The following is a 72,089-nucleotide window of genomic DNA, read 5'->3' on the forward strand; positions in this document are numbered from 1 at the left end:
TCCTCCATCATCTTAAAGAAGGATCTTGGTAGTATCTTTCTAGTATGTTTTGTTGCCTTATTCGTTTTGTAATCCAAATTTTCATCCACAATTCCATTGAAGTCCCCCATCATACATATATTATCGTATTCCATTTCAATTATTTTATTATGTAATCTTCTATAAAAGTCATTTTGATTTTCATTTGGAGCATATATTGCTATTAAAAGAATTTTCATATTGTTATCAATTATTTCAACCATCAAAATTCTACCTTCTAAGTCTGAATATTTTTGTTCTGCCACTATTGCATTTTTAATATATAATACGACTCCTCTTTTTTTGCTTTGCGATAGGGATAAAAAGGTTTTCCCAAGTTTTGGTTGTGTCAATAAGTATTCATGTTGTTTTTAAATATGTACTTCTTGTAAGCAAATTATATCAGCTTTTAGTTTCTCTAATTTGTGGAATAATTTCTTTCTTTTAATAGCCAAATTAAGTCCATTTATATTTATTGAAATTAATTTCTTTTCTTCCATATTCATACTTTATATGTAGGTTTTATTGCTCTAGTAGATTTTACTTCACGTTGTTCCTTTTGTTGAATAGCTCCCCCAACTGCTCCCTCTGTCGACTCGAGTATTGCCAATTCTTCCTCTATAAATTTTATTGGGACTACAGGTTGGATTTCAAATTGCATTTCCTTTTCTTTTTCTCTAAGAAATTGGTCATAGAAAGCTGTTGCTTTATCAATTGTGTTCAGCCGGTATCTTTGAAGTTGCCATACAAAAGTTAATCTTTTTGGGGTCAACCATCTGTAGTTAATTCCTTTTTTGCATCAATATTTTCGTCAAAAACTGGTACTCTCTTCTCAACTCTCTTACTTTCCTTGGTATTTGTGTCAAGACCACCACTTCTTTATCTTTGTATTTCAAGGTTTTTTCTCTTGCTGCTTGAAGAATTTGTGATTTAATCGATTTCTTAGTAAATCTTATATGTACCTCTCTTGGGAGTTTATTACGTATTGCATATCTAGTGTAAACTCGGTAAATCTCGTCAACTCCTTCCATCACCTTCTCTTTAGTAGTTTCTAAGGCTTCAGACAGCAACCCAATAATCACATCTGGAAGATTTTCTTCTTTTTTTTCTTCCACATTTTGAAATCTTAAATAAAATTCTGCTTTTTCTATTTCCGATCTGATTAATCTTCTTGCTTCTAGCTCCACATCTCCCAGTCTATTCTCAATTTCTTTTATTTTCTCTTCCTTTTGGTCTTCCTTCTTCTCTAGTTTTGACAGTCTCTCTTCATAATTCACCATTGTTTGCTGGATATTATCCACTTTTTCATCTGTCTTGGATAGTTGTTCCACTTTAGTCAGTTGTGGTTCCATTCTTTGTACTGTTTGTAAAATTGTTTGTATTGGCGATTCTTTATCTTTATCTTTTTCTTGTTGCAACATTGTCTGGATAGATCTCTACCCACCAGATGGTGATGATGCAGGTGTAGTTGCAGCAGATCCCACTTGAACACTGTTGTTCACTGTTCAAGTGAAGAAAAAAGAGAAAAAGAGAGAAAAGAATAAAATCCAAAGAAGAGGGAGAAAAGAGGGGAGAAAAAATAAAGGAGTAAAAATCAAGAACAACAACAACAAAAAAAAATTGATCAAATCAAGCTCTTCTGGTTCTTCCAAACCGTAATCCTTTAGATATTAAAAAGGAAAAGAGAAAAATAGAAAAAGCAAAAGAAGGGATCCAGCAAAAAGAGGTAAAAAAGAAAAATAAACCATAAAAAGCCAAAAAAATAAAATAAAAACAAAAATAAAAATAAGGGTACCTATTACAAAAACCAAAAAACAAAAACCAGAAGTTCTTCAGGCACTTGATTACCTTAATCCAATATAGTTATATCCAAATTGTGAGACGGGGCGGATAAAAAAAAAGAAAAAAGAAAAAAAAAGAGAGAAAGCTCAAAAATATGAGAATGAAAGGGGAAAAAAAAGAGAAAGCATTCAGAGAGTGGTACTTTAGTCAAGCCACAATATTAAGAGCAATAATTCAGGGGGGAAAAAATAGCAAGTAGCAGCTCTACAGAGCACAGTGACCTTGTATCTTATTTCAAGGTTTCTGTTTCCATAAGAACCAGCCAAAGCACCTGTTTAAACAGTGCAAATAAACCACATTCTCCAAGTGTTCACAGTTCTTACCAACTTCACATACAGCCTCTTTGTTTTGTCTACACTGTAGCTCTTAGCTGTCAACTTGAATGAACATAAAAACAAGTTTCTCCAGCAGATGGCAGTACACTCTCCTGTCTTTCTACTAACAAAGATTACCTAAAAGAAAAAAAGTTTTAAAGTTTTAAAAGGAATAGAAAAAAAAAAAAAAACTTCGAATCCAATCAAATACTCCAGCCAATATCCACCAGTTCTTCTCTTAAAAAAAAAAAAAAAAAAAAAAAAAAACCGGACAAAGATTACCAATCCTGCTAAGCTTCTCTCTTTCAATTCAGTCCCGGTCTCAGTCAATAGTGAAAGTGAAGCAATTAAACAATTAAGTCCTTTAGCTAAGTAGCCGAATAGGGTAAAAAGAATTGTTTTTCCCTTTGTTTAACTTTGCCGCTTATCTCATCTTAGATGCAATCTTCAAAACCATTTGCCCTCAGTGTGTTCTTGTATTATTTAGTAATAGAAAGCTCTCACCGATCCGATACGCTGTCACTTTCTCTCGCTCTTTTGTCAAGCTGCCTTAGCCTCGGCAGCCATGAATGAAAGAGCTTTCCCTGGATCAATCAGGGGGTTAGCAGTACCCCTGAGATCGCAGGGATGTGCTCTACACTACCACAGTCAAAACTAGACTGCAGGGTCCCGAAGGAACCGTCTGGGATCGGGGCTATCGGAAGGGGTTTCTGGAGCTCAGAAATCCCCGAACGTGTTGCCGTGGTGTCAGCTGAGTCCATGACTTTTTGATTACTTGGTTCATCTTTGTATTTTACTCAGGTTGTAACTGGTGATAACCCTGGAATTTATTAAGCACTCTATCTTTTGTAACATGTAACTTACAGTAATATTAGGAATATTGTCTTTTACAAACAGAAGAGCCAAGGAACCCTGTGATTATTCTCAAAAACTATTTATTACATGACAAATAATTCTGATTGTGATCCCACAGAAGGACACAGCATGACGGATGGAGAACATCTGTGTAGAAATGGGAAGGGAGAAGAAGATGTCTCCCTTTGTTTATGGGAGATTCTTCTGAATAGATTTGTCTTTAGAATTTACTAAATGGGGGACCACTATTGCAAAGAGAAGAGTTGCAGCACCGTGTGGATTCTTTATAGGAGGTACCATGTATTTCCCAAACCTTTTCTTCACCACATGTAATATTCTTGCCTGTGGTACAACCAGCATCCCAGTGGAGCAATTTGCCATCTCCTATTGGGAAGTTGAAAGGAAGGATGATTTTAAAAGGGTGGTGGTGGGAAAATACAAAAGGAAGGGGAACCCCTTGAAGTTCCAGCCCACTTCAAACTGCCTTGGAGCTCCAGGATCTTACCTCTATAGAAACCTGTCTTGAAACATTGATCTGTGTCACAAGAATAACAAGCAGGCATCCATCCAGGAGTCTTCTGGGACTCGTCATGGCACCACAGACAATAACCTGTAAGAGAGAAGAAGGTTACTATGGCTGAGACCTGTAACCACAACAGGGATTTTGCATGCTTTGTATCATATCCTTGTGGATTGTTGCAGCAATATGATGATAATGATGATGGTTGGTCACACAGTCAACCAGATATCTAGATTGGATTTAGCATTTTTTATCCACATATTGAGTCTTTCCCAAGGACCTGAGATAGGCAGATGTTTTTGTTTTATAGTGTTAGAGCTATCACCAAAAATATTTATTTGTTTGTTTGTTTATTTATTTACCTCCCATCTGACTGCAAGGCAGCACTAGGCAGCTTACAACATTAAAAACAATAAAACCATATTATTATTATTTATTGTTGTTAGTTGCAAAGTTGTGTCCGACCCATTCTGATCCCATGGACAACATTCCTCCATGTCACTGCATTCTTGTATTTGTCAGCTGGGCTTCCATTCTAAGACTTACGGTAGACAGAGTCTTATCTCTGATTCTACTGAGCATGTCCACATTCTTTCACTTTCTTCTAACTTTCTTTGTTTGCCTGCCAAGAAGTAAGGCAGGAACGCTGCCAAGATGTAATTAATAGCTAGTAAGATGTTTTTTACTTTCTTTATAATAAAATGAGTTTTATTAGAATATATCGTGGGCTTATTTTATTAAAGCATGCTTCAAGGAAAAGCCACGGTCACATCTCTAATTAAGATGCAATTACCCCAAAGCGGAATGGGATTAATTGCCACCCTGACACTCCAGGCTTTCCTGTCCTCTACCATCCTCTGGAGTCCATTTAAGCTCACGCCGACAGCTTCAGTGACTCCATCCAGCCATTTCATTCTCTGTCATCCCCTTCTTTTGCCCTCTATTGTTCCCAGCATTAGGCTCTTCTCCAGTGAGTCCTTCCTTTTCATTAGGGAGCCAATTATTATACATAGGCAATAGCAATAACACTTAGACTTATATATACCACTTCACAGTGCACTCTCTCAGTGGTTCTACAGAGTCAGCATATTGCTCCCAACAATCTGGGTCCTCATTTTACTGACCTTGGAAAGATGGAAGACTGAATCAACCTTGAGCCTGGTGAGATTCAAACTGCCAAATTGCAGTCAGCCGGCAGTCAGCAGATGTACCCTGCAATATTGCAGCTGTAACCACTGCACCACAGAGCTCATCATAAGGTACCTATTACTATTGGTACTATCTTTGCTATCTTTTGCCACAGCCATTCTACTTCCATTTGCAGGTGTTTGTATTTTGTAATTTTCTCCACTTCTTTCACTTTAATTCAGCTGTCTTCAGGGATTGCAATGTCCACTATCCAAATATCTTTATTGCCTTCACTATTGTTAAGTATGGAGTGTTTCAGGTGCTGTTATTATTTTATCCCATACCTTTATAAGGGGTAGATTTTTATACCTTGAGTTTGGCTGTTCACCAATGCAGAGTCCGTCGACTGCTCCATGAGGGCAGGAATGGGGAACATTTAGTCCAATTCTCACTCCCATCCCATTGCAATTGTATCCCATTCCCATGTTTTCCATCTGTGAATTCCCAACTCGACCCATCTTAATCATTCAAGAGTGAATAGATTCCAGAATTTCCTTCCACCTTAGCACCATCATCCAAGATCATGGTCTGTCTGTGGATCCAGTTGGATCCACAGCAAATTTCACTGAACTTTCAGATATTCTAGCTCCAGCTCTGCCCAAATATATCAGATAATCATGCTCCCTTTGAGAGCAGACCTTGATCCATAAAACCCTGCTGGTCTTCAAGTCAAGCTCTGGATCAGACAAAATCCTTTGTATTTCTCTATGCAAATGAACTTCTACATTTAAGGGGTGGAATTAAATCTCAACTAAACATTTTCCAAGTCAAGCCATGACAAATCTTTCCTAAATACTAAAAGCTGTTAACTTACTTACTTACTCATTTATTTACTTACTTACTTACTTACTTACCTATAGTGCTGAAGAGCATGGCAAAAATCCCAAAGATAAGAATCTTATTCATTTTGGATTTCAAATGAATGGCTTCTTACTTGGATAGAGGGAGATTTGTCTGGGGCAGATGTACGATTCAGTGGATTCATTTTATCCACTAAAATGAATACGTGTTGAGTGATGGTATGGGTGGAGTTTCAAGGTCTTCTAAGATGACGTGTCCATGTGTCCAGGGAGGTATTTCCTCAAGCAATGTTCTTCAAGGAAGAGTACAGTACAATCTGTGATGATGGCCTTTGCTAGGATTATGAGGAACAGAAGCTGCTTTGTGAAAAACATATTAAAATATACCTTGATATTTTTTTTCCTCCTACACCAAGTGCACAATGCATCCAAAGCCAACATAATGTAAATGAGCCCAGAAATTGCAGGATTGTTCCTACTAAGGTACATGCCTGAAAGGCAAGAGAGAAAGGGAGGGAGAGAAGAGAGAATTCTTTAGCTGTTGTAAATCAGAGGTCCAGGATTTTGCTCTTTTTCAAGAGGTCTCCCAAGATGTCTCTCTCGGTCTCCCCGAGAGCTTTATTTTTATACAGTTTTACACAAGCAGATAAAAGGTAGCACAGCAACAGGGTTCTGATTGGATAACTTATTCACCCCCTCTCAAGATGCCATCCTCTCTAGGTGAGATGATCTCATCCAAATCCGAGCCAAAGATGAAGTAAGCAGGCAAGACCCACAGCGCATGAGCTATGGCAGTGTGCTGCTCGCAGCCTGGCACCGTGACCCTTGACCTACTGACCCACATTCCACTCTGTTTTGTTTTGTTTGCCAGGCCATCCTCTTACGAGGGGCCAGAAAAGGGGTTATTATCAGGAGAGGAATATCCCTGCAGTTGTTTATACAAGTCATAAACCTGACCCTAAGGCAGTGTGAGAGGGGGTTTAAAGCAAAATGCAGTTATACATATATTACAAAAGGAAATAATTCACTGAACAAAACAGCATCCTCCAATTAAATTAGCACAAATGATGACTGAATAACGTAGGATGTTTCCCAATAAGCCTATTGGTAACCAAGACCAAAGGCTTTCCCACCAAGATTCTAAAGTATCAATTTTTAAATCAGAGGCCAAATTATGTAAGATGTTAAGTTGATGCTGAATGTTCCGTGATTCATCTAAAATGTTAAAGTAACAAAGTTACATTTTCAGGAACTGATACAAATCAATTGTGTTAGAGGGTAGATAATATACAGCTTCTCCCCAATGAGCTATATTCTTCTAATCAAAGTTCCCTTTGAACAAATACTCACTCAAATTAGTAAAGTTTTGAATTACTACAGCAGGTGTACACACAGGGATTAAACATGTAGAAAGCAAATTTTCCATATCAAAAGCTTCAGACAAACAAAAGGCATCAGTTTGTGTGATGTTTGCAAGCTGAACCCATAAGTTTTGTTTCATCCGTTGTTCGAGAGAATGTTTAGGTGGGATGACAGCTGCTGATGCCAGTTATTAACAATCAAGCACAAACAAATTATGACTAAAGAATTGGCAGTTAAAACACAAAAATGGCAGCGCACAAATTCTCTGGTGTTTGTTCCACTTGTTGCTGCTGCAGTACTGTCTGCACTTTGATGGTCAAATTCTTCACATCTCCCCATGTCACTGGATGACTGGCATGACGGGATCGGGTTGGTCGCCGTGCTGTCTGTAGAGTCACCTTTGCCATCTCTGGGATAGGGCTCAGGGGTGGTGCCATGACATACTTGGCTGGACAAACACAACGCGCTGGGATCCACAAAGTCCTGTAGGTGTAAACACAGCAGCCTAGCCCCACCCCCAAGTAATTAAAGGAATCGGTCCTAACCATGTTTTGTCTGGTAATGCTCTATAATATACCAGAGGAGGAGGCAAACTTGTTTTTGTTGAAAATGCCTCTGAATTAGAAATTGAAAAATTCAATTGATTCAAAGTAAATAAAACTTTTGTAACCTGTTGTGTTACCCATGACAAATTTGGGACCCGAGAGCCCTCTCCTTTTTTATTTGTTTGTGAAGGCAGTCCTTAAAGGACCAATTAGCACGTTCCACAATAGCTTGACCTGTGGAATTATAGGGAAGACCATGAGTAACAATAATATTCCAGGTTGTACAAAATTGCAAAAAAGTTCCAAGGAGCCAAAGAAGGAACATGGGTAATATCCATTTGCCATAATTGATTAGAGGTGAGACCACGGGGATTAACTCCTGTGTCCCCTGAGGGGGATGCCCCAAAACATTGGGGACAAGATGAAACAATTTACTTAGCTTGCTCTAGTGGAATGTGGCAAGCTTGTGCCAGCCCCCTGGCATTTTGATGGAAAAAAGAATGGCTAAAAAATTGATCTGTACACAAAGTAGGTAAAACATGAACAGCAGCATCAGCATGACTGTTGCCTTCAGAAAGAGGCCCAGGAAGGGATAAATGACTGCATATGTGAGAGACAAAATATAAATGCTTCCGGTCTTGTAGAAGTTGCTGTAAAGTGAGAAATAAGGCCATAAGATTGGAGTCAATCCTGGGCGTAATATAAGCACCTGGAAGATTAAAAATCAGTTGACACACATACTGAGAGTCAGAGATCAGATTAAAAGGCTGTTGAGAAAAAGTGTGGAAAGCTAAGATAACAGCGAACAATTCTGAATGTTGAGAGGAAACTTTCCAGATGTCATCATGAGGATCTTTGTAAGCAATCGTTCCTCTCGTTCATCCTCCATCAGAAAAAAAAAAAGAGTTTACGATAGTGAAAAAGCAATGGACAGACAGGAAAAGAGGAAGTCATTAAGCAAGTAAACCTAGGATCTTTAGGCAGATGATATGAAATACAGCCTACATAGTCAGTTAGAGCACACTGAAGAGATAAATTATTCTGAAAATAAAAGTGAAAGTCAGATTTTGAGATAGGAAGAACAATATTTATTAAATCAGTTCCATTTCTTCGACAGGCTCGAGTACGCCCCAAGATTATAATTTCATCAATAGCTTGGATAAAGGGTAAAACATTTTTAGATGGTAATGAGACAAATAAAGCCATTCAATACAATATACTTTTTGCTGTTCTAAAACTCCCAATATTCCTGTGGGTAGTTTACTAGTAGGAAATATTAACAGAGATAACTGACAATCTCTATGAGGGATTCGATCCACAAACTGAGTACTCAAGATGTTATTAATTTTCTCAACTGTAGCAAATACTACAGATGGAACTATAATTAAATCTCCTGGCTTTTTTCCTTTAGTCAATAACTCAAATAATGGACTAAGTAAATGCGTAGGTAAAGAAAAATATGGGTGGACCCAATTAATAGTACCCAGCAATTGTTGCAAATTTACTAAGGAAATAATTTTGGGTAACTTTAAATGAGGAAAAGCCAGAGCAGAAAAAGACTGCAATATTTTATGTCCTAAATACAGATAAGGAGCATGCAGCTGTATTTTTTCCGGGGCAATTTACAATCCATAGACACATAAATCATTTTGTATTTCAGAAAGCCAATTAGGTTGTATTTTTTGCGCTCCAATTAAAATGTCATCCATACGATGATATACCAGGGTTTTGATCCCTGATGAAAGAGAGGGCGAGATGTTACAGACATGCCCTCCCCATTTGGATTTTTACACTCTCTTTTAAAATAACCAGATTTTCCACAATCGTAACACTTTCCTTGAGGTTTGCTGCCTGGTGATAAAGCAGCTGCTAACAAATTAGCTTTATAAGAAGATGTTCCTATATCTTGACATGCTTTAATCATATCTGCCAAATCAAGATCTTTTCCCAGCCCAACAATTGCTCTTTGACACTCAGAAGTGGCGTTGTCTTTTGCCATTTGCCTGATGTTAGAGAAGGCTTGTTGACGCTTGCCAGAAACAGGCACTTTTCTGAAGGCTTGATAAGCACATTCAGAAGAAACTTGCAAAATTGCAGCCGGTAGACAAACAGAAAGCATATCAGCAATTTCTTCTATATTCCCCCCCCTTTTTTTGTCTAACTGTTTCTTTAAATTCTGCCTAATGGAGGTATAACTAGCTCCTTCAGAAGGAACTGATGGTTCAATTAAAGATGGTTTTGGGGTGAAAATTTTAACTTTATAATCAGGTGGAGGTCTTGTAGTTAATTGTTGCCCTTCCAAAGCATCAGAGCCATATTTTTCTATTGCTTGATGACATTAATACCATTGATGTAATATTTGCACTGAAGCCTTAGGTTCAAGATATAAAGCTTGCCCTATCTTTATTATATCTCTCAAACAAGGCGTCCTCTGTTCCGGATAAAAGGAACAATGTTTCCCTGTCTCAACTATCAGTTCCTTTTGTCAGTCTGTACATCGTCATGCCAGACTTGTGCAATCCCCGCACATGAGCTTTCTGTGATAACTTAAAGCATCAGCCCTGTAGAAAGAATAGATGGGAGGGTTTTTGAGTGTGTACATAAAACCTCAATTGGTAGCAGTTTTAGAGCAGAACAAAATAACAGAGTTGGAAGGGATCTTGGAGGTCTTCCAGTCCAACCCCCTGCTTAGGATGGAAACCTTATACTGTTTTAGACAAATGGTTATCCAATCTCTTCTTAAAAACTTCCAGTGTTGGAGCATTTACAACTTTTGGAGGCAACTTGTTCCACTGATTAATTGTTCTGTCAGGAAATTTCTCCTTAGTTCTAGGTTGCTTCTCTCCTTGATTACTTTCCACCCATTGCTTCTTGTCCTCAGGTGCTTTGGAGCAGGGGTATCCAACTTTTTGGACCTCAGGGACCACCAAGTTCATAATTTTAAATCCCGCGGACCACCAAATTCATAAGTTTAAATCCTGCGGACCACAAATATGAATTGTTTAAATGCACCTATTTAATATAACAAAATTATAAATGCTTATTTAATTATAACAAAATCGTAAATGCTTACTTAATCATAAAATCTTTAAAAGTTGTTAAATTGTAATAACATTATTAAAATTAGTGTAATTATTACAAAATAATTGAAGCTTATTTAAGTATTACTCATTTTTAGTGTGATATTTGTTCCTGCTTGTTTGAAATAAGTTTATGGATTTTTGGCTCCAATGATGTTACCGCAAGATGGTGAGTCGTTTTTATTTCAAGCCGAGTTTTAATTGCTGTGACAGATGAAAATGTCTTTTAGCACAAATCTGTTTTTTCACAAATCTGTAAAGTGCTGGAAATGTCATCAGACACCAGGCTCATATTACCATATGTGGTGGACATGTGTAGAAGCTAAAAGATACTGGACTATAATCCACACATGGTTGGAAAAAACAATAAAAAAACACATAGACTTTAAACCAGATATTTTTTTATTAGGGATAGTGCCAGAAATATACAATAGAGAATTGAGATATTTGATTGTGAATGTTTTAACAGTGGCCAGAATTGTGTTTGCTAAAAACTGGAAAAATGAGAAAATACCAACGCAAGATGAAGTTATTAAGAAAATCATGGAATGTTCTGAAATGAGTAAATTGACATTTGAAATTAGAGAACAAGAAGATAAACAATATTATAAGATATGGGATTTATTTTATCAATGGCTAGATAAGAAAGCATGGAAATGAAATATGAAACATGAAATGAATGTTATAAATTTAATATTTGAAAATATTTTTTTTGAAGCGATAAAGCCATAGTTAAATAAATGATAAATGAGGATGTTTATTTGTTTGACAATATGAGAAATTAGATAATTAGTAAATTCTGAATATAGAGATGAAGCACAAAAGATTTGTAACTGACCGACTGTTTGCAATTGTAATGGATGATGGATTTATGTTTATGTTTTGTTTAAAAATATTTTTTTTCAAAAAAAAAATTTGTTGCTTTTTCACTCAGCAATGGGTATTCACTTTTTATGGAGGCCCAGAAATGAGATCTTGATATGGATAACTGGAATTTAGCTTTGAGTCTGTCGTTGGATAAGAGATCGATGAGGCTTTCTTTTTCATCTATACTTAAATTGCTATCTTCAATGTTTGCTCCAAATGGTTCTATTATCCACATATTGCCATATCTGGGATCTTCTTTCTTTGGGTAATAATGACCAAAAGATTCTGGAGTGATTGTAAGTGCTGTGGACAAAAGCAAGGTGAAACCAATTTCATATACTTCCTTCCAAATAAAATTATTGATGAGGCAATGAAAATTCTAGGCAGCAGCACTTGACAAAGCCTTTATTTTGGTCACATTTTGTATGTGATTAGTTTGGTAAACCATTGAGGGATTATTAAAGGGAAAAATTAGAATATATATTCAATCAGAACAGAACCCCCCCCCCAGCCCCCGAAATTGGCGATTGGTACCAATAAAGGAGAATATTTGTATCTCAGGGTTGAAATGAGGGATTCTCAGCTTGGTTGTTTTCTTGTAGACATTTAATTACCCAAATGAGGTAACATCATCGTCAAGAAAACAAGCAAGCTCAGAGAACACCAAGACCCCATCATTGGTGATTAACGTAAATTAAGTGATTGTCAAACCAGGGGCAGTGATCGAGAAGTAATCGTTAAATAAGGGGCATGACAAATGGGATCTTTCAAATGGTTCATTACACAATGCAAAGACCTCCTAGATAATATAATACACATTGTGTTCTTTTGTACTATACAAGGTGAGCCTTCACATTAGACAGAAACTCCAATGTCAGAAGAACAGGCCCCGCCCAAGCCAAACTAGAGCCACGTGTCCCTTTTTAATTGGCCTTCCCAGGAGCTTCACCCAAAATAAATGGGATGGACAGGTCTGTGCAAAAGAGTCTGATCTGGATCCCACAGATTTTCTCTCCTGTTCAGCCTCATCCCTTTTGCCAAATCAAGCATCTGAGCAAGAATGAAGAAGGTGCTTCTCTGTGGGTTATTCATTCTGCTTTCTTCCACCCTGGGTAAGTTGGAAAAAAAAACCCAGCTCTTTACTAGCCTTTAAAAAGGGAGCGGAAAAAAAGAGACAGGTGGATGTGAAGCAGTATCCTGAAAAAATAAAATATACCGCTATGGATGTTTGAACGTATCCAGTTTGTTGACTTGAATACTGAAGCATAACAGCTAACCTAATCATTATTCAAAATTTGAACGTTCATACATTTTAAAATGCACTTCATCAGAAACTATTCTACAACATGTATCATCACAAAAGATAATATTAGCTCCATCAGGAAATTCAAAAATAGAAATGTGTGAATGTTGGAGTGATGGTTCCGAAACATACAAAGTTTAATATGAACTGTTTAAAAAAGGGAGCCCAAGTTCTATTGTACTTCCAAAAAAGCAAATCAGAGAAGGCTAAATTGATGAACGTGTAATTCTGGACAGAAAGAGTAAGACAGGAACATTACAAATTTGATCCCTGTATTATTTTGGGCTGGCCGTACCTTCATAGCAGCCATTTTGTAAACCAGCAATTTCTCTTCATGGGAGAGATTCAGCCTAGAAATAAGGAGGAATTTTCTGACAGGGAGAGCAATCAACTGTGGGAGCTTCATCACTGGAGGCTTTCAAGAAGAGACTGGACTGTCATCTGTCAGAAATGGTGTAGGGTCTTCTGCTTGGTTGGGGGTGGGGGGTTCGTCTAGATGACCCACAAGGTCCCTTCCAACTCTGTTAATTGTGCGAGAACACCTTGGCCTTCCTCAAAAGGGCAATTTGCTCAACCAGCTCAGAAAGATCCCAGGTGATGGGAGTACAAACACAAACACAAACAATTTACACAGTCGGTTTCATACAAGGCATTTAAATGATGCAATCGCATTGGCTGATCTGTATTTAGTCACTTACATTTCAAAGCAAGTGGAAACTGATCCCTACGTTTACCTTTGTACGTGTTATAATAGTGGCTTTTCCATGTTTCTCCTGCTTGAGCAAGAGGTGGACTAGAAAACCTTCAAGGTCCCTTCCAACTCTATCATTACGTTATTCCTGTTATCTTCAACAGCAGATTTGCAGCTTCCACCACACCCAAACTGCACTGTTGCAACTGTAGCTTATAGTATATTCTGCTGTTTCAGGTAAATTTGCATCCTAATAAATAACTTTGCATCCTAATCATAATATATGAAATGTTTCTGAAGTCCACCTCCAAGCCACATCAGCCTGATTTGGCTAAGGCTTGACCACTGTAATAATCTAAATGCCTCAAGAGTCCCCCAAATTCTTTTGGGCTGACCCATTGTTTGTACAGATCCATAGTGCTTTGAGAAGGAAGGAAGGGAGGGAGGGAGGGAGGGAGGAAGTGATTGTAAACTCTTAAGTAATTCTTCTTGCCAGCTGTTGCTTTCCAAAACTTTAAACAATGAAGTAAAGTTGGAAATAGGCACTAAATCTTTTAACAGTTTAAAACTTTTTTTAAAAATATCACACTCTGAATTTTGTATGAGAAGGAAGCAAAGATTTTCTGAAACTGCTTTTGCTCTCTTTCGTTCTTGCAGCCCATGGAATCACCTGCTATAGCTGCAGGGCACAGTTTAAAGACAGATGCCAAGAGAAAGCAGTAAAGTGCAAGGAAGACATTGATTATTGTGTGACGGAATCACTGTACTCAGAAGGTAAGATTCCAGCACACCCAAACATGATTCTTGTTTAAGAGCTTCAGCCATAACCAGTGGAGGGATTCAAATTTTTTTACTACTGGTTCTGTGGGCGTGGCTTGGTGGGCGTGGCAGGGGAAGGTTACTGCAAAATCCCCATTCCCTCCCGATCAGCTGGGACTCAGGAGGCAGAGAATAGATGGGGGCGGGGCCAGTCAGTTCATTAAATGGCATCATGTAACTAACAGGAAGCCAAATCAGGACCCACAAAGTGGGCAGAACATGGCAAGGCCCAGGAATCCCCAGACCAGCATTATTTAGATCTGGTGAAGTTTCCAGAGATCTTTCATGGGATCTCTGAACTTCAGGGCAAGACTTTGATGACAAGTTCATTGACGTTTCTCCAATAATATCCCTTGAGGAACATGTCATCTGATCATAATCTCAGGTAATAACGTGTGTTATTAGATGTGGGTCTGTCTATATGACAACTTCAGGCCGTTAGCTCTCTGGGGGAGGCCTTCTCGCCACCACCATTTCTTTGCAGGACATGTCAACACTGGAAATTTGCTGCCAGGATAACTCGCTGCGGGCACTGGATGGAGAACCAGGTGAGTGAGCGGACTGTAGGAGCGGGGTGCTGGTAGGTTGACTCTGGCCCAAATGCCAAATAGGCAGTTTGGCCACAGTGGGGGATGGGACAGCACCGGGAGGGGTACTTCCCATTAAGACCCCCTCACTGCCACCATTGCCTTGGCTCCACCCCAAATGGTGGAGTTTGTTTTTTAAAGTGCCACTGCCACATTGCAAGGTTTCTGTTCCTTGTCGAATGGCAGTGGCCTCTGCCAGGTTTTTTTTTTTTTTTGTGCCATGGTTCTGCCAGTTTTCTTTAAGTGCCACCGCTGCTCTGCAATGAAAAAAAACCTTGTAATGTGTGGTGACAGTGCTTAAGAAAAAAACCTAGCAGACCCATGTCACTTTTAAAAAAAACTGGCAGAGCAGCAGAAGCCCTGCCCACCACCCACACACCACCACAGCCAAGCTGCCCACACAGGGAATGGTGGCAGTGAGGGGGTCAAAATGGGAAGTGCCAGTCTAGTGCCACTCCATCCTCTGCTGCAGCCCAACTGCCGGTTCAGCATTTAGGATGGAGTCAACATACCTCTGCCACCCTCTGACAGCCCGTTTGCTCACCTGCCTTCCTGCCTGGCTCTCCATCCAGTGCCCCACCCATCCCTGCCCCCGGCTGCTCACTCACTCGCTTGCTTGCACAGCTCTCTATCAGGTGCCCATAGCGAATTTCCAGTATTGCTGTGTCCTGAGAAGAAATTGTGGTGCTGAGTTGGCAGAGGGGACTTGGCAGTGGTGAGAAGGCCATCCTCAGCTGGCCGTGCCAAGCTACCAGTGCCAAGTTGTCCCATTCTGATTAAATGTTATGGACGCTTTCTCTTGGTTCAGCATTCTGGAATTTCACAGCATTTGCCATTATTCTCCATCTAGTGCAGGGATGGGCTGCTGGGGGTTTGCTGGGGTTTGGGAGAACCTCTAGATGAGATTCTGTGCAGTTCAGAGAACCCCCAAATCCCACTCCTGGCTGGCCCTGCCCATCCCGCCCTCCCAAAGTCCCCAATTGGCCCATTTTGGATGCAGGTAAGTGCAGGACATGCAGGGAGGCTCGGAGAGGGCGAAAAATATGCCTACTAGAAGTTCAGGAAGTTCAGAGGGCCTGTGGAGGCCATTTTCGCCCTCTTGGAGGTTCAAGCAAAGCCCCCGGAGCCCCCCCCCATGATGCATGAGGCCAACCAGGCCACACCCACCATGGCCACACCCACCCCTAATCTAGTGGAAGAGCTCCAACAAGTGATGAAGGCCAACCCATTCTCTATTGACAAGCTGTCCTGGTGGTACACAAAATGAGGAAGCAAATATTTTCTTGGGTCTAGGACGTTTGAATTCAATCAAGTGAATGCAGGGTAACTTAACCTTGAGAACTGTAATCGTCTTATTTGGGTGCCAGACTCCTTGGCTGGGAGCCACTGTCTGCGTTTGCTCAGCAGGCCTTCAGCTCCCTTCTCTCGATCTTCTTGTCTCTCCCTGACCCACAGGTGTTTTTTTTTTCCCCTTTAAAGGTGGTCAATTTCGGGGAGTCTACGCTCGTTGTCCTATAGGACATGACTATTTGAGATGTGGCACTACTCTCAGATTTGTAACTGAAATTCAAGTTCTAAAGTGTTGCAACAGTGACAGGTGCAATGGGAAGCGTTCACCTTTTCCTCCACCTGAGTGTGCCAAGCCTGCTTTGGGGTGATGAGGAAAATCAGCCTGCCATTCCTTCATCTCTGCAGCCTTCTCCTTCCTTGATCTTGAAGAAATCACTACTATCTTACTACCCATTTGGGACATATTATGATTTACCTTGATTGTCTCATTTTGTTCCTTATCCTCGTGTTATCCACATCATTTGGAGGTAAACCCATGAAGTGACTGTGCATGACGATCTATAATTCAAAACAACTGGAAAATACAGGCCGGGGAACACTATTATTATCCCAAAGAGCAGTGGTGGGATTCATTTTTTTTAACAACCGGTCCTGTGGGTGTGGCTTAGTTGAGGTGTGGCTTGGTGGTCATGTGACTGGGTGGGCGTGGCTAGCTGATCATGTGACTGGGTGGGCGTGGCTAGCTGGTCATGTGACCGGGTGGGTGTGGCTATGTGCATAGGAACTACACAGGGCTGAAAAATGTCATTTCTGAGTGGTCCTCGCACTTTTGACCGCTCCTCACACTTATGACCATCCTCACACTTATGCCCATTGCATAAGTGTGAGGATGCGGCATTCTTAACAACCGTGTCAGTCATTTCACCACTACTTCTCTTCACCACGGTGACAAGATAGGGCACAAAACGTAAAATGTGAGGACAGTCGTAAGTGCAAGGACTGGTCAAAAATGCGAGGACCGGTCAAAAATAACTTTTTCAGCCTTCTGATTAGTTCATCTGCACATAGGGACTACTCAGAGGGCTGAAAAAAGTCATTTCTGACTGGTCCTCACATTTTTGACCGGTCCTCACACTTATGACCATCCTCACACTTATGCCCGTTGCGGCATTCTTAACAACCATGTCAGTCATTTCACCACTACTTCTCTTCATCACGGTGACAAGACAGGGCACAAAACGTAAAATGTGAGGACAGTCGTAAGTGCAAGGACTGGTCAAAAGTGCGAGGACCGGTCAAAAATAACTTTTTCAGCCTTCTGATTAGTTCATCTGCACATAGGGACTACTCAGAGGGCTGAAAAAAGTTATTTCTGACAGGTCCTCGCACTTTTGACCGGTCATCATTTATGTCCATTGCAGCATTCATAATTAAATTAATTAAATAAAAATGACCTGCTGGAGCAGTCGGAGGCAGTCTGAGGCGGGCATTCGGGCCGGCTGCAGGGCAAGGTGATACAACCAGGGTAGGTAGGCCGCTGCTGCCCAGGTGGGTGACGGGCGCAGGCCTACAGGGCTGGCTGCAGTGAAGCGATTGGATGTCTGCAACCTTAAATACTCAACCTTAAACACATGTAAACACTTAAACACAACCTTAAACCTGGTTGGGCATTGCCAACTCCATATCACTTACTCCCATCCAGGTTTTGTGGCTCCCAGTATTTTCTTTTAAACAGGTATCTCTGGGTGTCTCATCTCTCTCATCTTTCTTTCTCCCCTTCATCTCTCTTTCTCCCCCCTTTCTCTCCTTCATCTCTCTTTCTCTCCATCTCTTTCTCCTTCCCCCTTTCTCCCCTTCATCTCTTTCCCCCTTCTCTCCTTCATTTCTTTCTCCCCCCATTTTTCTCCTTCATTTCTCTTTCTCTCCGTCTCTTTCTCCCTTCCCCTTTCTGCCTTTCATATCTTTCCCCCTTCTCTCCTTCATTTCTCTTTCTCCCTCCGTTTCTGTTAGATCCGGCGCAGGGAAAAGAAGACTGGACCAGCTCGATACATTAAGCAACTTTTATTCATTACAAGTAACGAGTCAAGACTGCTGGCGCGCTGCCGGAGCTCTCCTTATATTCGCTCCCGGCAGACGCACCGCCCCTTGACAGGGATTCAAATCTCCCGCCCGATGGCTGGCAGCCAATCAGGGCGGATGTCCTTATAAGGACATAACACTCCTCCCCCCTTAGTCCGAAATGTCAATCTCATTCACAAACGTTACGTAGTCGCGCAGGTACGCCGGACGCCTCGGCACCCTAGCTGACCTGCGCAGTCTCACTTCTCCTCCGTCTCCGGCCTGGAAGGACGGGGCTCTTTCGTCTCCTGGTTCCCTCTCCGGAACCGGGCTCGGTTCGGCTGTCGAGTGAGCGGGGCCACCCCCAGCGCCTCCGGCCGGACCGCAGACCTTGGATCGCTGGTCCTGGTGGTCTTCCTCCTGTCCTGTGGATCTCTCGCCTCGCCTCGGCTGCTCGGTTCCGACCCGGGAAGAGCGTCTGAGTCTCGGTAAGTCCATTCCTTGCTCTTCCCTGGTCTCCCGGGCGCTGTAGTTCGGTCTCGGTCCGGCTTGCTGCCGCTCGGGTGGCGGTTCCGCTCGGTTCGGGTGGTGCTGGCTCTCGCTGTTGTTGTTGTGCCGTCCGACCTCGCAGGGGTGGCGTTGGTCCCCTCGGTTGGGCTGGCGTCGGTCTACCTTGTCTGGCTGGCGGTGGTCGACCTGGTCGGGGTGTTGTTGCGGTGCTACCCCCGCGGGGCGGCGGAGGTCTCCCCTGCCGGGGTGGTGCAGGTCTCCCTGGCCGGGTTGTTGTCGACTTCCCCTTCCCCCTAGTCCCTGGTCTACCGTTGGTTGGTGCCTGGGGCCATCCTGGTCGGGGTGTCGTTTCTTGGCTGTCTCTTGTGATGGGCGGGGGTCCCCCACGTCGGTGAGTAGTGTGCCACCCTCGCCCGTGGGTCGTGGGTTGCCCGTCTTGGCTGGGTCCCGGTCTACTCGCCTTGAACTGCAGTCTCCCTGGCTGGGCTGGCATGGGCTGCTGTCACTGGTGGGGTGCGTTGCTCCTCCTCTGGGCAGGTCCCGGTCTACCTGCGGGCTGGGTTGGTGGTCCCTGGCCTTGCTGTGCCCGGTGCCCACCTGGCTGGGTTGTTGTTGCCATCCTCCGTGCGGTTGGCCCCGGTCTACCTCGCTGGGCTGCCGGCGTGACAGCATCTGGTAGTGGGATGGGCCGACCTTGACGGGGTGGTGCTGCTCTGCCTCGCAGGGGTGTGGTAGGCCTACCTCGTCGGGGTGTCGTAGGCCTACCTCGCCGGGTTGTTGTAGGCCTACCGGGTCTGGGTGTGGTAGGCCTACCTCGCTGGGGTGTTGGAGGCCTACCTCATCGGGGTGTTGTAGGCCTCCCTCGTCAGGCTGGTTTTCATGCGCTCCCCCCCACCTTTTTCGGAGTTGGTCGATGTGACGTCTCGCGAACTGTCCATCTTCCAACTCGACGATGTATGATTTGGGGCCGGTTGTGCTGGCAATCTTCCCCTTCAGCCACTTAGGAGAGCCGCTGAAATTCAGCGCGAAAATTGAATCTCCGTTGCTGAAGGCGCGAAGCGGGCGGCTGGCGGTTGCGGTCACTTCCGGGCTGTATTGGGGGTGTAGCCGGTCCAAGGGTGACCTCAACCTTCTGCCCATCAACAGTTCGGCCGGGCTCTTGTGGGTGGTGGCGTGTGGCGTGATGTGCTGGGTGAGGAGGAAATTGTCTATGCGCTCTTGCCAGTCCCCCGGGCCCATCTTGGTGAGGGCCTCTTTGGTCAGTCGGACCATGCGTTCCGCTTGTCCGTTTCCGGCCGGCCTGTAAGGGGCGGACAGGGCGTGGCGGATGCCCAGTCCCGCCAGGAAGGATTCCATGGCCAAGGATGTGAGCTGGGGGCCGTTGTCTGAGACCAGCACATCCGGTAGACCATGAGTGGCGAAGAGACGGCGCAGGGCTCGGATCGTCGCGTCCGTTGTGGTAGATGCCCTGGGCACCACCTCGAGCCATTTGGAGAAGGCATCTACCACGATGAGGAGGTGTCGCCCCTGCATCGGACCCGCGAAGTCAATGTGGACCCTCGACCAGGGGTTGCCGGGGGTCTCCCACTTCGCGACCTCGGATTGCGGCGGTGCTGGGCGAACTTCTTGGCACGGGTCACATCTGGAGACCCATTGTTCAATGTCTTTGTCCATGGAGGGCCACCAGACATAACTCCGTGCCAGTGCCTTCATGCGGACGATGCCCGGGTGCCCCTTGTGCAAGGTCTCCAACGTTCGCCGTTGCAGAGTGCTTGGAATCAGCACCCTGTCTCCCCATAGCAGACAGCCCTTCATGGTGGACAGCTCCTCCTGTTTCCTGGCGAACGGGCTGAATCTTTCCTCTGGCTTTCCCGACGGCCACCCTCTGAGGATCCAGGATTTCACTTTGCGGAGTGTGGGGTCCTTTTGGGTGTGGACGGCCACATCTGCGGATGACACCGGGCAGCTGGCGTCGTCATCAATGTGCAGTAGGTGGAGTGTGGGGGCTGGGTCTTCGACCGGCTTCTTCGACGGGCATCTGCTGAGGGCGTCGGCGTTTCCTATGGCTGTGCCTGGCTGGTGCACGAGCCTATAGGAGTAGCCCGCTAGGAAGATTGCCCATCTCGTCATTCTTGGGGACATGAAGGTCGGGGTTGGTTGGTCGCCTGCGAGGAGTCCCAGGAGAGGCTTGTGGTCTGTGACTATGGTGAAGCTTCTTCCGTAGAGGTATTCGTGGAAGCGCTTCACTCCAGCCACGATGGCCAGGGCTTCTTTGTCCAGCTGGCTATAGTTCCGTTCTGCGCCGGACATAGTCTTTGAGAAGTACGCGATTGGGGCTTCCGAGCCATTGGGCAGTTCGTGGCTGAGGACTGCCCCCACCCCGTAAGGCGACGCGTCGCAGGTCAGTCTGATGGGGAGCGTCTCGCTGTACTGAATGAGGACGCTTTTGGACGTCAATAGTCCTTTGATGGCCCGGAATGCCGCTTCCTCTTCCTGGCCCCACTTCCAGGAAGCCGATTTTCCCAGCAGGCGGTGGAGTGGCTCAGCAACTGTGGCTTTCTGTTTTAAGAAAATGGCGTAAAAGTTGAGCAACCCAAGGAAAGCCTGAAGCTCCGTTTTGTTTTTTGGGCTTGGAGCTTCATGGATTGCTTCCACTTTTGATTTGGTGGGGTGGATGCCTGTGCTATCAATGAGGAAGCCCAGGAACTCGACTTCCTGTACCCCTATGATGCACTTGTCCCGCCTGACCCTCAAACCCTTGGCCTTGAACCGCTGCAGGACAAGCCTGAGCCTTTCAAGGAGTTGGGTTCTTGAGTCACCGGAGATGAGCACATCATCGAAGTAAGGCACCACCCCTGGAACGCCTTGGAGAAGGCGTTCCATCATGGATTGGAAGATGCCAGGGGCAGCGCTGACTCCAAATTGGAGGCGGTTGCATTTAAATGCCCCTCTGTGCGTGACAATTGTTTGAGCCTCCGCCGTTTTGTCATCCACTGGCAGTTGCTGGTAAGCCTGGGCCAGGTCCAGTTTCGCGAAAATTGATCCAGATCCCAGGGAATGCAGCAGATGTTGCACCACTGGGACTGGGTATGCGCTCTGTGCCAACGCCTTGTTGATGGTACAACGGTAGTCAGCACAGATGCGCACAGACCCATCATGCTTCAGTGGGGTCACAATGGGGGTCTCCCATGAGGCATGATCGATCGGTTCCAGGACGCCCTGGGCGATCAGCTTATCCAGCTGCTCATCTACTTTAGGCCGCAGGGCAAATGGAACTCGGCGGGGCTTGAGCCTGATTGGGGTGATTCCCTTGTCCAGATTAAAGGAGATTGGCCTCCCCACAAATTTCCCCAGCTTACCATCGAAGACTTCTTTGAACTCTTCGATGATGGAGTCGAGTTCGTCCCTGCGGATCTCGTGGATGCCCTGAAGTGAAAGTCCCAGCGGCTTGAACCACTCCACGCCCAACAGGTTCGGTCGGCTGTGCTGCACAATGGTGATGGGTAGCTTTCCGTTGAAGTCGTTGTACTTCACTCGGATTGTGGCTCTGCCTAGGATTTCAATGGGGTTCCCGTTGAAGTCCACAAGTCTCGCCTTCGGGGTTTTCAGCTGGGTCCTTTTGTATGCCGGGTTCAGCTGCTGTAGGTGCTGCCAGTCCATGATGGAGTAGGCGGATCCGGAGTCTACCTCCATCTTGCACGGAGACCCCTCTGCTAGCAGCGTCACGTGGAACTTGGTGGTTCCCTCGTCGCTTGTGTGAGCAATGGTGGTGGTCTGGTGCACCGTTCTGTTGCGGGGATATTCCTCCTCCCCGCGCCGGGACTGGTTTGAGGACCGTTTGGATGTCCTCTGGTTATCTTTGCGATTTTCCCTGAATCGCGGTCTGGGTGGTTCCGGGGCTGGATCTGTGGCTCTGCAGGCCTCTGCGATGTGGCCCCTCTTCAGGCATCGGCGGCAGGTCGCGTCCCTCCATCTGCAGTTTGCCCTGGGGTGGTCGCCTCTGCAGCTGCCGCATCGCTCTCCCCGGTCGCCATGCTGTGGGTTTTCCCGCCTGGGGGGGCGGGACACCTTGTGGACGGCCATTTCCTCATCAGACTCGGATTGAGTGGTTGCCTCGTCTGATGAGGTCGGGCCCGACTTGTGGATCTTATGGATCCCCCTTGCTTTTACCATCGCGGCGGCTGCTTGCTCAGACGTTTCAGCCGCCGTTGCCTCGTCGAGGACATCTTTGAGCGGAATCTTCTTCCGGCTGAGGAACTTCTTCTGCAGCCCCACATCTCGCATTCCAAACACAATGCGGTCCCGGATGGCATTGTCCACATTGTCGAACTCGCAGTTGGCAGCGATTTGGCGAAGCGCTGCCACGAATTCCTTGATGGATTCACCTTCCCGCTGGTTTCTTTGCTGGAAGGTGAACCTGTTTGCGATGGGGGTGCCTGTAGGTGCATAGTGCTCCTGTAGGACTTCCTGCAGGTCGTTCCAGGACATCTCCTCGATGTCCCTGGGTGCCACGAGGTCAATCGCCATCTCCAGAACGTCCGATCCGCAATGAGCCAGGAAAAGGGCTCTTTTTCTCTCCTCATCGAGGTTCTGGTATCCATTGCCTCGCAGGAACTGCCGGAATCGGACCATGTATGACCTCCACTTCTCCCGGGATGGGTCGAATGGGTTCAGCGCGGTCATCGGGGCTTGCGGGGTAGCCATTCTGGAAGGTCGCTGTGGTGTGGTGATTTTGTTCGGTGGGCGATCGTGCCAAGAGTCTTGTGAAGGTTCTTCTCTCTAGTCCTTCGTCGCCAGTGTTAGATCCGGCGCAGGGAAAAGAAGACTGGACCAGCTCGATACATTAAGCAACTTTTATTCATTACAAGTAACGAGTCAAGACTGCTGGCGCGCTGCCGGAGCTCTCCTTATATTCGCTCCCGGCAGACGCACCGCCCCTTGACAGGGATTCAAATCTCCCGCCCGATGGCTGGCAGCCAATCAGGGCGGATGTCCTTATAAGGACATAACAGTTTCTCTCCTTCATTTCTCTTTCTCCCCCCTTTCTCTCCTTCATTTCTCTTTCTCCCCCCATTTCTCTCCTTCATTTCTCTTTCTCTCCATCTCTTTCTCCTCTCCCGTCTGGGCATCGGCGGCAGTGAACCTACCGCACCATCGGGTCGCCCCTCGGCTTGGAGGCGACACCTTAAGTCTGCTCCCCACTGCGTTTGCACCCACCCAGCTGCGCCTGCAGCCAGCTCTTGTTACTCTTACTGAGCTTCGCAATGGGGCAGATGGCGCCCCTCCTCCTCCTGGAGCCCATTATGATGCGGAGCTTCGGCTGCAGCCTGGGCAGCCAGTCAGGGGTGGGTTCTAAAATTTTTTACTACTGGTTCTGTGGGTAATGTGACTGGGTGGGCATGGCCAACTTTTTTTTTTACTTTTACTTTTAACCCTTAAGAGGTTGCAGAAAACAATGCTTTTAGAAGCTTCTGACGATCAGGCAATTCTGCTGGGATCGCCAGAGGCTTTTAAGGGGATTTTTTTTCCTACAACCTCTTCAAAAAATCCCTTTAAAAACCTCTGACGATCCAAGCTGAGTTGCCTGATCCTCAGAAGCTTCTAAGAGCATTTTTTTCTGCAACCTCTTCAAGTTTCTGCCTTTTCAAGGTAAAAAAGGGTGAGTGCGGGGGACACACACGTGTGGCAGTGAGATATTCCACAGCTCAAACCTCCCCCCACCCCAGAAACCTGGGAAGGTTTCCTGTCTCTAAACAAACAACTCCTGGAAATTGAGTGGCAGGGGCAGGAAAGTCTTGCCCAGCGAGGAAACAGACTGGATTTTGGAGGAAACGCAGCACAGTTTAAGGTTAAGGCAGGACAGAGGGGCTGAGATGGCAGTGGGGGGTGGGGGGGCAGCCTTTCCAACACGCAAAGTCAATGTGGGGGGGGGGGGAAAGCCGGATTCACTTAAGTTAACAACCATGTGAATCACACCTCCCTGCCTAGCCTAACACAACACACACATACATATCCAAGAGACCCTCTCCCCAGGCGAGAGAGACCCAACCCTGACAGAGCCAAGACAGGCAGGGAAGCCAGCAGCACAAATGTTTGGGCAACCAGTCCTTTTTTTGGGAGGGGGGGATCTTTGCAAAGAAAAGGAACACAGATAAGGCAAAGCCAGGGGCATCCCCTGGAAGTCCCAGTCATCGGAGATCCTGGCTCCCCACCCCAAACAAGCCAATCCACAGGCTTGGATTCCCGCCCAACCCCCTCTCCCTGCAAGCCACACAAAACACGTGTCAAGTGTCGGAATTCCCATCTCATGCCTGGTTTTGCAAAAGCCCAGTTGGATAGGACCACCACCCCTACGCCCACCCTCCCCACTCCTTCTGCCAGTTCCCTGGCGGCGTAGGCACAACAGCCCCGGCTGGGGAAAGGAGGCACCGGCCGTGAGGCCGCTTTGCAAAGGTGCACCTGTGCTGCACGGTGCCTCCTGCGCTCTCACCTGTTGGATCTGCCTGGACGCCATCGCCGCCGTCACCGCTGCAGCCACTGGAGCCCGTCCGGCGCCGGCAGGGAACTTTTTCAAACTTGGCCCGGCCTGCGGAGGAAATGCAGCGTGCATCTCACGCCCTCTGCTGGCTTTCTGACCCGGCCAGAGCTCAGGAAGCCCCCGTGGAAAACTCACTGTCTTTGCCCTGCGGGTTCCACACAATGGCCCTCGCAGGTAGACCCAGGGCCCTAGGAAGGTCGTGGGGATGCTGGGCCCGGCGCGCCCAGGCGACTCCTGTTGGGCGTGGGCGCATCGTGGGGGTGGAGGCCTCTGGGGCAAGTTTCACCTTCTGCTCTGCTCCCATGTGTCTGGGGCGGATGGCTTATCCCTCGGTCGAGCTGGCTAAGAGGCAAAGTTCCTCCTCCTGCCAGCCTCGAGCTCAGCTCCGGGCAGCGTCCAGCTAGCCATACCTGACTTCTCCCTGTGGCAGCCCACGTGGATCCCAAGCAGTGGAACTTCTGGCCTTTCCTCATGGTGGCGGAGACGAGGCAGGCAGGCAGCCGGGTGCACGGGAGCGACTGACGGCAGCGCTCCTGGCTGGCAAAGGACGGAGTCCCGGGGCTGCATGTGGGCAATGATGGTGGGCCGAGTAAGCGACTGGCGACCGGGCCAGGAACCGGTTTGGGGGCATGGCCAGCCAATCTTATTACCAGTTCTCCAAACTATTAAAATTTTTTACTACCGGTTCTCCCTCAGTGACTGGATGGGCCAGGGAAGGGGTAGGCAATTGTGGCTCTTTTACAACCTGTGGACTTCAACTCCCAGAATTCCTGAGACAGTCAAGTGTTGCCCACCCCTGGCTATGGTAGGCTGGCGTAGGCTGGTGCTGCGTGGGTGGGAGGCGGGGTGGGCCGAGGGGCGGGCGAGCCAGCAATTTAACAAACAGTTCAGTGTGCTGTGAGGCAGGGGTGGGTTCTAATTTTTTTTACTACCGGTTCTGTGGGCGTGGCTTATTTTGTGGGCGTGGCTTGATGATCATGTGACAATTCTTTAGGATTTAGCAGAGGTACTGGTCTATCAGGCTTTTAACTGGTAGACCAGTAGCCCCAGACCCCCTTGGGATCAACCTGCAGCCCTCCCCTGCCTCCTAAGGCGGTGGAGCTTGTGGGGGGGGGATGCTTTTCAAGAAGTCACAAGGAGGGCTGAGAGCTGGTTTCTGTCCCACAAGTAAGATTTGGTCCAGAACCAACCCCAACATGAAGGTCTTTTATTTGCTCCTTGTACTCCTTGTCTTTGCATTTTTAACAGGTAATAAATTCAATTTCTGATGATGTAAAAATAGCTCATAACTCACCTCTCTAGACAGCTATTATCATGTCTAAAAGCAAGATACTCTTCTCCATTTTTAATCTGGAGTACCATTTAATCCAGAGCCTTTTAATTCCAGAAGTCCAAGTTTAAAGAATGGACTTCTGGAATTAAAGCTCCATTTTTTAGCTAAAACTTAATTCACACCTGTTAGTTTTGCTTGAGCAGTGTGAACAATTGACAGTGTGATTCTCCAAAGGTCTGAAAAATATATCATTGATTTTTCTTTGGCATTTAAACTAGATAACCAATGTGAAAAAGTGCATCAAGGAAGGACTGGAAAGCCAATTCATACTGAACTGTATTGGGTTTTCTGTTGTTATTTGAATAAAATTATCTAGAAATTATTATGGTTAAGTGAGTTTTGCCCCGTTTTACGATTTTTCTTGCCATAGTTCAAATCAAAGTTCAAATCAAAGATTTCTGAGACCAATGTTGAATACTTAAATTTCAGTAGTCACCAATCCCAGTCTTAAAATGAGTTTAGAATCAGTGGGAGTTACTGATAACAATGAACTAACTAGCTATTGATAATGAGTCCAGTCCTGCCTTTTTTTTCCTTCTATCCAAGTTTTGCAAGTACTTTTTCTAGGTATATGTTTTATTCCAAAGTATACAAACCATTATTGTTAGGGAAAAAAATGGGTTTTCCAAGTAATTTTAAAAGACACTGTCAGAATGACTCTGCTCTCAGCCCCCCTTGAAAAGCATCCCCCCCCACATATGTAAATGAAAAGAATAAGCTTAAAAATCCTAGCCTTTTAAAATTGAAAATATGGAGAATTGGGAGGATGAATATGAGACACTAAGGGAGATGTTTCAAAAAGTAAGGGAGGCATTTAAGGGAAATAAAGAAGCAGAGAATTGGTTAGCTTGCAAAAAAAGAGAAAAGATGAATGAGAAGCAAGAGAAAGAAGGAGATAATATTGAAAAGGAAATAATTGAAAAAAGATAAAGATGATTATTATTCAATAGAAAAAATGGAATAAATATACTGCTAATAATTAAAAAGATGAGGGGAAATTTTGAGAAATATACTTGATAAATGAAAGAAAGACTGGGGACTCCATAGTGGAAAATATAAAATTGAAAATGAATACAGCAATAGAGAGGGATGAAGGAAGGAGAAAGAGGGAAGGAAGAGAAGGGATGAAGGAAGGGAAGGGAAATTAGAGTAGGAGTGAGGGTAAGAGAGGGAGGAAGAGAGGAGGAGAAGGAGAAAGGAAGAGGAAGTAGGGAGGAGAAGAAGAGGGGTGGGGAAGAGAAAGTAAGAAGGAAAGAAAAGAGAGAGGTGGTAGGTTTGAGGAGAAAGATTGCTGTACAATAAAAAAGATGAAATGGAAGAAAGGCAACCCCAAACAAATATAAAGATATTAAGATAAAGAATGAATTGTTAAACTTTAAAGAATAAAAGGGAACAAATATGAATAAATAGCAATAATTAGAAACACACATACAAACATACAATGTATTTTCTTTGAACAGAGTATTTGGCCGGTTCACAAATTTAAACAGTGTTTAGTCATTTCAATTAAATTTACAATTTCTATATTTCCTTTTTGCCATATTTATTCCTCATCTATTTTTTTTAAAAAACCAATATTACCCTTCATCCTCATCTCTAATCTTAATCAAATTCAATTTTTCCCTTCTATTCTATATTATACCCCTTCCCATTGTCATCTATTTTTATATCGATCCTCACATTGGTTAATTATGTAATGTTACAGTTGTTTAATACAAATTCAACATTTTAATATAAATCAATTAGTTATATAACTATCTTTTTTGTATATTACTCAATATGAACATGAATATTCCAATTATTTCTATGCAATCCAATTTCTTACAAATCAATTAATTATATTTACCAATAATAATAAACCAAATAATTTCCGCCATATATTCCTCCAAATCACAACTTAACCATTTCTGCTTTCAACACAATATACAATTAATAGTATCTCAATTATTACAATTCCCTAGTTAAATAGAGCTTTTTTTTTCTTTTGTGTTTTAAAATCTTGAACTGTCTTCTTTTGCCCTAAATTTCCCATTGTTTGCACCTACCTTTTTTGTTAAGGAAAAAGAAAAGAAATCTGCCTCTGCCTAATTTTCCAACGTTGCAGCAAACAGCAAAGGCAACAACCTGCTTTACTTTCAGTTTCATTTTCAGCTTGATTTGCACAAGGAGAAAAAAAAATCTGCTCCAGCAATTTAGCTCTTTGCAGCAAGCAGCAGAGCCCTGCGCAAAAGAGCTGAGAGCAAATCAGCTGAGAGTCAGGAGGCCGATCTAATCAACGGGCTAATTAGCCTATGCTGAAGTTTAAAGGAGTTATTTTTTCTTGTTGTTTGCCTGCAAGGAGGTAACTGCACAGGCCAGAGGGTGGGGGCCACCCTCCTTGCCACTTAGCGCCCCCCTAAGGCATCCCAACGCCCCCCAAGGGGCAGTACCACCCACTTTGGGAATCACTGGTCTACTCATTTGTTTTCTTTTAACACTGATCAGCTGTAGGGCGGCCCTTTGAAGCCCCGCACAAGAGTTTAAACAGTTTTTTCCCCTCTAGCCGATCAGCTGGGACTCAGGAGGCAGCAATAGATTGGGGGTGGGGCCAAATAAAAGGTAAGAATAACGCAGAACCAGTTCAGTGACATCATATCGTCACCGCTACCGGCTCCGCGGAACCGGGCCCAATAGGGAGGAGCCCAACACTGCTGCGAGGCCAATAAAATTACAAAAAAACATCGAACCGTTTGTTAAATTGCTGGCTCGCCCGCCCCTCGCCCACCACTATTTATTGGCAATAAATAGTAGCATGGAGGGGCGGGGCAAGGGACAGGGTGAGCAAGTAGTTTAACAAACGGTTCGGCCGAACTGCCTAGAACCAGCAGAATCCCACCACTGCCAAAGAGGACAAATACAACAATAAATATGTATTCTGAGCAATGCAATTCTATCACTTCTTTTCTATACATTCCCCAGTGTCTGAGCAGCTGCCTTTCTTTACCCATTTGTGATCTTCATACCAGTCGTGGAAATCATTTTTTTTACCACCGGTTCTGTGGGTGTGGCTTGGTGGGCATGGCTTGGTGGGCGTGGCTTGGTGGGCATGGCAGGGGAAGGATACTGCAAAATCTCCATTCCCATCCCACTCTGGGGCCAGCCAGAGGTGGTTTTTGCTGATTCTCCGAACTACTCAAAATTCCCACTACCGGTTGTCCAGAACCTGTCAGAACCTGCTGAATTTCACCCCTGGTGCCATCACTGACTAGGTCCTCACACTTGTAATTAATCTCTTCATTATGAAGGGCACCTTCAGAGGACTCCAGAATAATCTCAGGGTCTGACTTGGCACAGAAAACATCTATAGGTGGGTTTTAAAACAGGAAGCAAAACAGCGGGTCTGTGAGCAGGGCTAAAGAAGAATAAGGCAGTAGCTGGTTTGTTCATTTACTCTACTTACTTTCTATCCTTTCCTTGTGAATTGCAAACACTGAACTGCTTTCTTAAGCAAATGGATCTCCTTTCCAGGATGTGCAGAATCCTCATTCATCTCTCTGGCTTCTGGATACAGAGTGGACATTTGGGACTTTCTTGGTCCAAACTGAAGGGAGCCCAGGCTTTGCTGTGTCTGCTAAGCATTGCTGAGACAGTGTTGGATTCTGCCCAGGAATGATTAACAACATGAATTTATACTCCGCTCCCATGATCTGTGTTTCTCCTCTCCAAACACATCTGTTAGCTAATTAATAGCTAAAGCTCTTACAGAAAAAGGATCCCATCAAATCTGTACATCGACTACCATGCTGACTGCATAAAAAGTAAGACCCACAATCAATCCCCCAACATTCAACCCCCCATCACCCAAAACATCCACCCAACCATCATCCAAAACTAGGTAAGCACACCCCTTACTTCCTCAATACCAACCACTACGGACCTCAAATGCAAACTAATAAATGCAAGAAGCATTGTTAACAAAATGCTCGAACTCCTCCTCTTATTAAATACTGCTATACTTACATTATATTTGTCTGTGAAACATGGTTAAACTCAACCCTCCCTGACTCCATCATCACAATAAGAGACTATCACGTTTACCGGTCTGATCGCGAAACCTGCAGAGGGGGTGGAGTAGCTATCTTCTACAAAAAGTCACTAAACCTAAAAAATATTCAAGTTGCACGTGAACTCACTCTTCTGGAAACTATCGTCTGCGAACTGTCCTTAAACACCACACGTCGCTTCTTACTATGTTACAGAGCCCGGGACTACGGTATGGCACATGCAAACAAGTTAACTTCACTACTAACGTGAGCAGTCTCCTGCCCATACCCTCTCATCTTTCTTGGTGACCTCAACCTACCTCTTATTAATTGGACAATAAATGAATGTACAACTGAACCCATTCATACAACCCTATACAATGCTGTTATAAATCTAGGTCTAGATCAACTAGTAACTAACAACACTAGACTCAACAACTGCCTCGACCTCATCTTCTGCAACAGCTTAAACTCAATTTATGGACTACAAATAAAAGAACCCTTTTCCAACAGTGACCACAGCATGATTGACTTTTGTCTCAATATACGCCCTTACAAAAATCACCAAAATAATGGGATACCCAACTACAACTTTAAAAAAGCCAACTATGATCTCATAGACACCGACCACTCATCTCTTCATTGGCAAATTTTATTCTCTGGCTGTTACACTGCCAAAGACCATTATAACATTTTCTTGCTCGAAATCAAGAGAGTTATTAAACTATATGTACCACTAATCACCACCAAAAACAGGATAAACAAATTACCCATATCAATAAGAAAGCTCCAATTAAAAAAAAAACAACAACCTGTGGCGAAAAAACAAAACTGGCTATGTAGCTAACTTTAAAAGCCGCTACAAAATTATATGCCACCAAATAAAGACTGAAAGCACCAATTACCACACCAAACAAGAAGAGAACCTCCTGCACATGAAATCTAACCGTGCCTTCTATAATTTTGTAAACAACAAACTTAAAGACTCAAGATCCATCCCACACCTAAAAGGACCTAAGGTTAAAGAATGCAATGATGAAGCAAGTTAAAGAAAACCTCTTCAACACATTCTTTGGCTCAGTCTTTGTAAACAGCAATGGCTCATTCCCTAGTTGTACCACAAATAACTACAACAATTTAACACAAATAGATTTCACAGAAGATAACTTGAAAAGTCACTACGCAGACTAAAACCATCTCTATCTATCAGACCTGATAGACTATGTGAATACTTCTTAAAAAAAGCTGTCCACTGCTATAGCAGAACCCCTAAGCATAATCTTTGAAAAATCCTTCAGGACCAGCTCTCTACCCAAGCTATGGTCACTAGCCACGGTCAGCCCTATCTTCAAAAAGGGAGACCCCAGCCTAGTTGAAAATTACAAACCAATCTCTTTATGCTGTGTCACCTGCAAAGTCATGGAATCAATCATTAACCATTCCATTACCCTCCACCTAGAAACAAACAAACTATTCTCTAATAAACAATTTGGTTTCAGAAAAAAATTATCCTGTAATCTACAACTTCTGCACTGCAAGAACACATGGACTACAAATCTCAAATCTCAGGGCCAAGCAATAGACACAATTTACATAGACTTCTATATAGCCTTTGATTCAGTGGTAAATGACAAACGACTTCTCAAACTAAAATCCTATTGCATCTGCAGACCCCTACATAAATGGATAGCTGCATTCCTGTCAAACAGACAACAAGTGGTCAAAATAGGGAGTGCTCTATCAAATCCTGCACCTGTTAATAGCGGTTTCCCCACAAGGCAGCATTCCAGGACCAACACTCTTCAGACTATACATAAATTACCTTTGCAATCATATTAAAAGCAACTGTGTTCTCTTCGCTGATGATGTAAAAATATTTAACACCACTGACAATACTGCTACACTTTAAAAAGACCTTGACTTTGTGTTGGAATGGTCAAACAATTGGCAATTCCAAACCTCAACCAATAAATGCTCTGTTTTAAACATTGGCAAAAAGAACCAGAACACAAAATACAAGCTGAGTGGACACGACCTTGTAGATGACCCTAACTCTGTCAAGGACCTTGGAGTACTCATATCTAATGATCTAAGTGCCAAAGCCCACTGTAAAAACATCGCCAAAAAGACATTAAGAGTTGTAAACTTAATCTTGTGTAGTTTCTTCTCCGGTAATATCACACTACTAACCAGAGTATACAAAGCATTTGCTAGACCAGTTCTCGAATACAGCTCTTCTGTCTGGAACCCGCACTGCATATCGGACATTAATACAATTGAACGTGTCCAGAAATATTTCACAAGAAGAGTCCTCCACTCCTCTACTCGCAACAAAATACCTTATGCCACCAGACTTGAAATTCTGGGCTTAGAAAACTTAGAACTATGTCAGCTTCGGTATGACCTAAGCATAGCTCATAAAATTATCTGCTACAATGTCCTACTTATCAATGACTACTTCAGCTTCAACTACAACAATACACAGGCACACAATAGATACAAATTTAAGGTAAACTGCACCAAACTCCATTGCAGAAAATATGACTTCAGCAACAGAGTGGTCAATGCCTGGAATGCACTATCTAAATCTGTGGTCTCATCCCAAAACCCCCCAAATTTTAACCTAAGACTGGCTACTTTTGACCTCACCCCATTGCTAAGAGGTCTGTAACGGGCGTGCATAAGAGCACCTTTATTTGTATCTATTTTATGTATCCAATCCATGCTTATACTTATTACCTAATACGTTCTTGACAAAACAAACAAACAAACAAACAAACAAACAAACAAAATCATCATCTAAGCGATCACCCAACATTAGGGTGAACTCCCTATCAACTTAGGAGGACCACATGGAAAGTACAATGATACCATGCAATGAGACACCTGCAGATCTGTAGATTGGGGAAACAAAACAATCACTTTGCAAATGCATGGCACAACATAAGAGAACAAACCCATCAGGAAAAGATTCAGTAATCCATCTGCATTGAAAAAGACAAAGGCCACAACTTTGAGATTAGCAAAGTCCACATTTTTTTTAATTTTTTTAATTTTTTATTTATTTATTTCTTTACAACAAAATATTTATTCACACACAGATCGCGACGGGAGCTTTACACAATATATTAACTTCAATCAAAATATACAAATAAAAATAGAATCTACACTAACCTTATCCTTTTTTTATTCTATTATTCAGCCAAGAATACCATTGGTCCCAACATTGAAAATATACGGAGGCCTTTTGATCTCTCAGAGTTTTTGTTAACCTGTCAGCTTCCGCATATTCGATAATTTTTCCCAGAATCAACTCTTCAGCCGGTAGTTCTTTCCCCTTCCAATGTTGAGCAAAACATATTCTTGCTGCAGTTGTGATATATGTAATCAAACACCATATGTTCGTGCCTATCTTATTTGGCCTAATATTTAATATAGTATTCTGGTTTCAACTGTAATATATATCCCATAATTTCTAATATCCATCTCTGTATAAATCTCCAGAATTCGATTGTCTTAGGGCAAGTCCACCATACATGATAATAGGTACCTGTCTCCCCACACTTCCAACAGCTTGGGGAGAATCCTGGAAACATTTTGGCTAATTGAGCAGGAGGAAGATGCTATCTATGCACCATTTTATACAAGTTTTCTTTGTAAGTGGTTGCCATCAGTAATTTCAATTGTTTCGTCCAAATTTCTTCCCATTTTATCAATTCAATTGAGTAACCAATATTTCTCCCCCAGGCAATCATTGAGTCTTTAACAATCTCATCCCCTATCCAATAGGTTATTAAGAATTTATAGATCTTAGATAATATTCTTTCCTCCTTTCCTAATATAATACTATCTATTTCTTGCTGGGTCATATCTATACCACTATTTTCCTTGTCTTTCTTATATTTAGAACTGATCTGGGCATAGGACCACCAATCCAATTTTATTCCTTGAAGCTCTAGCTCAATTCTTGTTTTTAAGCAGCCTTGGGCATCCAACAATTCTCGATAGGATAGGTGTTTTTCTCTATTATAAAGCGAACTATATGTTGTAGCTTCTAACGGGACCAACCAGGAAGGAGTCGAAAAGTAGAGTTTACCCTTAACTTTCCTCCATGTATCAATTAGAATATTCCTGACATAATGTCCTGCAATACTCATATGTTTTTTAACCTTATCTTGCCAAAGGAAATAGTGCCAGCCCTGATGTAACCCTGAACCTTCCAGTATCAACAACCGTCTTCTTCTTAGCAGGATCCATTCCCTTACCCAAACTAAATTTGCAGCCTGATAATAATATTCCCATTTTGGTAAGCCAAATCCCCCTCTTTCTTTCACCTCTTGAAGCATTTTAAGTTTAATTCTAGGCTTTTTGTTTTGCCAGATAAATTTAAGAACGCATTGATTTAACTTTTTTTTAAAAAAGTATTATCTAGTCTAGCTGGTGCTGTATAAAATAAATATGTCCATTTTGGGAGAATATAGGATTTTATAATCACGATCCTACCTAATAAAGACGTTTGAAGATTCTTCCATTTCTCCAAATCCTGTTCTGTTCGTTGGAGTAATTTCAAATAATTATCTTCTTTAATTGTTATGCATTTAGTAGATAATATAATACCTAGATATCGTAATTTATTGACAATTTGGAATTCCAAATTCGCTTCTAATTCCTTCCCCTGTTTTGTTGTCAGATTTTTAGTAATAACCTTAGTTTTTTCCACTTTCAAACCAGTGGACCACTGGGGTCAAAGAGGCCATCTATGTCAAAACTGAGCAGCCCTCTCTCAACAGAGGGAGAGGGGGATACAACATTATCCAGCCTCCAGTCTACAACACAATCCTTTTAGCGGTTCCAAGAAGGTTCCACACCCATTTGCATTACTTAGGTGACCTTGACAACACAGATAAACCTCCAGGTGGCCTCAATGACTCACTAAAAGAATGCAAATGACCAGTTATCTGCAAGGAGTATAAATCTTTCCATTCCCCACCATCCATCCACAGCTGAAGAAGCTTCTTGGATGAGAAGTGAAATGTCTTCAAAGAAACACAAGAAACTCCAGTTGCCTCTTGGGGAAAAAAAAAAACACCTTTGGGATGACCACATGGAAAGAAACTTGGAGGAGGTGCAGAAAGGGGGTTGAGAAGGATTTTTATGGCTGGATCAAAATAAATAATAATAGCTGGCATAGATCCTGCTACCTCTTGCTTGCTAAGCAAGCGCTCTACCATTTGCACTAATTTCCCAGTTGTCCAATAGCACTCTTGCACAATTTCGCAAGAAAGAAAGGAAAAACTAAGATAACCCGCAGAAGCCAAAAACAAAAGTTAGTGTTCCATATTGAGAGTGGGTCAAAGTCATCTACATTAATGGAAACCTGTAAATCAACATACCTGGAGCTTCAAAAGGATGCCTAAATTACCACTAGGAGCCACCCAGGCTGCCTCGTGTGAGTAAAACCTCCATCTAAAATGTATCCTTTCCTCCTAGGAGCTCTTTCTAAATGCCTCTTTGTCCACTGGAAGATATGAAGGACAAGGGGAGGCAAGAGAAGGGGGCTCTTACAATCAAGCCTGGATCCATTTATTTATTTATTTATTGGTTCGATTTATATGCCACCCTTCTCCGGAGACTCAGGGCAGTTTACAATGCGTTAAGCAATAGCCTTCATACTTTTGTATATACCTGCTTAGTAGGGCTTTTGCCCCCCCTCAAGCGATGTTCTTTTTATATAAAGTCATCTTATTGCCCCCACAATCCGGGTCCTCATTTTACCTACCTCGAAAGGATGGAAGGCTGAGTCAACCTTGAGCCTGGTGAGATTTGAACTTGCAGTAATTGCAGGCAGCTGGTGCTACTTAACAGCACTTTAGTCTGCTGCACCACCAAGGCTCTTGCTGCGCCACCAAGGCCATCATGAAAAGAAGCTGGTTCCAGCTACCATACTAAAAGTTTCCAGTCTCTGCTGCTACATTCCATCCCCAAACTAGGGGATAGTGAGCAGGGTTACCAAATATCCAGTAAAAGTAGGACATGTCCTCCTTTTTACACTCTTGTCTTCCATTCATCAGGTGTAGCCTTAAAAATCCAACAGACTTTCTCTTCCTGAACAGCTTTTCTATATGGCACATCACTTTCTTAATTAGTGCTAATCAGACATTAACCAAGCTCACCTCTGTGACAATTTCTTCATTACTTCCCTCCAGCTGGCTTGCTTTTCTGCCTAAAATTGGTTCTAGCGCATTCTTCTGATTTAAAAACCAATCTTTCTTATGCTGGGGAAAAAAAAGAGGCTGTCCATGCTATCATTGTCTCCTTCACTTGTTGTTCTTCTAATGTTCCTTGAGAATCCAAAATTTCATAATATCTTACCATTTTTTAAATTTCTAAGGTGTTGGGGTGTATCATCGCCTCCATTGTGGATAACCATCCAGGAACTTTCATATGGTGTTTACTTTTAATTTCCTGCCATGTATAAATTAATGAATCTCTTAATATATGATTCTAAAAATACCCATGTGTTTTGTTCCTGGTGTTTCACAAGAAGGCGTGCCACCCCATCAACAAATCATGTCCCTCCAAGGTTAACAGTCTTTGGTTTTTCAGATTCACCCATTCCCTGATCCATGTCAAACTTGTTGCTCTGTAATATGTCTCCCATGCTGAGAGTCCAAATCCACTTCTGCCTCTATCATCCTGCAAAGTACTTAATTTAATTCTTGCATTTTTTCCTTCCCACACAAATTTTGTAGTTATCTTGTTCAAATTTACAAAAAAAAAAAAATTGTCCAATTTTACTGGAATCGTCTGAAATAAATAAAGCAGCCTCAGCAGAACATTCATCTTTATAGCTGCTATCCTCCCTAATAAGGATAATTTCAGTTTCCCTCATTTTTCTAAATCCTCTTTTATTTGTTGAACTAAAGTTACATAATTATTCTCCTTTATAGTTGAGCATCTAGTTGTCAAATATATGCCTAAATACTTAACCTTTTTTACTACTTGTAATCCTAATTCTTTAATTAATTCCTGTTTGTTTTCCTGTTACATTTTTTGTTAACATTTTGGTCTTATCTTTATTAATTTTTAAGCCAGCTACCTTTCCAAATTCCTCTATCTCTCTTATCAATATTGGTCCTGTTTTTAATGGTCCTTCTATGAAGAATACAAGGTCATCCGCAAATGCTTGGGCCTTGTATTCCTCTCCTTTTACATTCAATCCTTTTACCTTTCATGTCCTTTTTAAAAAGAAAAAAATTGAGACACTTATCAAAAAGTAATCATTACTATCCAACATAGCTCATCAAGGTGGTGACAGTTGGGCATTGACTGTTGATGGTTGTGATGTCACACACAGAGAGAGAAGCTGATTGGCTGTGAAGACAAATAAAGCAAAGGGCAGTGAGGACTTGCAGGGAGAGAGGTTGGGAAGTATGTACAGTTCCTCCAATGAAGCCACAAGCAGATTTTTGAAGGATACAAATTAAGGGATTCCCATCACTTTCCTGTCTCATCTCAATCTCCCACAATTAAGCTCTTAGTGCAGCTGAACATCATCCTTAGAATCCAAGTATCCTTAGGATTTGAAAAGCAACACGGGTCCAGGAAAAGAGCCTTTTCTGCCATGGTCTCCCTGCTTTGGAAGATTTTGACCGAGATGACATCTGCTCCCCTCTGTTCTGGCCTTCAGGAAAAACCTTCAAATTTCTCTATGCCAGTTGGTATGGAGCCCTAAAGGAAAAAAAAAACTTTTGGCTGGAGATGGCTGGTGCACCAGAGAAAGGCACCACCACTTCTTTGCTCCAGATTCAACATTGGAGCAAATATCGGTCTACACAAGATATGCAAGAGGAGCAATTCCATCAAAGTCCTATAATACCAACCTCATGAATTTTTTCCATCTGGCCAAGATTAGGACTGGGTAATAATCAGGATTCAGTGATTGAAAAAGTACTTTCTAATGGGTGGAGATAATCACGTAAACAATAATTCAGAAATGGACAAATGCTTATTAAGTTTTTAAAATCAGTTTGCTATTTTCTAAAACTCCAAGACCCACAAAGACTTGAAATGAATACTAAATTTGTGGTTAAAAAGAATAAAACAAAAATAAAACTGAATGTCAAAAATATTTGTCATTTATCAGAAATCAGCAAAACCTTAACAGCAAATACAACATCTTAAATTTTTCAGAAGCAAAGGATTAGTCTGAGATTATTAGCATTTCTCAGATGAGCTGAAGAGCTGAATGAGTCATGAAACTGGAAGTTATTGTCTAGAGTCTACGAAGCCCAGAAATAGAAATCCTGAATGTTACTGATGCTTTAATATTATAGACTAACAGAGTTGGAAGGGATCTTCCGCAATTATTTTTTTTTTAATTGAAAAAGTTTTCAAATACAAATTTTTCCCCCTTTTTTCCCCCCTCTCCCTCCCCCTCCCTAACCCCCCTCCCCACCCATCCCCCCCTGTGACTTCTTCATAACAAAAAAAAAAACCTAATTCATAACAGATTACTTACTCCCTTCTCTAAATATTGACCTTTACTTACTAAAAATATTATTAATATTATAACATCCCCCTTTATCCATACATTTCAGAAAAGAGAAAAGAAAGGAAAAAAAAGACATTATACTATGACATTATAGAATAACTTCTCCACTTTAAAACTATACGATAAGTCCTACTTTAACATTTAATCTTCTATATATATTACTATAACATTTCAAAGCGGCCTTCGCCATAAAATCTAGTTTAACATTTATTCCACTCTATCCATTTCCTCCACTCCCCTAAATATATCACTTAAAAATCCCTTTTCTTAGACTAATCAATCTACTAACTAGCTTATTCACCCACTATCATGCAAAATTACCATACACAACATTTCTTAATATCTTTGATTCACTGCCCACACTACTTAAAAATATATGTCTATATTTTCCATTATATCTAAATAAAAAAAAAGAAAAAACAATGACTTTAAATTTATAATCCATATAATATCTTCTTTGAGGTCTTTCCACTGGATTGGTAGAACCAACATCCATAATCGGGTAACATAGCTTGCTGGTGCAACAGTTTATTCAGGATCTTGAATCATATCTGCCCCCATCAGTAGTAAATATCTTCTTATATATATAAAAATAAAAACAACCACCCGAGTGACATTATAATTATATTCCATATAGTAATAATTATGGGTTTCATCAGGATTATTAATTCCCATCATCGTAGTGGGTAACAACCCGATCTTCTGCATGCCCCAGCATAATTCTCTTGCCTTGTGATTCAGGATAATATAATATGTTTATCAACACAAAAAGAAATTCCAAAATGGATAATTCAAATCCATCAGTTTAAGGCTCGTTTCACGTCCCAAGATTACGGCCATGCAGAGATCTGCCACAATCCTCAGGATGATATTAACCAATACGTCGCCTCTTCTGTATTTACACATAATCATTCATATTTTAAAGTCACTGGCTTCACTGTTGCCTGATTTAGAAATTTCTATTTTTATGCCACCTATTTCTTTTTTTCTTTTCCTTTTGTGGGTTTGATTTCCATCCTGGTTTCCTTTCTACAAATTGTGTATCATCTGGTCAGTTTTTATTCTGCTTTGTAGATTGGTCTTGCTGGTTTTGTTTTTGTATCTCATGTTTCTTTTTTATCCCTTGTATATCCCCTAATTGGTTTCCATGCTTATCCTTGCCTTGATAAGTCATCACATTAAGGTTAGATGCCACTTCTCTCAAATTTGTAGATAGTCCATCTGGGGTATCCACTAAATCCAAAGGCAATTCATCTGGTACAATCTCTGTAATTCGATATTTTACCTTTATTTCCGGCTCCTTCTGCTTATCCTGTATTATACCTGAAGATGTTAAGTTCATTTTCAACCTATTTTGATAAAATTCTTCCGCTCTTTCAACAGTATTTAGCTGATATCTTTCTCCTTGGTATCTAAATATAATACCAACTGGGGCGTCCCACCTGAATGGGATATTTCTCTTTTTTAACTCATTCACCAGAAAACCAAATTTCTTCCTTTCCATCAATATCTTAGGTGGGAGTTCCTTGTAAATCCAAATCTTTCTTCCATACAATTGCAGATTAGAATTGAAGGAATTTTGCACGATATTATTCCTAATTTCTTTATCTGTAAAATAAATCACCACATCTCTAGGCAATTGCCTTTGCTTGGCAATCCAGGAGTTGATTCGATAAACTCTGTCAATCCTACAAAACACTTCATCAGGTTGAACCTTTAGAATCCCAGCTAGAAATTCAGAAGATATTTTCCTTAAATCATCTCTATTATTTTCCTGCAAACCTCTTAATCTTATCGCATATTCTGTGAAATTATATTGTACCATTAAAATCTCTTTTTCAATCTTCTGTTGCAGATTTTCTGCCTTACCATACTTTTGATCAGCATCCATTTTAGGTTTTTCTTCTAAGCTATTATCCTGAGTGTTTGTCAAATCATTTTCAATTTTTTGAATTCTATTGTCCAATTCATCTTGAATTTCTTCCATTTTAGACTCTAGTACATTAGTATTTGTGTCCAACTGTATCATAAATTCTGTAAAGCCATTAGCCACTTTTGAGAATTTTTTCTCCAAAGAATCAAACTTAGATTTCACCAATTCTTTAATTTCCTGCTTAAATTTTTCAAGTTGCTGATTCACAATCTCCTCCCTTCTTTCAATCTCCTCTATAAAAAATTCTATTATATTAAAATCAGGTTTCTGAGACTGAAGAGTTAAGACTTGTTCCTTTAAGTTGTTGGTGGGGGAATCCCCCCCTCTTCTTGTTTATCTGACTTTATGAGTCTCAGTGCCATGTTTCCGCCCAGGCAGGCTTTGTTAAAAAAAAAAGCAAGAAAGAAAAAAAAAAGGGACTTCTTTCCAATCGACAACAATATCAAGTCTCCAAGGGAAGAAAAAGAGAAAAAGACGCAGGAGCGAAGTTTTGTCTACAAATGTAGCCAGTGGTATTTATTCCGCTACATTGTAGTAATAGAAAACGGAAGGACTTTCCCTTTCAGTCTCTCCTCCAGCTGACACCATTTTAAAAGGCTTTTTTTCCTCTTTCTTTTCCTCCTCTCTCTTAAGTAATTTTTTTAAAAAATCAGTAAAATACTTGCGGTTCAGTATTACAGGTCCAGCTCACATTTTCTTTGAGTAGTCTGTTAAATTTGCAGGCTTGCTTTTGACGCCTGGCTCTGCATCAGCAGAGGTCTCCCAAAGCCCAGAGCAGCGGCTGGGGATACGGGGCATCTCATCCGCTCCGTCCCAAAAGTAAAGGAAAAACTTTTGGGACTCCGCAGAGAGTTCTACCCACCCCTGCCGGCTCTATCTCCGTTTCCTCATGGAAACGGAGTTTTTTCGAGCCGCCATTCCGTTGTGAAGGCGGCTCTGACAGGCGATGGAAGCTGACAATCCCAAAGGAACGTCTGGCAGCGACAAATAGCAAACCGGAAGTCCAAGGATCTTCCGCAATTATTGATGCGAAGATTTTATAGTCTGGGTTTAGTAATGAAATCGGTCTACAGTTTTTAATTTGGGTTATATCCGAATCTTCTTTGGGGATCAGGATAATATAAGCCTCTTTCACCATTCAGTCATAGCTGAAGAAGCTTCTTGGATGAAAAGCAAAACGTTTTCCATGCCTCACCATCCAGTCAGAGCTAAAGAAGCTTCTTGGATGAGAAGCAAAATGGCTTCAAAGAAAAACCAGAAAGTCCAGTTGCCTTTTGAAAAAGCACTTTTGGGACAACCATGACCTGGATGACTGAGAATCTCCAGAGACATGCAAAATGGAAGTTTTCAGCGTGTGCGTGTGAAGAATCCTAATCACGGGAGTCTAGTTTCAGTCCATATTAAGGAAGAAAGCTTTGTAACAGAAAGATTTGTTTAGGGAAATGTATGAGAGGGATAAAAGTAAGTGAAGCTTAGGACCTAGCTAACTCCATCCTATCAGGAGGTGAGATTATCCATCTCATAAAACTGATACAGGCAGAGTTACAAAGGAAATCCTAAATTCTCTTTCTACACCCCATTCTCGGAGTTGAAGTCCAAACAAATTGCCACGGTTGAGAAACACGGCATGTAGGAAATGTCACAATCTATTCTTGAAGCCCATCTCACCCCCTGTATGAATTAGGAGTTGCCTTTCTGATTACTATACAAGGAGAGACTAATTTTGCATGGTTTTGCTCAGTAGGTAAACACTGGCCACCAGGGGGTGGGACCTGACCAATTTCATCCTTTACAGTTTTTTTTTTAATCCTGCCTTTATTCTTCTTATAATTAACTCACTGTAGTAAACATACCTAATATTCCTCCCTCCTCCTATTTTCCTCACAATCACAACCCTGATCCATTGCTTTGTTTCTCTGACCGTCTAGAGTATTCTTAGGCAACAATGTTGACTCAGCCTTCCATCTTTACGAGGTCTGTAAAATGAGGACCCAGATTGGTGTGGGACAAGATGATGACTCTGTAAACTGCTTAGAGATGGCTGTAAAGCACTGTGAAGCGGTATATAAGTCTAAGCGCCATTGCTAAGTGTTATCTTCTTCAACACCAACATTTAAAGGTATCGGTACTCTTCTTATCCTAACAAAGACATCTAAAAGCCTTCCTGAGCTCATTCTCCTAATAGATGAGTCCAAAAGCATTTGCAAGCAATTATCCCTAAATTGGTCATATCACGGTTTATCTTTTACAACTTAGCCTATGTCGAACTACCCTACTGAAATCCCCAGGAGTTGCAATTGGTGCAAAATGTGGCAACAACTGGGCACAAGGTATGAGGATTGTGTGATGCCTGTATTGAGTCACTTGCAGTTCAATGACAAGCTTGTTCACATTTCCAGAAGTGGGGTGCTTCAAATCTCCCTTCCCCTTTACCAAAAGCTTGCCGCTAAGAAAGTCAGACTTTGACTGTAAAGAGTAATAACTATGCAAGTTTCATGTGTGAAGAGCAGATGGGAGTCCTGGCAAGGAGTACAGCTGTTGTGCACCAATTGTTTCTGTTCTTTGACCAGGGAGCTTTACTTTGAATTCCTATCACCTCTTGAATGGATTACAGTAACTACTGTAATACATTCTAAATAGGGTGTCGCTTGAAGAGAACCAAACATTTTCATCTCTCTCTCTCTCTCTCTCTCTCTCTCTCTCTCTCTCTCTCTCTCTCTCTCTCTCTCTCTCTCTCTCTCTCTCTCTCTCTCTCTCACACACACACACACACACACACACACACACACACAATAGAGGTGAGATGATTTTGCTGAAGAGGTTTGTGTGAAACATATATTTACATTAGGAGAGGTTGTCCAAAAGGTGCTTTTTCAGGAGACAACTGGAATTCTTTTGTTTTTTTCTTTTGAAGACATTTTGCTTTTCATCCAAAAGTTTTTTCAAAAGGAAAAACAAGAAAGTCCAGTTGCCTTCCTGAAAAAGCACCTTTGGGACAATCATGACCTGGATGACGGAGAATCTCTACAGATGTTTAGCAATACAATTTGGGATGAGCACCCTTTGAATGGTGTGGGAATAAGGAATGCATTTCCAGAGAACAAAATTGCAGACCACAGGAACCAGGAGCACCACTTCAGGTGACCCTGAGGACACAGATAAACCTCCAAGTGCTTCAATGACCCTCTAAAAGGATGCAAATGAGCAGCTGTCTGCAAGAAATATAAATCCTTCCATTCCCCACTATCCTGTCAGAGTTGAAGAAGCTTCTTGGATGAGAAGTGGAACATCTTCAAAGAAAAAACAAGAAAGTCCAGTTACCTTTTGTCCTTTTTCCTCCTCCCCCCAAAATTGTTTTAAAAACAATTATTCTTCTTTTGAACTTCCCAATACAGATTGTAGATTGATCGCTTGGGAGGCTGGTTGCACCACGGACATCAGTGAAATTGAATGCAACTATACAGTTCGGTACTGTAGGAAGTTAGCACCCACCCCTTTCCTAGAGGAATGAAATATTTTGGGAAATATTAAAAAGGCAGAATGTTATGTTTCCCTGCATGAGAAATGGAGAAGCATGTTTTAAAGACGAAGCAGCTCCTACCTTCCTGCCCCCACCCTTTGTCAATGGGCCAGAGGCAGCAACTCAATCTTTGTCAATGGACCATCATCTACAACACAATAGGACCCATCTAGGACAGAAACTCCCCACATGGCACCTGGGAAGATTATATCAGCCAGCAAGGCTAGCTAAGACCCCCACCCCCTGGGAGTCTGACAACCAATCAGGATACTCTTTCGGGGCCCTAGGAAGTTCAAAGCCAGAGAGAGCATAAACCTGGGGACTTGCTGTATCTCGGCCCCTTTTCTGTTCAGGAACTCAAACCATATGAGCCTGTCCACCATTAAACCATCTTTCCAAGCAGTCTCCATGTTTCCAGTGTCTTTTTCCCTACTTGGAGCTGAACCCAGAAGGATATTTCTTCCAACAGTACAGTATAGGACAGTGATGGCTAACCTTTTTTCCCTCGGGTGCCAAGAGGGCATGCGTGTGTGTGACAGTGCACGTGTGCGTGCCCACACCCATAATGCAATGCCCCCCTGAGCATGCACGTGCACCCCTTGTGTTTCCCCTCCCCCCTGCGCATGTATGCGTGACTCCGCCACCCCCCACTCTGCCACCCCCATGCTCCCCCCACCCCTCCACACATGCACCCCCCCCGCACCGCCCCAGTCCATTTTTGGTCCCAGAAGGCTTCAGGAAGGCCTGCTAGGCCCAAAATGGGGCATGGGGATGCGCCACATCCCCCCTGTCCCCCGTGCATTCATGCATAACCTCCCTTGCCCCCTGCCCATGCGTGCATGACCCCCCCCAGCGGGAGGCATGCGCGCATGTGCGGTGGAGCTGACCTAGGGTGACAGCTTGCATGTCCGCAGAGATGGCTCCCCATGCCATCATGGATATAGGACTTTCCATATATAGAGGAATCACTATTTGATATCTCCTACTGCATCTGACATCTCCTACTGCAATATCGGTCATCCCTCTGAATAAAATGAAGAGACAGACATATTTAGAAAAATCTTCCATTATTTGAATGGAAGACAATTTCCTCTCTCTCCTTATTTCAATGCAGATGTCCTCCCTCCATCAGGCTGTGGTACATGACTTCCAGTCAAGATGATTATTCATTATGCAATAAACAGCTTTTCAGTATAACCACAGGGTAACTTTGTTATTAAGTTTCATAAAGACAGTACTCCAAGCATTATCTTAAGTAAGGGTTATGAAATGGAGTCCTGAATGATTCCAGGGTTATCGTCTGTTATATCCTGAGTAGAATGATGAGCCAAATATCCCAAGAGATATTTCATCTCTCAACTATTATCCAGTTATGGCTAAGTGATGCAAGGGGAGGAATGTAAAATTGAGTAAATCTACCAGGCAAATCAGAAGAAGTCTCTAAATGCCTTAGGGTGCAGCTCAGGAGTGGGATTCAGCCGGTTCGGACTGATTTGGCATATCTGATAGTTAAATTTCTGGCTGACCCCTCCCCTCCTCATCCTGCCCCTTCCAAGAGTCCCCACGCACCACATTTTGGCTCCCAGGTAAGTGCAGGGAGGCCTACTAGGCCCAAAATGGGGTGCGTAGGGGGTGCGGCACCCTCCCTCATGGCCTGTTTTCATTCCCAGGATGCTGCAGGGAGGCTTTTTAGGCCCAAAATGGGGCACGGGGTGTGTGGCGTGCCCCTCCTGTGGCCTGTTTTCACTCCCAGGAGGCTTCAGGGAGGCCGCCTAGGCGCTTCCCCCCCCGCATCCCGTTTTTACTCCCAGAGGGGGTGCAAGAGGCCAAGTGCTGCCTGTCATACCCCCTGGCCATGCCCACTATGGCCACGCCCACCCAGCCAGTCATTAGGGCAGAGAACCGGTTGTTAAATTATTTGAATCCCACCACTGGTTCAGCGCCTACTTTCACGGCACTTCTTGCAAAGATGTTCTTTGGAGACTTTGGAGATGGAAGAAAAGTTAAGGATTAAATGAAAACTGATCCATATTTATTTCTGTGGCACATGTGCACAGGGCAAGTACATAGAACAGGAGTGTCAAACTCAAGGCCTGGGGCCCGGATCCGGCCCATGGTGTGCTTAGAATTGGCCCATGGGCCCATCCTGGAATCAGCGAAGGACTGGCCCACAGTGCCTTTGCCAGAAAAAACTGGCCCTCCTGAGCTCCGTTTTCGCTGGCAGCAGGTTGCAGGAGGCCGTTGCAGGCAAAAATAGAGCTCGAGAGCCCATTTTCGCTGACAGAGTGTTGGGCCACTACAGGCACCCCCAACATGAGTGACGTTGAGCTGGCCACACTCACCCCAGCCTCCCAAGGTCAAATACAACCCTGATGCGGCTCTCAATGAAATCGAGTTTGACATTTCTGACATAGAGCATGGATCCCCAACCCTCGGTCCACTGAACTGGTTCCTGGTTTCTGGTGCCCTAAAGCTCATTGCTGAGTACATAGAATCCATGATTATTCACCTTTAACCTCTTAGATTTGTTTTCACCATCTACTTGAGTAGTGGGGGTGATCTTCAGTCAACAGTTGGATTTTCAAAATGTGCCCAGATTAAAACAACATGTACAAATATGAAACACTCATTTTTATTGATACTAGTCAAGGCTGTGGGTACTTCCAGCTTACCAAACCAAACATTTATTAAATAACAGACAGACAACAAATGTAGCCAATGGTGTTATGATCTGCTTAGGGTTGGTCAAGTCTTCTCTTTTTTTTCCCCTTTTGAATATATGTTTTATTGATACATTTTTTTCATTAAAACATAAACAATTTCATGTCTATCTGAAGTCTTCTCATACAGATACCAAACAACAAAAACATACCAACAAGGAGAATGTCTGCTTGATAAGCCATCATTCAGAGCACCTGAGTTAAGTCAGGTCCCGGACGCCTTACTGAAAGATTACTGGAGGGAGGGAAACTCTGTTGCACACATGGGTTTGCTTAACAAATATTGGCAAATCTTTTTGGCATTGAGTGCCGAAAAGGGAGTGACCGCTCGTCTGGACCGCAACCTGGAAGAGGAGCTGCCCAGAGTGTATGTGCATGCCCTAAAATGAACTTATGGTTTCTGGTGCTCATATGCATGCTGTAGTGGTGGGTTTTAAATTTTTTACTACTGGTTCTGTGGGTGTGGCTTTGTGGGTGTGGCATGGTTTTGTGGGCGTGGCTTGGTGGGCGTGGCAGGGGAAGGATATTGTAAAATCTCAATTTCCTCCCCACTTCCAGGGGAAGTATACTGCAAAATCCCCACTTTCTCCCGATCAGCTGGGACTTGGGAGGCAGAGACTAGATGGGGGTGGGGCCAGTCAGAATTTTTACTACCAGTTCTCCAAACTACTCAAAATTTCCGCTACCGGTTCTCCAGAACTGGTCAGAACCTGCTGAAACCCACCTCTGGCACGCTGGCCAGCTACTCTTCCAGGTTCCTGGCACACATTCACGTGTGACGATCAGCTGGCCGGCACGGATGCTCATGCCAGAAAATGGAAGACCAGCTCTTCCAGTTTCTGGCACTGCCGCATGCAAGAAAGCCAGCTGATCATCGTGCGTGCATGCACACCAGAAACCCAAAAGTGGAACGGGCAATGCCACGCGTGCGAGGCGACATGGCCCCGCATGCCACTTCTGGCCCGTGTGCCATAGATTCACCATCACGGGCTTAACACATTTCACTTGGCTAATTTTACGCCATATCTTAAATCACTAATGAACAAGAAAATGCACCACACAACATTTTCCTGATAACGGTAGAATCTACATTAAGATGGTGAGGGAATGCAATTGCTGGTTTTTTTTTTTAATTCATCTCTTTAGGCATGAGAGGTGAACCGGGCGTGTGAGAGACTGGGGTCTTGGGTTCCTAAGGGTTGCTTCAGGATGAGAAGAGCATAGCCTTCCACTATTGTTGTCGTCATTGTTGTTTTGATTTTATTTATAAGTTAACGTGTAAGCCACCAACCAAGTGCCAAGCTGAGGCCAGTAAAGAGGGTGAGGCTGGGTTGGCTGACCGTTCCCCCATTGCATAAGTCAAAAGTACAGCAAGTGCGATTGTAATTCAAGTCAAAAACATCATCCCTTTGCTCGGTCTTGTTGCAGAGTTCAGTCAGTTTGCTGCAGTCATGTTTCGTGAAAAGCTTTAGACTGCCTGAGTGGAAGAAGAAACGAGAAAAATAAATGTTAAAAGTTAGGACCTTTGCTCCATCTTGGGGGACGTATACGAGAAGACATTTTAAAAACTGAAAGTTATGAGATCTGCTTTACTTACAGGTAATTTTACCAGATGGCACCTCTTGCATGGTCTTAACTGGATTCAAAAGCTAATCAAGGTTTGGTCTGGTTACAGTTTAGATCAGTGGTGAAATTCAATTTTTTTTTTACTACCGGTTCTGAGGGCATGGCTGGGTGGGCGTGGTGTGGCTTGATGGGTGTGGCTTGGTGGGCATGGCAGGGGAAGGATACTGCAAAATCTCCATTCCCTCCCCACTCTGGGGCCAGCCAGAAGTGGCATTTGCCGGTTCTCCGAACTACTCAAAATTTCTGCTACCAGTTCTCCAGAATCTGTCAAAACCTACTGGATTTCACCTCTGGTTTAGATGCTATACAAACAAGGAATCCCAAGGCTGTAAGCCATTCCAGGAAGGTGAAAAGCATCCTCGAAGAATGTCTATGGAGATTCTTAGTCATCCAGCTCCTGGTTTTCCCAAGGATGCTTTTTCAAAAGGCAATTGGAATTTGTTTGTTTTTCTTTCTTCAAGAAAAACCAGAATCCGGTTGCCTTTTGAAAAAGCATCTTTGGGACATCCTCAAAGAAAGCAATGACAGATCACTTTCATATTGTTGACAAGATAAGGGCATCCTTGTGCCCAGATAGTCATCAAGAACTGAATCCAGTGGTGGGTTGCTGCCGGTTTGGACTGGTTCTGGCTCCAGCTGAGCCGTGCAATTATCAGAGGTTCTTTTTTTTTTTTTTAGTTTTTAAAAGCATTTTTTCTACAACCTCTTCGGCCGAAAAAATGCTTTTAAAAGTAAAAAAAAAAAAAAAGCCTCTGATGATTGCGCGGCTCAGCTGGGATTGTCAAAGGCTTTTAAAAGATTTTTTCTACAACCTCTTCAGAGGTTGTAGAAAAAATGCTTTTAAGAGCCTCTGATGATCCCATCTGAGTTGCCTGATCAGCAGAGGCTTTTAAAAGAAAAAAAAGCCTCTGCCGATCAGGCAACTCAGCTGGGATTGTCAGAGCCTTTTGAAAGCATTTTTTTACAACCTCTTCACCAACGAGGTTGTAGAAAAAAAATGGTTTTAAAAGTAAAAAAAATAAAAAATGGCCACGTCCACCCAGTCACATTATCCCACCACCACCAAGCCACACTCACAGAACCGGTAGTAACAAATTTTAGATTTCACCACTGCATGTGTCTATCATTTTATTTTCACTCCATACTTTAGTCTCAATGTAGTTGGTTGAGGAACTGGACTACTGAGAGATTTCCTCTAAAACAGGGGTGGGCAATAAACAACTTATAAATTACTGTTAGCCCAAACCATGGTGTTAGCATAAGAAGGTTTTTAAGAGAATCTGGTAGCTCCTATTTAACCCCCAAGATTTTGAATGCTATTTATATAAATGAAATGAAATATAGTTTTGTTTTATACAAAGCTACAGATGTAAATATATGCATTTAGCTTAACTTCCAGCTTTACTTCCAATTATCCCCGTTTATATCCTTCACACCCAGATTCGTCTTTCCAACATTATTGATGCTCTTCCTCTAATTTTGCCCAATGCATAAGCTATGGAATTCTGCTCTAGAATAATGTTTGATCCTTGGTCATATTTCTGATGAAAAGATGAGAAATCATTAGCAGCCCCCAGTCTTCTTCAGATCTTCTCCAACCAGGATGACAACGGTGAGTATTGTTGTCAGTACAGTTTTCATGTGATCAGTGTGGCTTCCTGCCTTTTTAGGCAAGGAACACTTGATAAAAGTAGTGTAGTCCAACAAGAGATTTCATCATTAAAAAAAATATTCCTCTTGCCTATCCATGTATGGCCCCTTAATTTGTAACATAATCCTATCCACTAAGACTTTTGACTCCTACAAAGAAGTTGAAAATGTCCCCTCAGAAGCCCATGATAAAAGATAAGTGATTATATTTAGGAAGTTTCTTGATGGGTCCCAATGCTCAAAATATATATCTCTCTCCCCTTCCCTCCCTCCCTCTCTCCCTCCCTCCAGCCCTCCATCCCATACACTTCACACTCTGTTTTTCAGATTGGAGCCTCAGTGGACAACCAGCTAAATATGAGCCAGCAGTGTGCAGTGGCAGCCAAAAAAGGCCAATGCAATCCTAAATTGCATTAACAGAGGAATACAATCAAGATCAAGTGAGGTACTAATCCCGCTCTATAAAGCCTTAGTAAGACCACACCTAGAGTACTGCATCCATTTTGGTCACCACACTATAAAAAAAGATGTTGAAACTCCAGAAAAAGTGCAGAGGAGAGCAACCAAGATGATTAGGGGACTGGAGACTAAAACATAAAAAGAACGGTTACAGGAAGTGGGCATGGCCAGTCTAGTGAAGAGAAGGACCAGGGGAGACATGATAGCAGTCTTCCAATATTTGAGGGGCTGCCACAGAGAGGAGGGGGTCAAGCTATTTTCCAAAGCACCTGAAGGCCGGACAAGGAATAATGGATGGAAACTGAATAAGGAGAGATTCATCCTGGAAATAAGGAGAAATTTTCTGACAGTGAGAACAATCAACCAATGGAACAGAAGTTGCCTTCAGAAGTTCTGGGAGCTTCATCACTGGAAGCTTTCAAGAAGAGACTGGACTGCCATTTGCCAAAAAGGGTGTGGGGTCTCTTGCTTGGGCAAGGCGGGAGGGGGGGTTGGACTAGATGACCTACAAGGTCCCTTCCAACTCTGTTAAGCTGTATCTGTAAATTGTACCTTTATAAACTCTGGTCGTCTCACACTGCTGGCCTTCCCTCGTTCGACAGGGATCATCAGAACTAAGACAAACACTGCCGACTTTAAAGTTGCAAACATTGCATATTAGACCTTGACCTGCAAAGAGAAAAACCAAAAGAGAGAAATTAGTTCAGGTTGAACAAAGAAGTGGGAACAGCTGGGTAGATGGTCATAGTTGCCATGTGTCTAAGAATGTTCTGGCTGCCACCTACTGGTCCATAGTGGTACTGCCTAACAGAGTTACCAGGCATCCAGCTACACCTATCCAGCAGGCATAGCCTTGAAATCAAATACAGATCCTTGACTTACAACCACAATTGGGACCAGAATTTCTGTTGCTAAGCGAGGCAGTTGTTAAGTGAATCATGCCCAATTGGATGAGGGGTTTTTTTTGCCATGGTTTTTAAGCAAATAATTGCAGTTGTTAAATGAGTCACATGGTTGCCAAGTGAACTCAGCCTCTCCCATTGACTCCTGATGCTGCAACCTTCATCAATGCATGTCGGTTACTAAGTGCCTGGATTTTGATCATGTGACTGTGGAGATGCTGAACCGATTGTAAGAGAGAGGATTGGTTGCAAGTCACTTATTTCGGTGCGGATGTGACTTTGAACAGTTGATAAACGAATGGGTTGTAAATCAAGGACCATCTATATCGTCTGACTTTTTGAATATATTCCTCGGCAGCTTTTCTCTGTTGGGAAGCTAATTGCTAATAATAATTTTTTTGCTAATTGCAAGTTAACAAGCACAGTTCTGTGATCTTATATTTTATTTTATATGAGCCACGGTGGCGCAGGGGCTAGAATGCAATGCTGCAGACAAAACTCACTGCTCACTGCCAAGAGTTCGATCCTGACTGGCTCAAGGTTGACTCAGCTTTCCATCCTTCTGAGGTTGATAAAATGAGGACCCAGATTGTTAGGGGCAATATGCTGCTCCATCAGGCAGTATATAAGTCAGTGATGGCTAACTAGTTGTTTCCAGCCTCCAGGGGGTGGGGAAGGCCGTTTTTTCCTTCCCAGGCTCCTAGAAAGGCTCTGGAGCCTGGGGAGGGTGAAAAACAGGCCTACCAGGCCCACCAGGCCATTGCATGCCAAAAGCGGGGGAAGCGCAGGGGGTTGTGCACGCATGCGCGGGGAGCGGGGCGCATTGAATTATGGGTGTGGGCATGCGTGTGCGTGACCCCCCCGCTCCCCCAGCTTTTGGCACGCAATGGCCCGGTGGGCCTGGTAGGCCTGTTTTTCACCCTCCCCAGGCTCCAGAGCCTTTCTAGGAGCCTGGGAAGGAAAAAACGGCCTTCCCCACCCCCTGGAGGCTGGAAACAGCTAGTTTTCCAACTTCCGGTGGGCCAAGAAAGCCCGAAAATCAGCTGGCTGGTGGGTGCATGCGCACCAGAGATGAGCTAGGGCAACGCCCACGTGCCTACCGATATGGCTCCGTGTGCCACCTGTTTCCTAGGTTCGCCATCACGGATATAAGTGCTATTGCTATTTCTTATCTATTTATTAAACATATTTATATAGTTATCTAACTCTCACACTTTGACTCCAGGCATAATACTACATTAAAAATCCAGTTAATAGCAATAGCATTTAGACTTATACACTGCCTCACAGCCAGGGGTGCTATTCAGCAGGTTCTGACAGGTTCTGGAGAACCAGTAGCGGAAATTTTGAGTAGTTTGGAGAATCGGCAAATGCCACCTCTGGCTGGCCCCAGAGAAGGGTGGAAATGGAGATTTTGCAATATCCTTCCCCCAGGAGTGGGGTGGGAATGGGGATTTTGCAGTATCCTTCCCCTGCCATGCCCACCAAGCCACGCCCACAGAACCAGTAGTAAAAAAAATTGAATTCCACCACTGCCCACAACACTTTACAGTCCTATCCAAGAGGTTTACAGAGTCAGCACATTGCCCCCAACAATCTGGATCCTCATTTTACTGACCTCGGAAAGATGGAAGGCTGAGTCCACCTCGAGCCTTTTTCGGGATCGAACTCTTGGCTGTGGGCAGAGGTAGCCTGCAATACTGCATTCCAATCGCTATGCCACCTTAAAAAATTGACAATTCTTTAAAAGCCAAGGTGGCGCAGTGGTTAGAGTGCAGTACTGCAGCTACTTCAACTGACTGCTAGTTCAGCAGATCAGTGGATCAAATCTCACTGGCTCAAGGTTGACTCAGCCTTCCATCCTTCCGAGGTGGGTAAAATGAGGACCCAGATTGTTGGGGGGCAATATGCTATTTAGTATACTGTCTTTGGTATAAGCCGCCCAGAGTCCTTGGAGAGTGGGTGGCATAGAAATATGACTAATAAAATAAAATAAAAAAAGAAAGAAAGAAAATACCTACTCCATCTCATGTGCATTATGACGGGTTTGTTTTGTTCCTCTTTTGCACACGGTTTGACCCAGAGTGATAAATGCCAACAGCCTGTAATGTACATCAGCCTCACCCCAAAGTATTACTCTCACACATATGAAATCCCTGCATGAACCTTGAGAAGGCTGGCATGTGAAACATGCTGGGAGCAGCATAAGATGGAAAGAAGAGAAAGCTGGAACGGAGCCCAGAATATTATTATCAGATAGAGTGTAGCCAATGGGGGGGGGGGGACTGAAAACAATTTCAGGGAATGCCAAAGGTGTGGTTCCCACAGAAGCGTCCAACTACTTTCCATGAAAGGAAGATTAAGTTATTAAAATCCAGCAAGGAAAATAAGTGACTGACTTTTCTCCACCCAAGTTGTTGTTTGGGGAGTGGTTGTTTTCTATCATGTTGTGGTGGTACATGAGAATCCTAAGCTTGCCAAATATGACTTGAAACTGTAAGGTGAAAAATCAGATGACATTGATTGAGTCATCGCTGGTTTCCATCACGGTTCTCTAGGGGGTGGTTTTTCAGCAAAATCGTTGTAATGTATATGGTCACATGACCACAGGATCTGTAAATAGCTGTAAATCCAGCCATACTACTGTTGGAAGAAATATACTTCTGGGTTCAGCTCCAAGTGGGGGAAAAGATACTGGAAACATGGAGACTGCTTGGAAAGATGGTTTAATGGTGGACAGGATCACATGGCTTGAGTTCCTGAACAGAAAAGGGCCAAGATGCAGTGAGTCCCCGGATTTTATGCCCTCTCTGGCTTTGAACTTCCTGGGGCCCAGAAAGAGTATCCTGATTGGTTGTCAGACTCCCAGGGGGTGGGGGTCTTAGCTAGCCTTGCTGGCTGATGTAATCTTCCCAGGTGCCATGTGGGGAGTTTCTGTTGCTAGATGTGTCCTATTGTGTTAGTTTCTGTTGCTAGATGGGTCCTATTGTGTTGCAGATGATGGTCCATTGACAAAGACTGAGTTTCTGCCTCTGGCCCATTGACAAAGGGTGGGGGCAGGAAGATGGGAGCTGCTTCGTCCTTAAAACATGCTTCTCCATTTCTCATCTAGGGAAACATAATATTCTGCCTTTTTAATATTTCCCAAAATATTTCATTCCTCTAGGAAAGGGGTGGGTGCTAACTTCCTACACTACTAAGTGCCCAAAGTTTAGTCATGGGACTGCAGGGCAGGGTGACCATAGAAACTCTGGATCTGGGTCATAAGTAGCTCAAAGTAGGTCCATCATAACTATGAATGGTTGCCAGTAAGTTGAAATGCATATTTTACCTTCTCTCTCTAAATTTACATCCTAATTTTCTTCTTTCCATTATTTACACTTTCCAATAATCAAATCTATAAATCACAAGATCATTTTTCCTTTCTTTTTTTTCCAAGAATAAGAGATTGGACTTAGTTTTCACCTATTCATAGATCCATGGTGATTTTGAAAAGGAGGAGGACAGCCAGTAGCAAACTCCATTTATTGCTTCTTTCTGCATCGCAACCAATATCCCAAAGGTGCTTTTTCAAGAGGCAAAAAAAACTTTCTGTTTTTTCTTTGAAGACATTTGGCTTTTCATCCAAGAAGTTTCTTCAACTCTGACTGGATGGTGGAGAATGGAAAGATTTATGTCTCCTTGCAGACAGCTGGACATTGGCATCCTTTTAGAGAGTCGTTGGCCTCAAGGAGTATAAATCCATCCACTCCTCACCATCCAGTCAGAGCTGAAGAAACTTCTCGGATGAGAAATGAAACGTCTTCAAAGCAAAAAATCCAGTTGCCTCTTGAAAAAGCACCTTTGGGACAACCATGACTTGGATGACTGAGAATCTCCAGAGACATCGCAACCAATAGATTGTTAGCCAGCCTTTCCAGGGAGTAGCATACAAATATAATACCAAAAGTAAAGAAATAAAGTGAAGAAGTAAGCAAACAATTAAATATGCTCCCAATGAAACCTTGGTCAAGTTTCTTTAAGACCCTTAGTTGATACCAGAAGTGGGATTCACATCATTTACCTACTGGTTTGCTCAGCACCAAAAATGTGAGCGCCCAGCCTCAAACATGTGCCTAAATAGGACAGCATAGAGCTGGAGCACGTGGGTGGGCCCATCTGCGATTTCCGCTACAGGTTCGCGCGAACTGGTCCGAACTGGCTGAATTAAACCTCTGGCTGATATATTAAGCTGAAAAGAGGAACCAGTGACCAACATAGCCAAATGGAAGAGGAAGGATTTCTACTCTCCGCTGGTATTCTGAAATTTTTTCAAGTGTAGATTAAGTGGCAAGACTCTCTCTTGAATTTCAAGTCTTCTGCATAGCAGCTAGACATACTCTCTCTTCCTTTTTCAGATGGATATCTGAACAAAGGAATGGACGGTTGAATATGGATACCAAAATACTTGGGAGTGGTCCCTAAAACTTGTCCAAAAATTGCTGTCAAAATTGTGTGTGTGGTTTTTTGGTTTTGTTTTTTAAATGAAGGTAAAGAATATGATGAAATGCATGTGGCAAGCTTATAAGCTCTATTTGTGTTAATTAAGTTTAGGCTAGTTTGTATCAGTGGTGGGTTCCTCCCGGTTCCGCCCGGTTCCGCCGAGCCGGTAGCGGTGACGATATAATGTCAATGAACCAGTTCTGCCCCCCCGTCCCCTGTCCCCCCACCCCACCACCACCCGCGTTATTCTTACCTTTTATTTGGCCCCACCCCCAATCTATTGCTGCCTCCTGAGTCCCAGCTGATGGCTAGAGGGGAAAAAAACTGTTTAAACTCTTGCTGGGGGGCTTCAAAGGGCCGCCCTACAGCTGATCAGTGTTAAAAGAAAACAAATGGGTAGACCGGTGCCTGCAAAAATAAATGGGTAGACCAGTGCCTGCAAAAATAAATGGGTAGATCGGTGCCTGCAAAAATAAATGGGTAGACCAGTGCCTGCAAAAATACATGAGTAGATCGGTGCCTGCAAAAATAAATGGGTAGACCAATGCCTGCAAAAATACATGAGTAGATTGGTGCCTGCAAAAATAAATGAGTAGATCGGTGCCTGCAAAAATAAATGGGTAGACCAGTGCCTGCAAAAATAAATGAGTAGATCGGTACAGCTCTGCAAGCAGTTAAAAGCCTGGTAGACCAGTACCTCTGCTAAATCCTAAATAATTGTCACATGACCATCAAGCCACGCCCACAAAATAAGCCACGCCCACAGAACCGGTAGTAAAAAAAATTAGAACCCACCCCTGGTTTGTATAATAATAATAATTGTTTCATTTGTTTGCCACCCAACTCCAAAGGGGTGAGGTCCATTGTCTTGCCTCTGACTATTTTTAACAATTTGATAATGATGATTTGAAATAAACAAGCTCTTTCACAGCATGAATTTTGGGAACACCAAATCTATCTGTCTGTAGAGATTCTTGGTCCTCCAGGTCATAGTTATTCCAAATGTGCTTTTTCAGGCGGCAACTGGACTTTCTTGTTATTTTTCTTTTGAAGACGTTTCACTTCTCATCCAAGAAGGTTCTTCAAAAGAAAAAAAAAACCAAGAATCTGCAAGGAATATAAATCTTTCCATTCCTCGCTATTCTGTCAAAGCTGAAGAAGCTTCTTGGATGAGAAGTGAAACATCTTCAAAAGGAAAAAAAACCCAAGAAAGTCCAGTTGCCTCCTGAAAAAGCACATTTGGGACAACCAAATCTATCTACAGAATTAGCAAGTTTGTCTAAGGGACCTGGAATTAAATTCCTTGTTTTGGGTTATTTCATTCATGTTTGTTTATGCAATCTATTGATAAACTAAAGCTGTAACTCTGTACATGGTGAGTTTTGCTTCTCAATAAGCCTGCACTGCAAAGTATAGTCAAAGTATAGTCAATCCTTCCTTCCTTCCTTCCTTCCTTCCTTCCTTCCTTCCTTCCTTCCTTCCTTCCTTCCTTCCTTCCTTCCTTCCTTCCTTCCTTCTTCCTTTCTTCCTTCTTTCTTTTCTTTCTTTCTTTCTTTCTTCCTTCCTCCCTCCCTCCATTCATTCATTCATTCATTCATTCATTCATTCATTCATTCATTCATTCTACTAGGCTTATATGCCACTCCAATCATTACCAACTTTGAGTATCTTATAATTCTGCTATGGGTTAACAGGATTCAAATAACTAAAAACCAGAATAAGAACAAAGAGTACAATTCACAAATGTAACCCGTTAGCAAAATATGCTTGTGCTAAGGATCCGTAAAACTCCATATAGTCATATACCCAGAAACAATTCTTCTCTCACTCAACAGTCTGATGGCACAATCAGGTTTTGCTTTCCTAAATAATCTGCATAAACTAATCCGCATGCATAAACTGCACACTATTTCCAGATTTTTTTTTTAAAGGAAAATTATGTGGCTCCTTGATTTGTATATAAGGCATCGAATGCCAACGCTTTTCTAAGATAAAAATTAAGTGAAACCAAAATATAGGTGCTCATTTATAGGGTTGCCAGGTGTCCACTATTTGAGTGGACAGTCCGCTTTTTTCACATTATGTTCACTATTTTTTTTTCACAAAATATTGGACATTTTTTTTATTCAAAAGCTTTATGATGAAATGGTACATAATCTAAAGCTGTACAGTCTAAGAGAATAAGGATAGGAGAATCGCGTTTTGTCTTTTTTTTTCATAAATTAGAATGAGACAAAGATCGAATATCCATTGAACTCGATTCTCCAAAAAAATTAATGATGAAATTAAAATAAAAATGTATTATAAAATTATGTACAGTTCACATTTTTAAAATGTATTGTAGCTTGTGTCAACTGACCTAAAATGGCGTGTTAAAATGTTTGTAAGAAAATATATAATTTAATTGTAAATTTTTTTAAATTTTTTTTACTACTTAACCCCCCTCCGCCCCCCCGCTTGTCCGCTATTTTTTGGAAGCAGACCTGGCAACCCTAGTGCTCAAACTGGATTGGTTGTATTTAGTTCTTGGATAGGAAATTAGGAAAACCCCAGGCTAGATTGAACTGTGAAAAACTTCCAAGCGGCAGAGGGAAATCCCTTTCACATTCTTGCCAAGAAAGCAAGAATGTGCTATATAAATCATCAGAAATTGAATTTAACCCAGGGGCTTTTTATGTTTCCAGCTGAAACATCACGTCCATCTTTCTTCCCTTCCACCAATGGTCTGATTCAATCTAAAATATTGTGGAATTCCCACCAGGGGTAACTACGTTAATTTACTCCATGCTACTACCATCCTATCCAAACAGGCTATATTTTCCTTGGATTTATCTAACAAAATTGGTGCACTACAGCGAAGGCAGGGTTTTGCAGATTGCAGTGCAGAAAGAGTACGGATTGTTTTTTTTTTTCAGATCTGAGTCCCTCACAGCCTGAAATGATTGTCAGATAGATTCAGGTGGGGCAGATTAAAATACAGATAAAGCAAAGTATTAGAAACATTCCCTCCCGCAATGCTGAGATATTTAATCCAGGAATAAACCATCTGATTGCTTCCAGCTGTTTTGGATTGCAATTGCTAGAAGATCAGCTCATCTGGCAGCTGTAATCCAGAACAGCTGGTGGATTACAGATTGTTGCATCCTTTTATCTAGGCAAACTTCTCTAGCAGAATATTTATCTTTTGCCTTTTTTTCTTCTGCTGCTTTTTTTTTTTTTAAAAAAAACTTGGCACTTACCAACTGTGCAGAAAATCAGAACCGAAAAACCGAGAAGAAGATATTTGTTCATCTTGATAAATTTCACAAGCGAGCAGGAGGAGGCGAGAAATGTTCCAGTGAAAATGGCAAAGAGCCAAAGAACAACTTTCCAAGTCGGATCCTGCAACTCTTTCAAGAAGCTTTTGAACACGGGCAGGGTTGAAAGGAAGCATTTATTCCCATGAAGGCTTTGAGGGATAGCCAATTGAATAACTGGCCGAGGATTGACACACCTCAGTTTTGGGGAGTTGCAAAACAGCAACCCAATCCCGTATATAAATGACATTCCTCAAAATAAAAATCCAGGGCAAATTTCATCAATGAGGATTTCTCATTTTCATGACAGGATGCTGGCAAGAGGGGCACTGTAGTCTAACTTATCTGTTGTGCTTCAGGTCAAGAAGAAATCTATTGCATTGATTGATTGACCTGTGCTCATTACCAATTTCTCTCCTTTTTCTGTTCAAAAATCTTTTAAATCTTCCATCTCCACATATTTGCTTATGTCCCCAGAATCAAGATGTCAGGTTTCAATGTCATTTCAAATAAATTGCATTTCCAAACAAATAATCTTTGCTGAAATCTTCCATTTATTGAGTACAACAATCTGGTCCCGACTTCGTCGTAGCCAACACTAACCCTCTGACCCCAAACCCTTCCCTTTCCGTTCCCCAATTCTCAGTATCTCATTGGCCATCTTCCAAGTCAGTCTCCCCACCTCCTGACTTCAACTCACAGGAATGTCCCCCCTCCCATCCCATCTCCTAGGGGATATTATCTACAGAGAAAATAAGTAGGTGAAAAGTCAAGCCTCTTCTTCTTCTCTTTATGGCAGCACTAGAATGCTGACACAAGAAATTTGTGAAGAGTACTTCTTGTTGCTGGAAGTTTCGACAATGGTCATGAAACAGCATGGTCTTTTGTGTTATACCCGTGATGACGAACCTATGGCATGCGTGCCAGAGGTGCCACACAGCACCCTCTCTGTGGGCACGCAAGCCATGGCCCCAGCTCAGCTCCAGTGCACACGCATGTCTGCCTCCTGCCGGCCAGCAGGTCTTCAGGTCTCTGCCGTGCATGCGCGGGAGGGGGGGGCACATGCAGGGCCGTGGGGAGGCATATGCAGGGGGTTACGCATGCATGCATGGGGGCTGCATGCACATTGCATTTTGGGGATTTGGGTGTGCACGCATTCATGCACACACTTTGGGCACTCGGTCCGTAAAAGGTTAGCCATCCCTGTGTTATACCTTTTAGAAATTTTCCGCTATACGTTCCATTCTAGAATCTTGAATAGCTTTCCAGAAAAAGGCCCTGGTTGTTCTTTGATGACGGGGGAAAGGGAACTTCAGCCTATCAGCCAACACACTCAACAACAAAACTGCACAAACTTTTTCTAGACCCTTGGAACATTGAGTGATCTGCTGTTCTTATTGTAATTTTGAATCTGGCCAGAAAAAAAGTATGTTGAACACCAGAAATAGTCATAGTAACTGTATTCACGTAAGCTAATTTTCAATGTAATCAAATTTTTTCTCATTCCACGCCATCTTTTTTTTCTGGCCTCACCCACCTTCACATTTTAATATGTATTTCCTTTTGCCCAGTGGTGAAATGTAAAATTTGTTACTACTGGTTCTGTGGGCGTGGCTTGGTGGGGGGGGTAATGTGACTGGGTGGGCGTGGCCAACTTTTTTTTTTTTTTACTTTTAAAAGCATTTGGCTGAAGAGGTTGTAGAAAAAGTGCTTTTAAAAGCCTCTGACGATCCCAGCTGAGCCATGCGATCATCAGAGGCTTTTTTTTTTTACTTTTAAAAGCATTTTTTTTGGGCCAAAGAGGTTGTAGAAAAAATGCTTTTAAAAGTTAAAAAAAAAAGCCTCTGATGATCGCGCGGCTCAGCTGGGCATGGGGGAGGGGCAGGGATTTTTGCTACAGGTTCTCCTAACTACCCGCTGTCATCGCCACCGGATCGGGCGATCCAATCCGAACCGGGAGCATTTCACCCCTGCCTTTTGTCCTTTTCAACTGATCTATAAACCACAATACAATTATCTCTCTCATCCTCATCCTTCCTACTTTTTGCAGTGTAATAATATTTCTACAGTCCAAGAACATTGACAAAAAGATCTCAAGGGAAAGGGCATATAAAAATGCCACACTTTATCACTTATGACTGTATGACTGTAACCTTGTTGCTGGTATACTTAAGATTTATATTGACTGTTTCCTAATATAATTCGATTGCTTATTTGTACCCTATGACTATCATTAAATGTTATACCTCATGATTCTTGATGAATGTATCTTTTCTTTTATGTACACTGAGAGCGTATGCACCAAGACAAATTCCTTGTGTGTCCAATCACACTTGGCCAATAAAGAATTCTATTCTGTGAAAATAATGCAGGCGAATCCCCCATGACAATAGAAACATGTTTTCCAAACTGTGCATATGAGGTAGAATGGTCTTTGAAGGCAGATATATGAAGATTGGTGTGCCTAAAATGCATCTCAATTTGCAAGTTAAATTTATTTGAATAAAAGTGAGGAAACTGCTACTAGGCATATGCAATCAAGATAAGATTTCTCAATGACTGAAATATGTTCCTTGCTTTTTTTACAGCCTGAAAGTGGGAGCCACAGAATTGGGGAGCAAAGGAAATTGTCCCAAGGCTAACCAATTGGTACCTACTTTGCATCTCTTTCATCTGCTGCAGCAGTGAAGATGCAATCCCAGTAATATGATAGATCTGATTTTGAAGCCAAGAAGTGGTCTTTGCCCACATTACATAAATTAGAAGAGGGTCCCAATTAATAGACCTGATTTAACAGATTAACAGAGTTGGAAGGGACCTCCTGCCCAAGCAGAACCTACCTACACCATTTCTGACAGATGGCAGTCCAGTCCCTTCTTGAAAACTTCCAGTGATGAAGCTCCCACAATTTCCGAAGGCAACTTCTGTTCCATTGATTGATTGTTCTCACTGTCAGAAAATTTCTCCTTATTTCTAGGTTGAACCTCTCCTTGATCAGCTTCCATCCATTATTCCTTGTCCTACCCTCAGGTGCTTTGGAGAATAGCTTGACTCCCTTTTCTTTGTGGCAGCCCCTGAGATATTGGAAGACTGCTATCATGTCTCCCTTAGTCCTTCTTTTCATTAAACTAGACATACCCAGTTCCTGCAACCGTTCTTCATGTGTTTTAGCTTCCAGTCCCCTAATCATCTTTGTTGCTCTTCTCTGCACTTTTTTTACATCGTGGCGACCAAAACTGAATGCAGTGTTCCAAGTGTGGACTTACCAAGGTATTATAAAGTGGTATTAACACCTCACATGATCTTGATTCCATCCCTCTGTTTATGCAGCCTAGAATTTTGCCCACTCGAGCTTTGACAACACAAAGTCCCATACACGACTAAATAAATAAATAAACTAGTGGCTATGTGAGTTAGTGATCTCCTTGGTCATCTGCTGTCAACACCACTATTTATTTATTAAACAAATTTATATAGCCTCCCAACTCCCACACAGTGACTAGACAGGGAAGAATCCCATTTGTCACCGAACATGATCATAATATTCTTTCAGAACACTGCTGTATTTAATTTAGGTAACAACCCAACTGACAGATAACAAGCATTGTGAAGACATCATGCCAGCAGAAGCTTTGAAAAAGTTTCCTCCTGCTTCAACCTGTGGTCTTCTCGATGCTCAGAGGCAGACTATGAGAACCAGTTTTGTCTAGTGGTCAAGGAACCAGGCTAGAAACTGGGGGACCATGAGTTCTAATCCTGCCTTCGGCACGAAAGCCGGCTGGGTGGCTTTGGCCCAGTCACTCACTCTCAGCTCAACCCATCTCACAAGATTGTTATTGTGGGGAAAATAGAAGGAGGAGCAAATATTAAATATGTTCACTTCTTTGAGTTATTTATATTATATATATAGTTTTCGCAGGTGTGTGTATGTAAAAAGTTAAAATCTCGGGTGTTTTCCCACGTCATTAAAAGTCTGTTAGTTGAAATGCTTAAAATCCTGGCTAAAATCCCAGCTTAAAATCTCACAGTATACCCACAGTTTCTAAACTGAAAGTAGGGGCCCGATGATGACAAGTTAGAGAGCTTGCCGAAACGTTGTCAAAAAAGAAAACTTTTGAAGTGTTGGTTAGGATTTTAGCCAGAGTTTCAAAAGACCTTACAAAGTGTTTGTTGGGATTTTGGAGGATTTTAAGCTGGGATTTTAGCCAGGATTTTAAGCATTTCAACTAACAGACTTTTAATGACGCGGGAAAACACCTGAGATTTTAACTTTTTACACACACACACACACACACACACACACACACACACACACACACACACACACACACACATATATATATATATATATATATATATATATATATATATATATATATATATATATAAAATTATTATTTTATTTAGTGTATATGAAAGCCAGGGAGTCTACAATGTTATTTCAGAGTAGTTTGGCTCCCTAAGATTGCTAGTCGTTTAGTTTAGAGAGTGCCCAATGTTCAAGTCTGTCAAGATCTTTCTGTATTTTAACTCTGTCTTCTGGAGTGTTGGCTATTCCTGCTAGCTTAGTGTTGTCTGCAAATTTGATGAGTTCCCCATCTATTCCCTCGTCTTAATCATTGATGAAGATGTTGAAGAGTACTGGGCCTAAAACAGAGCCTTGGGGTATTCCACTGCATACTTTCCTCCATGTAGATGCAGTTCCATTGAGATAGAAGAACATGAATTTCTCATCAACAATTCTTGTCATATCAATACTCGATGTTTAACCCTTGTGGGAATGCTGATAATCATAATATACAGTAATTTGATTTCAGAAAAGCATTTTTGATTATTTCACCGTATCCTAATTTGCAAGCTACTGAAGAATGGACAGGATGAACAAATGTAATCGGTAGATCTACAGCTGGCTCAGACTACAAATTGGTGCGTGAAGCACTAAATGAGATATGTTCATGTTCAATCTTCGGCTCAATATTCTTCAGCATGTTAACTAATGGCTTGGATGAAGTGATAGAAAAATGTTGATCATATTTTAAGGCAACTCAAAACTGGCTAGGATAGCTGATAGCATAGAAGCCAGAAATATGTCCCAAAACAGTATTAATTTTTTTGACATGGATTTTTATTTATTTCCAAAGTTAAAGTACAAAATCAAGAAAAAAAGAAAAAAAATTACAATACAAAAACAAAAACGAAGGAAAAAAAGTATATAAAACAAAATATCAAGCATATATACAAAATGTCCACCCTGGTTGAACACTGATAAATATATTTCAGGAACAATTAACACACACCCATTGCAAAACAGGTCCATAAGCTATAAACCTCTAAATCTATATTTGCAAAATTGCTATATAACATTAAAAAAACCACAATTATAGAAATCTATTATCAATCAACCAATTTGACCTACCATCCATCTACTGTATATTTTAAAAAAAACCAGTTAATAATTGGTCCAAACTGCAAAATTAATCTTCAAAGCCATCTGTCAACAATCTGTTGTGTTTAATTCACAGAAAGTGAGTGAAGTGCACGCTCAGCCATCTGGTGGCTCAGCAGACTGATAGCATTGTGATTAACACCAGCTGTCTGCAATTACTGTAAGTTCGAATCTCATCAGGCTCAAGGTTGACTCAGCCTTCCATCCTTTCTAAGATAGGGAAATTGAGGACCCAGTTTGTGGGGGCAATAAGCTGACTTTGTATAAATATACAAAAGTTTGAAGGCTATTGCTTAATGCATTGTAAGCCGCCCTGAGTCTCCGGAGAAGGGTGGCATATAAATCAAAATTTTTAAAAAAAGAAACCGGTAGGATCCCACCACTGGCACAGAATGCTGTTACCTTCCTACCAAAGTGGTACCTATTAATCTACTCACATTTGCATGCTTTCGAACTGCTAGGTGGGCAGGAGCTGGGGCAAGTAATGGGAGTTCATACTGTTGCATAGTGCTTGGGTCTCAAATCTGGACTTTAGCTTTCCAGCTGACAAGCTCAGCATCTTTTAACCACTGAGCCATTGCACAATTTACTGTGTGCAATTCAAGAAGGTGTACATAATGTCTGGCCTCCTATTTCACTACAAATGAAAATGAAATTGTGCTGGGTGAGTGACTAGCCCAAAGTCAACCAGCCAGTTTTCATACCAAAGGGTGGACTGGAACTCAGTGTCTTAAGATTTTAGTGCAGTACATTGAACCTCTATGCCAAAATGGCTCTCACAGATTAAGTATGATTACAGTGAAATATGGTACTCCTTCACTGACATGTTGATTAAAATTTCACAGACACACATACACACATGGTGGTATTCAAATAATTGAACAACTGGCTATCTGCCCTCATGGCCACAGGTTGAAGCAGGAGGAAACTTTTTTAAAGCTTCTGCTGGCATGATGTCTTCCCAATGCTTGTTATCTGTCGGTTGGGTTGTTACCTAAATTAAATACAGCTGTATTCCGAAAGAATATTATGATCATATTTGGTGACAAATGGGATTCCTCCCTGTCTAGCCACTGTGTGGGAGTTGGGAGGCTATATAAATTTGTTTAATAAATAAATAGACAGCAGATGACCAAGGAGATCACTAACTTACATAGCCACTAGTTTATTTATTTATTTATTTGGTTAGTTAGGTAGTTTAGTTTAGGTTTTTTTTAATGCTGTCCATCCCCCCTACAAGGTGTGTACCAGAAAGAAGCCAAGGAATGGCCATGGAGAAAACACATGCTATAAAGGAATTCTGGAACTGTATAACAGTGATTGGTCTGGGTGTAAAAACCATAATCTGTATGGGACTTTGTGTTGTCAAAGCTCGAGTGGACAAAATTCTAGGCTGCATAAACAGAGGGATAGAATCAAGATCATGTGAAGTGTTAATACCACTTTATAGTGCCTTGGTAAGGCCACACCTGGAATACTGCATTCAGTTTTGGTCACCACAATGTAAAAAAGATGTTGAGCCTCTAGAAATAATGCAGAGAAGAGCAACAAAGATGATTAGGGGACTGGAGGCTAAAACATATGAAGAATGGTTGCAGGAACCGGGTATGTCTAGTTTGATGAAAAGAAGGACTAGGGGAGACATGATAGCAGTGTTCGATATCTCAAGGGCTGTCACAAAGAAGAGGGAGTCAAACTATTCTCCTCACACCTGAGGGTAGGACAAGAAGCAATGGGTGGAAACCAATCAAGGAGGGAAGCAACTTAGAACTAAGGAGAAATTTCCTGACAGAACAATTAATCAGTGGAACAACTTGTCTCCAGAAATTGTGACTGCTCCAACACTGGAAGTTTTTAAGAAGATATTGAATAACCATTTCTCTGAAATGGTGCAGGGTTTCCTGCCTAAGCAGGGGGTTGGACTAGAAGACCTCCAAGGTCCCTTCCAACTCTGTTATTCTATTCTATTCTATTCTATTCTATTCTATTCTATTCTATTCTATTCTATTCTATTCTATTCTATTCTACTCTACTCTACTCTACTCTACTCTACTCTACTCTACTCTACTCTACTCTACTCTATTCTATTCTATTCTATTCTATTCTATTCTATTCTATTCTATTCTCCTCCTCTGTTTTTGGTGCATTTAAAATGGTCGACATCCTTCGCATCACAACTTGGACAGAAGCCTGTTGAGGTTTTCCCCCCCCTCCCCTTCTGACTTTGTGGGAGAAGTTTGGAGGGTGTCTCCATGCATAGTCTGCACACAGATTGGGAAACCACAATTACAGGTGGAAGATGGTGAAACAGACTGGCCACAAGTTGCCAAAGGGATGTGACAAGGCTGTGACAAGGCTCCTCTTATGTATTCATCCCACATGCTGAATATATATTAACAAAAGCTGGATCGGAAGATGATAAGCATGGATTTAAAACTGAAGGAAGAAACAATATCCTGTGCTATGCTGATAACATTACTCTAATAGCTGCATGGTCTAGTAATAAAAGTTAGTAACAGTGAAGAAATGAGTCTAAGATAAATAGAAAGGAGAGTAAACTAATCACAACAGATGTAGCAACAGGTACAGCCTTAGCAATCACACTGAACATAATTGAAGAGGCAAATAAATTCTGCCTTGTGCAATCAACTGTCAACAGAAAAGGAACATGCAGTAAAGAAGCATGCCACACAATAGTTTTTGGTAGACCAGCCATGTAGAAAAGATAGTCATGCACTGGGATGTGTCAGATCATGGATCTATGACACTCTATGGAAGTGAAAGTTGGATTTTGAAGATTCAGGATAAGAAGAGACACTTTCTGCTTTGGTGGAGGTGTCTCCTCAGAATATCATGGATAGATAAGAAAACAAAGAAATATATCATTGGATAAATCAACCACAGGTTCTCAGTTTTAAAGCACAAAATGGCCAGGTTTAAATTACCCTACTTAGGACATGTTATACAACAACTTGGCTCTCTGGAGAAATCTATAATGCTAGGAAAAGTGACAGGACAGGACAGGACAGGACAGGACAGGACAGGACCGGAAAGGAAAGGAAAGGAAAGGAAAGGAAAGGAAAGGAAAGGAAAGGAAAGGAAAGGAAAGGAAAGGAAAGGAAAGGAAAGGAAAGGAAAGGAAAGGATAATAACTTTATTGTCACTTTAAATGTACACTAATCAGCATACATTAAAATGAAATTCCATTGCATACAGCTCTCAAAGGGTCACCATCTCCAATATACACTACATAAACATGACAATAAATAAATAAATAAATAAATATGCATATACCCACATACCCACAAAAATTATATGTCACAGAAAAACAACACAGTCTAGTTCAGATTGATAGATGTACATGGTGAGACCAATGAATCTTGCAAATTTACCAGACGGATGGCATAGGGAGCAAAGATGTTACAGAATCTGATAGTCCTGCTAGAAATGCTTTGAAACCTCCTCCCAGAGGGGAGCAACAGAAACAGACCATAAAGTGGGTGTGTGGGGTCTCTAACAATGCTTTGAGCTCTAAGCCCATAGTGCCTATAAGCAGTATCCTAAATGACAGGGAGCTAGAACCAATCTTCTCAGTTATCCATACCACTTTCTGTATGGACTTTTTATCTGAGGCACTGCTACCAATAAACCAAACAGGGGTGCAGTTTGTTAAAACGCCTCTCAATCGTGCCTCTGTAAAATGTGACCAGGACAGGAGGAGAAAGATGCGCTCTCCTCATCTGACGCAGAAAATGCAGATGCTGGTTTGCATGCTTCACTAAGGATCACTTGTGGAGAGACCAACTCAGATTGTTAGTTATCTGCACCTCCAGATACTTAATACTGTTGACCACCTGTACAGCTGCATCCTTGATACTGAGTGGAGTATGCCGATTCTTTCTAAAATCTATAATTATCTCCTTGGTTTTATTAATATTTAGAACCAGGTTACTTTTATTGCACTAGTCCACCCCAGCCTTCACCTCTTCCCTATAAGCATCTTCACTATCATCCCAGATAATACCCACCACTGCCATGTCATTCGCATACTTCACAATTTGATTCATCACGGTGAACAGTAGTGTGCTCAAGACACAGCTCTGTGGGGAACCCATACTCAAGGAAATGGAGTTGGAAACTTTTCTTCCAACTCGCACAAACTGAGGCCTGTCAATAAGGAAATTGAGTATCCAGTTCCATAAAGGAGTATTAAAACCTAATAGGCCCAGTTTGTTCATCAAATGCTGAGGAATGATTGTGTTGAATGTCAAACTAAAATCAACAAACAGCATTCGCACATGAATGTTCTTCTCCTCCAGATGCACCAAGCTAAGATGAAGCACACAGGAAAGTGCAAAGGGAAGAGAAGACAATGATGGATGGCTCAATTATAGTGTGTGCATCATTGAAAGACCTGAAGGAATTGGTTGGAGACAGATTGTCATGAAAGAAAATCAGTGCAATTGTCATGAAAGAAAATCAGTGTAATTGGTATTTACGAGACCGCCTTCTGCTATCAATAGCCTCACACCGACCAGTATGCTCCCATAGAGAGGGGCTTCTCAGGGTGCCGTCGGCCAAACAGTGTCGACTGGCGGCCCCCAGGGGGAGAGCCTTCTCTGTGGGGGCACCTACCATCTGGAACGAGCTCCCCCCAGAGATACGGAGGATCCCGGACCTATGCACGTTTCGTCGTGCTCTCAAAACTTTTTTATTTCAGCAGGCTGGCCTGGCCTAACTCTCCTCTTTTAAATTTTTAATTCGTTTGACTTTATAAATTGGGTGTTTTAATCTGTGTTTCGGCCAAAATATTTAATAATTTTAAGGGACTTTTAATATTTGTATTATTTGTATTTTATCTTGGCTGTTCACCACCCTGAGTCCTTCGGGAGTAGGGCGGTATAGAAATTTGATTAATAAATAAATAATAAATAATAAATAATAAATAATAAATAAGAGTTGATACCAAGTTGATGGTGCATATTGGTATTCCTTGATTTACAACCATTTGTTTAGTAACCATTCAAAGTTACAACAGCACCAAAGAAAAGTGACTTATGACCACTTCTCACGCTTAAGACCATTGCAGCATCCCCATTGGTCATGTGATCAAAATTCAGACACTTGACAACTGGCATGTATTTATTACAGTTTGCTTGTTTGTTTGTTTAGTTTGTCAAACATGTACAAGATAACAGGTATAAGTATAAACATGGACATGAACACAGGAAATGAGGAGAAATAAATGGGGACAGTAGGACAGGGACGGTAGGCATGCTGGTGCGCTTATGCATGCCCCCTTTACGGACCTCTTAGGAATGGGGTGAGGTCCATGGTAAACAGTTTAAGGTTGAAGCTGTGGGGGTTAGAGGCTGTAACAATGGAGTCGGGTAGAGCCTTCCAGATGTTGATCACTCTGTTGCTGAAGTCATATTTTCTGCAATCGAGTTTGGAGCGGTTGAGTTTGTATCTATTGTTTGCCCGTGTATTATTGAGGTTGAAGCTGAAGTAGTTGTTGACAGTTGCAATGTCCCGGGGTCATGTGATCAATTTTTGCAAACTGTCTGACAAGCAAAGTCAATGGCGAAGCCAGATTCACTTTACAGTTGAATTTGTAAAGTGAATTTGGTTTCCTCCCTTGACTTAACAAACTTAACAACTGCAGCGATTCGGTTTCTTATGGCAAGAAAGGTCATAAAGTTGGGCAAAATTCAATTTCGAACAATTGTCTTGCTTAGCAACAGAAATGTTGGCCTCAATTGTTGTCATCCTATGTGAAGGACTACCTTGATAATCAAACATGATGCTCCAATTACAAATGATAGTCTACAGCAGGGGTGTCCAACTCACGACATGTTGTCGTCACGTGACATATCACAACTTTTTTCCCCCTTTGCTAAACCAGGTGTGGGGGTGGCATGATGCATCTGGCCTGCGGTTCATGAGTTTGACACCTATGGTCTACAGTCTCTATAAATTGGGTTGCAAACAATACAATACAATAAAAAGAAATAATGCTATACAAACAACATATATAGCACTGGAAAATTCATCTATATGACCAAAAGACATAACCAATTTCCCATGCTAGATGGAACACATCAGGATTCCAGCATTCCAGCTGTGTATGACTGAAAAGAAGGACTATATATGCTACTCTGAAATCCTATTTATTGCAACGTCTTGGGTGCAAAAAAAAGAAAATAAAGCTTCCAAAAAATGAACGAATAAACTTTTGTTTTTTTTAAATTGGTGTTGCAGAATGGATCTTTAGCAATCTATGTTGGAGCAGCTTGAACACTGATGCCTGGTTGGAAAATTGTGCAACGGCGCTCATTCCATCCACCCCTTAATTATCATCAATGGGAGGTATGAGGAAACCTATCTTCTTTCGCAAGTTTTTGAATAATATATGTGATTGTTCAACCCAATCTAGTCAGTTTTTGGTTGCTGTGGGTGACCAAAAATCTCAGAGGGTTTGTGCATGCGACTGCCAGGAGGCATGTCCTTGGATAGGAACAGACCAGAAAGGAGTGCTGAAATCAGTTGTAACTGCTCCTCCTTGCCCGGTTTGAGTGACTAAACTGGGGCTGGTGAAGGATGAAGCTCATCAGATGGATGATGGATTAAATAACTAAAACCATATATAAAACTATATGTACAAAAGGATAATCTTACAGAAAAAAAATCAATCTTTAGTTTTTTTAAAAAAGGTAAAACTAAAACAGTGACCAAAATACTACCATAATATATATTTTGTTGTTGTTGTTAGTAGAGAAGCCATGTCCAATCCATCATGACCCCATGGACAACATTCCTCCAGGCCTTCCTGTCCTCTACCATCCTCTGGAGTCCATTTAAGCTCACGCCGACTGCTTTGGTAACTCCATCCAGCCACCTCATTCTCTGTCGTCCCCTTCTTCTTTTGCCCTCAATCATTCCCAGTATTAGGCTCTTCT

The 72,089-nt window shown here is 42.4% G+C and overlaps 1 protein-coding gene, 2 long non-coding RNA genes and 1 pseudogene across 3 annotated transcripts; 1 reads left to right on the forward strand and 3 right to left on the reverse strand.

Annotated features, from left to right (window-relative positions):
- Positions 1-3,092: 3,092 nt before the first annotated feature.
- On the reverse strand, positions 3,093-7,044 carry LOC148115619 (uncharacterized). The gene is made up of 2 exons (XR_015732711.1): positions 3,535-7,044; positions 3,093-3,413 (listed from the first exon to the last, which is right to left on the reverse strand). It is a non-coding gene; the product is annotated as an uncharacterized LOC148115619 (long non-coding RNA).
- Positions 7,045-29,932: 22,888 nt separating this feature from the next.
- Positions 29,933-38,851, reverse strand: LOC148115620 (uncharacterized). The gene is made up of 2 exons (XR_015732710.1): positions 37,771-38,851; positions 29,933-30,158 (listed from the first exon to the last, which is right to left on the reverse strand). It is a non-coding gene; the product is annotated as an uncharacterized LOC148115620 (long non-coding RNA).
- Positions 30,181-31,389, forward strand: LOC148115621 (uncharacterized; annotated as a pseudogene).
- An 8,314-nt stretch (positions 38,852-47,165) lies between the features above and the next one.
- Positions 47,166-59,799, reverse strand: LY6G6C (lymphocyte antigen 6 family member G6C). The gene is made up of 3 exons (XM_034421738.3): positions 59,628-59,799; positions 51,557-51,673; positions 47,166-48,746 (listed from the first exon to the last, which is right to left on the reverse strand). The coding sequence occupies exons 1-3, from the start codon at positions 59,677-59,679 to the stop codon at positions 48,541-48,543; spliced, it is 375 nt and encodes a 124-aa protein (XP_034277629.1). The 5' UTR covers positions 59,680-59,799; the 3' UTR covers positions 47,166-48,540.
- Positions 59,800-72,089: the final 12,290 nt, after the last annotated feature.

This window comes from Pantherophis guttatus, chromosome 2 (assembly GCF_059756535.1).
Source record: "Pantherophis guttatus breed Tessera chromosome 2, ASM5975653v1, whole genome shotgun sequence".
Classification (NCBI taxonomy): Eukaryota; Metazoa; Chordata; class Lepidosauria; order Squamata; family Colubridae; genus Pantherophis; species Pantherophis guttatus.

Coding starts and splice junctions, on each gene's coding strand:
- LY6G6C (XM_034421738.3), bottom strand. CDS start 59,679: ATGAACAAATATCTTCTTCTCGGTTTTTCGGTTCTGATTTTCTGCACA. Junction 51,674..59,627: donor TCTGATTTTCTGCACAGTTG/GTAAGTGCCAAG, acceptor TTCTCTTTGCAG/GTCAAGGTCTAATATGCAAT. Junction 48,747..51,556: donor GACGACCAGAGTTTATAAAG/GTACAATTTACA, acceptor TCTTCCACTCAG/GCAGTCTAAAGCTTTTCACG.